The sequence below is a fragment of the Gossypium raimondii genome, chromosome 7, assembly GCF_025698545.1.
Source record: "Gossypium raimondii isolate GPD5lz chromosome 7, ASM2569854v1, whole genome shotgun sequence".
Classification (NCBI taxonomy): domain Eukaryota; kingdom Viridiplantae; phylum Streptophyta; class Magnoliopsida; order Malvales; family Malvaceae; genus Gossypium; species Gossypium raimondii.
This window is the reverse complement of record NC_068571.1, coordinates 30,044,631-30,116,719: the sequence shown is the minus strand read 5'-3', so window position 1 is coordinate 30,116,719 and position 72,089 is coordinate 30,044,631. Positions and strand designations below refer to the sequence as shown.

Genomic DNA, 72,089 nt, shown 5'->3' with positions numbered 1-72,089 from the left:
AGAAATGTGACCCTATATTTCGTCTTCTAAAGAAACATAATCCAAGGGTTTGGAATAAAGAATGCCAGGAAGCTTTTGAACAGATAAAGCAGTACCTATCCAATACTCTAGTTCTGTCACCACCTAGCCCAGATAGACCCTTGATTTTGTATTTAACGGTGTTCGACTATTCCATGGGATGTGTGTTGGGTCAACATGATGCGACTGGAAAGAAGGAAAAGGCGATATACTATCTCAGTAATAAATTCACTGACTGCGAGATGAGATATTCGTCTATTGAAAAATTATGTTGTGCCTTGATTTGGGTGACAAAGAGGTTGAGGCAATACTTACTCTATCATACGACTTGGTTAATTTCAAAATTAGACCCTTTAAAGTATATGATGGAGTCCACAATGCTGAATGGGAGAATGGTTAGATGGCAAATCTTACTCTCCGAATTTGATATGGTATATGTAAGTTAGAAGGCCATCAAAAGGAGTGCAATAGCAGATTTCTTGGCTAGCAGAGCTTTAGAAGACTATGAGCCCCTGGACTTTGACTTCCCGAATGATGACTTGATGTATATAGAAAATTCTGATGAGGATTTTCAAGAAAATCATTCTTGGAGGATGAACTTTGACGGAGCTTCAAATGCGTTGGGCAATGGGATTGGGGCAATCCTAGTATCTCCAAACGGGGATCATCATCCTTTCACCAGTAAGTTAGACTTTGATTTCACCAATAACATGGCTGAATATGAAGCTTGCATCATGGGTATCCGAGCAGCCATAGAACGAAAAATCAAGACACTAGAAGTATATGGGGACTCGGCATTGGTAATATACCAGCTAAAAGGAGAATGGGAAACGAGAGATCCAAAGTTAATCTGTTATCGGAGATTGGTTCTGGATTTCATTGAAGAGTTTCAAAATATCACTTTCTGGTATCTCCCATGTGAAGAAAATCAAATGGCTGATGCTCTGGCTACACTAGCCTCCATGATTAAAGTGAATAAATTAGAAGACATGAAGCCCATTCAAATCAATATTTATGAGATCCCAGCCCATTGCTATAGCATTGAAGAGGTGGAGAATGATAATTGCCCTTGGTACCAAGACATATTGCAATACGTGAAGGATCGCAAATATCCTAATCAGGCAATGGAGAATGATAAGAGGACATTGAGGAGACTAGCTATTGACTATGTCTTAGATGGAGAGATTCTATACAAGAGGGGAAAGGATCGAGTACTGTTGAGATGCGTGGATGTTGTAGAGGCTAAGGAAATCTTAGAAGAAGTCCATGAGGGTGTTTGTGGAACACACGCCAATGGATTCACCATGGCTAGACAGATCATGAGATTCAGATATTATTGGTCCACTATGGAAAGAGATTGCATCAATTATGCCAAGAAGTGTCATAAATGCCAAATTTATGGGGATAAAATGCATGCACCTCCTGCACCTCTTCACGTTATGACCTCTCCATGGCCTTTCTCCATGTGGGGTATGGATGTCATTAGACCAATATCACCGAAGGCTTCTAATGGGCATCGTTTCATTTTTGTAGTTATTGATTATTTCACTAAGTGGGTAGAAGCAGCCTCGTATGCGAATGTCACGAAGTTAGCAGTTAGTAAGTTTTTGAAGAAAGAGATTATATGTCGATATGGAATGCCTAAAAGGATCATATCTGACAATGCGCTGAATTTGAACAACAGCGCAATAGCAGAAGTCTGCAATCAGTTCAATATTAGACACCATAATTCAACACCATATCGCCCAAAAATGAACGGTGCAGTGGAGGCGGCCAACAAAAACATCAAGAAGATTGTGGGGAAAATGGCTGAAACTTATAAGGACTGGCATGAGAAGATTCTATTCGCTCTTCTTGCTTATCGAACATCTATCAGAACTTCTACTAGAGCAATGCCTTTTTCTATGGTTTATGGGATGGAGGTAGTTTTACCTATTGAGGTTGAAATTCATTCTCTCCGGGTATTAGCTGAACTAAAACTAGATGAGGCCGAATGGATCCAATCTCGGCATAATCAGTTGAATCTGATAGAAGAGAAAATACTAAAAGCTATTCGTCACGGTAAAATGTACCAGAAGCGAATGATGCGAGCTTATAATAAGAAGGTTCGTCCTAGAGAATTTCATGAGGGGGACTTGGTGTTGAAAAAGATTCTCCCTTTGCAGAAAGATTTTAGAGGAAAATGGATGCCAAATTGGGAAGGACCTTATGTTGTAAAAAAGGCTTTTTTCGGAGGAGCTTTAATTTTGAGTGAGATGGATGGTAAAAATTTGTCGAATCCTGTAAACTCAGATTCCGTCAAGAAATATTTCACCTGAAAAGTGGGGTGGGATCAAAGTGAAAACTCTCAAAGGGCGTTTTAAAAAAAATAGAGAGGCCAAGGTGAGAACCCGCAAAGGACGCCTTGAGACCAAAGGGGATTTGAGTTGAAAACCCGAAAAGGGCAGCCCAAACATTGATCAGATTGGGGCATGTGGTGATCTTGATATACCCAAATCAACAGGAAAATGATATGCTACATCTTGGGGCATCGACAAAGTACTGTGGATCTCCTAAACACATGTTAAATTTAAAACGATTCTTAATTTGCACAGAGAAGTTCAAGCTGTGATATCGAAGGCACCTAGCCTTCATATTACTTATACAGAATTTGTTTGTTCTTGTAATACTTTATTCTTCATTGTTCTTGAGTATCTTTTTCTTTTCAAGACACTTGCTATCAATAAATTCGTTTTCTACTTTTCAAGTTATGCCCTAGTCATTATTTTTGAAAACATGTCGCATTAGAATAATGATTGATGGACTAATAAACTTTCACAAAAGAAGTTTTTCATATTACTCCGGGAATTTCTAAATAATTTAGCAACCTGAAACAGGACTATTGTCTAGAACGCACCAAGTTTAAAAGTTTAAAAGCCTAAGAAGGGAAAAGTCTAAATTAAGACTGCTTTTTTGGATTTGGTTGTCTAAATATCGAATGAGATGGCAAGAAGTCTTGATTGGTGACAAAGCTTCAATCACCAAGGAGTAGGAAGAAGTCCCCTATGGAAAGAGAACTCTTCATTTGTGCATTTGGTATGACCCCCTGGGAATGGTGTAAAAGAGTTTCATGATCTGCATCCTTGAATTGTGATAGGATAAGATTGAGGAAAAGCCATATATTTCTACCCTTGGATTACAGTGGGAGAAAATGATAACGAATTTTATATCCCAGTGGTTGAATCTAGAGGATTACAGTGGGGGAAATCTGTGGGTATTTCTTTGGAAATACCAGTCGAATAAAATGGCGTTTTGACGTGTCGACGTTAAAGCCTTAATGAACAGCGAGCAATGAAAACCTAAGCATTAAAAAGAATCATTCTTAAAAAAAAACTCGGCATTCACGCAAACATCAGTCATACATGTCTAGTTAGGAGTATTTGATTCATCCTGATCATGACATCCTAATCTCTAGGCATAATTAGGTTCATAAAATGCATTATACAGGTCATGTTCCCTAGAGAACAGATCAGTGAAAATAGCAGATCTTGCCTTCCTGTACTGGCAGTGAAGCAGATCAAAGACACCAGCCTTGTCTCCTTGAGCAGCAGTGGAGTAGGTTGAAAATAGCAGATCCTGTCTTCCTATATTGGTAGGAAATGGATCGAAGATCTTGTCTTCATGTATTGGCGTGAAGTAGATCGAAGATAGTAGATCTTGTCTTCCCATACTGGTGGCGAAGTAGATCGAAGAAAGCAGATCTTGTCTTCATGATTCGGCATGAAGTAGATCAAAGGTAGTAGATCTTGTCTTCCCGTACTGGTGGCGAAGTAGATCGAAGAAAGCAGTCTTGTCTTCATGTATCGGCATGAAGTAGATCAAAGGTAGCAGATCTTGTCTTCACGTATTGGCGTGAAGTAGATCGAAGATAACAGATCTTGTCTTCATGTATTGGCACGAAGTAGATCAAAGATAGCAGATCTTATTTTCCCACACTGGTGGTGAAGTAGATCGAAGATCGCATCAAGTCTTATCTCCCTGAAGTTGCAGTGGAGCAGACTAAAGATAGCAAATTTTGAGAAGCTACAAGGTGTAAATCCTATCTCCCTGAAGTTGCAGAGGAGTGAATCGAAGCATCAATTCCTATACTTCTGAAGACGCAGAAGAAAAGTACCAAGGTCCAGCACGACCAGACCAAATCGGACATTTTTAAGTCTTTTCTCCTTCCCTGTTACACGATAACGAGAAAAGAGGGGTAGCTGTAATACCCGATTTTAACCCGGGTAAAAGGCCCAAAAGATAAACGGGTCTGTAAGACCCAAAATGAACAGAGGCCCGAATACAGTGGCCCAAAATAGATGAAGAAACCCTAGGGTTTCTAAGGATTAACAGCGCCACAACCATGTCCTCCACGCGAACTGGATCTCCGCGGATTTTCACCTGCACAGCAAATAAACACAAAAAAAAGGAAACAAGATCAAAGATTGCAAATCAAGAAGAAAATCAAACAAAATTTTTTTCCCTTTATATTTTTATTATTATGGCTATAAAAGGGCCATCGATATACTGTAACAGGGGGATTCGAGAAATCAATAAAAACAAGGCATTATTTCACACAAATCGATCGAAAACGCAAAGGTTGATATATATTTTTTGTTTCTGTTATTTATTTTCTTATTTCTTTTATACTGATAAAATAAAAGGAAAAGGTAAACAAGTTTACCTTCATGTAGGTCTGTCACGCCGTGAGACGGCCGAGGGAGCCACCCCCGAGGATCGGTGGCCGGAAACCGAAAGGTTTCTCGATTTCTTTGAGGCTTGTTGTTGATATTTTGAAGGATTTGAACCCAGATTTGAACCTAGATCGTCGGCCGGCGCGGTGGCCGATGACTGGGCCCTGACTGGATGACTAAGTGGGGAGAGTTTTTTTGAAAAGGATTTTGTTTTTTTTAAATGGGATTTAAAATGAGTTTTTTGGAAAGATAGGGGGATTTTATAGGGTACCAAAACAGTACCGTTTTGGAAAGCCCCCAGACGCCCAAAACGGCGTCGTTTTGGGGATGCCGACCCGAATCCGATCCGACCCGGCCAACGATCCGCGTGTTTTTGAGCGGAGGGGTAAATTGCGCTTTTAGCCCCTCCTCCTTTTAATGGTTTTACAATTAAGTTTATTTTAATTTTTTAAAATTCGCCTCTAATTTATTTTAAATTTCAATTTGGTTCCTGCTTGAACGACGCCGTTTAGAGGAGAGAGGAAAATTTCCTTTCCAGGCCCTCTGCATTGTTGGCGTGTTCAATTGGATCCTTTAAACTTCACTTATTTGCGGATTTCTCCCCTGATTTCCATTTTCAGTTCAATGTAGTCTTCTTTTCAATTTTATTTTTTTATTTTATTTTATTTTACTTTTTTAAATTAATTTCAATAATGTAATTATTATTTCTATTTTATAATTTATATGTAATTGTTTTTATATGTTCATATTTTTTTACTAATATTTTTCTCATATTTATATATATATTTATGTAGATATTATTTAATGATTTTAATCTATATATATATATATATATGTTATGTGTATACATATTTATTTTTTTAATAAGTATTCTTTTACATTTATATATATAATATATATATATATATATATATACGTATACATCTTTTTAATTTTATTTTTTGAAAATGTTTAACTACCCACTTATATTTTTAACACACATGTACATGGATTTATATTATTTTTCTTGTTTTCATAAATGCATTATGTATTTTATATATAAGTTTTTTAAACCCAAAATATTATGTGTAGGTTATGTTTACATTTTTTTCTTCAACGTACATATTTCATACCTTTTTTACGTCTTTATATATTTTTGTTTAGTTTCTTTATTTGTTTATTGATTTATGTTTACATTTATATTTTGTTCATTGGATACTTTACATGTCATTGTTGTTTTTATGCATATTAATTTCATTTATTTTTATGCCATTGTTGTATTTATTATTGCATTTTACACTTAATGTAGCATCACCTCATTTTTTTTACTCGATTTTAAAATTTTCAAAATTGAGATAACACTCGTATTTAGGATTTTAAAGGAAATTGAGCCCTAATGTATTGGGTTCCGATTTTCTTCGTTAAATCTAACGATCAAGAGTTGCACATTAATCAAAAAAATAAAATGAAAAGCTTGTTGTCGGGAATTTAATATGTTGTATCCTAACGTATTGGATGTGACGTATTGATTTCTCGAGGCAAAGATTTTTTTAAAAATGATAATAAAGGAAATATTCCAAGTTTAGGATTTTGAGGAATTGTGCCCTAACGTATTGGGCCGCGATTTCTTAAATCTTAAACAAATGAATATTCTTTTAAATTTTTTATTACACGAGTATTTTGGACTAATTCATTTTTGAGGAATTAGAATGTCGTGCCATAACGCATTGGGTGTGACATTTTCTTTCTCCGAAATGATAAGAGTCTTAATAAGTAACGTTTTTAAGTTTTTATCATATTTTTAAATTTTCGACATTAAGACACTAATTAATTAACTAGGTACCAATTTTGGGCGTTAAGAGGGTGCTAATCCTTCCTCGTACGTAACCGACTCCCGGATCCATTTTTCTAAAACTCGTAGACCAAAGCTATTTTTTAGGTGATCCAATTACACCTCAATAAAAGATTGGTGGCGACTCCCAATTTTTGTTTTTTTAAAATCGACAACTAATTTTTTTAAAAAATAAAAAGAATGGTTTCGACAGTATTTTTTTTTTAAAGTTTAAGAAATTTACCATATTACTTGTTCATGCAGTCTTTCTTTAGTTTTGTAGGATATGGAATTCGTGGTTTGTATTCTCTGACCATTGGCTTATTCTCTTTCTTGCTTTCTTCAATCTCATCATTTTTCTCAACAACTTCTAGATCCAGCTTCTTTTCAAGCTCGACTAACCCTTCTACTCTTCGAACAATTATTGCATGGACTTGCTCCTTTGGGTTGGTTTCAATGTTACTAGGTAAGCTACCTTGATGTCTCTCTAAAAACTAGTTTAGCAAGTTGTCCAATTTGATTTTCAAGCCCTTAAATTGATACTTGCTAATTTTTTAGAGTTGTCTCGATGTTCTGAAATCTAGTTTCGGACACCAAAATAAATTTAGCTAACATCTCCTCAAGGTTTGGTTTCTTTTCTTGCTGATAAGGTTGCTAAAAACCTAAAGGGGGTTGTGACCTTTGATTACCTTGAACACCCCAAGAGAAATTTTGGCGATTCCTCCATCTTGGATTATAATTATTACCATGGGGGTTATTATGAGGTCTAGAATTATTACCCATATAATTGAATTGATCATGCTCCATGCTAAACTTGAAGGGAAGACCTTCTGGATTGATCATCCCTGCTCCAGTTGCATGGCATGACATTACCGTATTCACCTATTTAGAAAAATTCAAACCATCAATTTTCTTACCAAGAGCTTCAACCTGACTTGCCAACATAGAAATTGCATCAATATGAAAAACCCCACCTGCCTTGGTAGGTTTTTTGTTATTTAATGTTCAGTGTCATCTCCTCAATAAACTCTTGAGCTGTTTCAGGTGTTTTGTTATTCAATGTTCCACCAGTTGCTACATCAATCATCTATCTAGTTGAGAGGTTTAATCCATTGTAAAAAGTTTGAACTTGGAGCCACAAAGGTAGTCCATGATGAGGACACCTTCTCAATAAATCTTTAAATATCTCCTATGTATCGTAAAGTGTCTCAATATCAATTTGAACAAAAGAAGAGATGTCATTTCTCAACTTAGTTGTTTTGGCCAGTGGTAAAATTTTCAACAAAAACTTGTCAGTCATCTGAGCCCAAGTCATGATAGATTCCCATAAAAGTGAGTTCAACCACAGTTTTTTCCTTGCTCCTCAAAGAAAATGGGAACAACCGTAAGCGTATGGCATCATCAGTAACACCATTAATCTTGAAAGTGTCACAAATCTCTAGAAAATTAGCTACATGAGCATTCAAATCTTCATCTTGTAACCCATCAAACTGAACATATTGTTGCACCATCTAAATTGTGTTAGGCTTAATCTCAAAATTGTTTACAGCAATAGTCAGTCTGGAAATACTCGATTCAATTCCAATAAGAGTGGGTTTAGCATAGTCATACACAGTCCGAGGAGCAGGATGTGCAAGAGGTTGCTGATTATTTTGATTATTTTCTATCTCCACAGTAATATCCTTTTGCTATTGATCGTCTATTAAAATCTTTTGACCTTGCCTTGCTTCTCTAACTTCTCTCTAATTTCTGTGAGCAGTTTTCTCAATCTCACTATCAAAAACTAATGGTTCCAATGGGTTTCCTCTAGTCATAAACCAAAAGAACCTGTCAAAATCAAACAAATGAAAAATTAGAATGTAAAAATTAAATTAAAAACAAAAATATTAAAATAAAAATAAAAAATAGCTAAATCAATAAAAATAAAGTTTTCCTAATATTCTAGTCTCCAATAACAACACCAAAAACTTGATGTCCACAAAACTAACTAAAAATTTGATTAAGGTAAATGCACCTATCAAATAATAGTATAGCTACGATGAGCAAAGATACTGTTCCTATGAGGACTATAAGTACTAGTAATTATTGTCTTTCTATTATTTAACCGATAAATTCAAGTGATTGATTAAAACTAAAATTAACTAAATTAATTAACTACGAACGTAAAAAAAAAATAAGAAAATAATTGATTAAACAACCAAGAAGCAAAACAAAACCCAAGAAATAATTCGCCTAGATTTCATCTATCATTATCAATCTAAATTATGCAATTTCTTTACTTAGTATCTTGATTCGTAGAAATCCCTAAATTATGCTAATATCTCTTTTGAGAGTAAAAGCCATTGACTCTAAGTTGATTAATTGAAATTTCTTTCTAATTAAAACCCCTATTATCGCATTAACTCAATCTGCAGATTCCCCTATTAGATTTTACTCTAATTCAGTAGATTTATGTCGTACTATTTCTAAGACTACATGCAACTCCACTCAATTACGCAATATCTACTCTTAAACAGGGTCTATTCCTCCTCTGATTTAAGCACATCAAATATGGGTCAGTAATCTAGAAATATCAAACCAAGAATTAAGCACACGTAATTGAGAACAAGACCTATAACACCCCAAACCCAGCCTGGACGTTATGGTCGAATCTAGTGATGTCACATTGTAGTATGTTTAAAAACCGTAACTTGGTTAAAACAATTCCCGTTTAGAATCTTTTTATTATTACTTATTAAATCTAACATCGTGTTAATTAATCATTCAAAAGCTTTCAAAACGTTTATTCTATGCGGATGCTTTTAAAATAGTTTGCGTATTCGTGAGTATTTTGTTAAAACGTTTGGTTCTTTTGAAAACTCAAGTTTTCCTAAAACTAAAGGTTATAATCTACAGCTAATAAAAAATCCCAAATTTAAGAAAAATCCATAGAGGCCATATTTACAATAAAATTCTCAAATAAAATTTAAAACTCATAATTAAGTACAAAATAGAGTCATATAGGTTGTGTGGCCACCGCTGAGTCCTCCGCCGCACCGATCTGCCCAAGCCTAGGGATTACCTGTACAAATAAATCAGAAAGGTGAGTTTACGAAAACTGAGTGCGTAATCCCCATATAGAACAAGCGGACAATATGCAGTCATAGTCTGGGCTTAAGCCCTTTCTGTACCAGATTTAGTTTCAATTAGGGCCTTAGCCCTATTCAGTACGGAAGCATCCATGCATTAAGGCCTTGGCCCATTACAGTATCAGTTATCAGTACAGTAACAGATATACAGTCACAAAATCCTACCCAACCAGCCTCTACACACCATCTCCGTCCAACCCTACACTCCTTGTGGGGATATAAACAACCCACCCATCCCTACACATCAAAAAGTACCGAATGCAGCACTAAACAGTGGTTTGTAGCTAAGCTGCTACTAAATTAGGTCCGAGACCTTTCAGTACACTTCCTCCGAACAATACCAACCCCCAACAATGCAATGCAATATACAGTAATGACATGCTATATCATAGCAACAGTGCATACAATATTCATTCATTAAATATCATCATGCTCGATAACATGTAAATATATATATCAGTCATACAGTTATTTCAGTCAATTAGGAGTCTAGTTAAGTTTATCGACCCTACAGTAGATCCACAGTCGACTTGGGCGACCCGTGCAACCTTAACAATAAAATACTGACAATGGGCCTACAAGCCCATAATGTTCACCCGTGTGGGCTCACACACCTGTGTGGCCCACACGGCCAAAATTAGCCTTGGCCGTGTAGCTCACACGGCCTAGCCCAAAAATCCCACACGCCCATGTGGTTCACCCGTATAGGCCCACACGACCCAATTTGGTCCGGCCCGTGTATCACACATGGCCCTCCTTGTCGATCACAAGCCCGTGTGGCATCAACAGCCTCACTTTTTAGCTTTTCGTCGATTTTTGTTTACAGTGTTACGATTACACACCTGCTTCAATTTTGACGTCCAAAAACTCCCGAGCACACCTATACCTAAAATCAGAAATAAACACTATATTAATCATTTAAACCATCGAATTTATCTAAATCCCAAAGCAAAGCGATCGTCTATTGAGCGATAAGTCATTACCTTATATGGAGTGGCAGGAATTCCCCGTCTTCAGAACGTTGGCGAGCGATAAACAGCCCTTCGATAAACCCCTAAACGAAAAGAATCCATATAAACACTTACCCCAAATCCTAGTTTAAAGTTAATCAAAACTAGACTTACCGGAAACACGAAGAAAACGATGCGCAAGAAGAGAAGAAAACGATGCGCAGGTAGCAAGGCGAAGGTTCGGCTACGGAAAGAATACGGAAACGTTAAGAGACTTTCTGCAAGAAGGGAAGAAACTGAAAGTTGAGAAGGAAACTAATACCACCTTATTTCACTTACCGAACAGATAGAAATGAAGGTTGCCACAAACGAACGATTGAAGCCAGGAAAAACAAAAAGAAATGCCAAGGGTGGGGGAGAGAAGAGGAATTTGGCGGTAAGGGGAGGAATGAAAATGGTAGAGATGGGGAAAGAAATCGTCAGGAAGATAGAGAGAAAACTGGCTCTCTCTTTTTTTCAAAAAGAAAAGAAAATGATCAAATTTTGGATATTTTCCCCATAATCCACTAATTTCCTCCCACTTACCCCTAAATTTGCTCTCACACTTCCCCACACCCCTCAAACACTCTTTAACCATCCACTACTTCCCCACACACCTCAAACACTCAGCATTTTACCACACCTCAAACTCCTACACGGCACAAGCAGTAAAAATAAATCCTATTTGTACAAGTAGGGGTTCGAACTTTAGACCTCTTGCTCCTTTGCTCTCCACTTAACCACCAGACCAGCAGGCCCATTCTGACATATTAACATTTAATTATAAGCCTACTGACTAGTGATAGGGCTTTGTTCAGAAAAATAAAAAAAATTTCCCAAGAAAAGGCTTAAACTTAAGACCTCTCACACACACCCAGAGCACTTAACCGCTAAAGCAGACAAATATTGGTGTCATAAATACACGGAAACAAATATACAAACTTTGGGGCGTTACAAGATCTAAGTATTTATTGTGTAAAATAAAAATCAAATGACAAAATCCATCGTAGGTTTCATCTCCCTAGGTATTTAGAAAATTAGTTCATGCTTGAAAATAAAAACATCCAAAACACAGTATAACCGAAAGAAATAAAGAAATTCATGATAATCTCCTAAGAAATCAACTGGGAATCTTCAATCTTGATGGAAATCTACTTCAGAATCAGCTTCAATGGTGTTTGTCTAGTTGTTTTCTTGAATATTCTATCTCGGCTCACTCCTATCTTCATATTTTTGCCATATATATGTCTTAGAAGGCCCCAAAAAGCCTAAAAACCACATTTTTCCGCTGTTCAAATTGCAAATTAGCGTAATCGACATGGCTTTCCACATGACTACATGGTAGCCTGTGTGGGTCACACGATCGTGTGGAATGGGTCGACCCGTGTGGTTCATATAACTTGCTCTAATTTTCTAATTTTCGCTTGTTTTTTTTTCTCCTTTTGCTCCCAAATGCTCCATTAAGTATAAAAACATGAATTTAAAGGATTAGGAGCATAAAGTTCACAATTAACATCAAATAATAACCCAAAAATGAATTAAAATAAGATTAAAACATGTTACTTTTAACACTTATCAACAAGAAACAAAGCAAAGTCCATGTGGCAATGTCATTTCTCAAGGTCACAACGAGCAGCAAATAGAGAGTTTCGTCGCAGCAAGGAACCTCAGCTTTGCGACGTCAACTCAAAATTTTGGAATCTTTATAATTTGGTCATATTTCAACCTCGGGTTAGCAAAAAAGCTTTCGTAAGCTCATATAATACTCGAAAATGATTATGTATTGTTTAAAACACATGTTTTACTTGTATTTGCATATATAATGGTGTCGATTTGAATTTTATTGATCATAGTTACTCCAACAACGAATGTGGCACCTTCGGACCTGACGATCAGGTTGGTTAACGGGGTGCTACAATGAGATTATCGATAGCGTGTGAAAGATCATGCAAACCTGTTCGAAATGAGCCCTAGCGGTCGATATGAATGAGTCAATAGACTCACGAGAGAACGAGATAGTAAAATGAGGTTGAGTATCAAATTGGCGTATACTTATATACATGAATGATGAATTGAATTGACATGGATTGGAAATGAAAGTGATTGTATTTTGTGATTAGAAAGTATGGCATAGAATGTATACATTGAGTTACCAATTGAGATACTATATGAAATTGGCATATGAGTTATTAATATATGAATTGAAATGGTAACGTATGCATCATTGATGGTAGTATGTTAATATGATATGTCCATTTAGATTTGTTAATTGTGGCAATGTATGAATTTAAGCATAAGACATAAATAGGTGGAAATGAAATGGTTATGACTAAATCATGAATTGAATTGTTTAGTTCATATTAATGCTAATGTTATTGACTTGAATCATGGTAGTACCACTGAGTATTATCACTCAGCGTACGATTTGTTTATTTTGAGCACAGGTATTAGGGAATCTCAAAGTCTCGAGGATTGATTCAGCTTCCAAATCACAGCTTTAGACTCAACAAAGTTTGTATAATCCCTTTTTAATTTTGATATATGGCATGTACCTAGGATTTGAAGTCAGTTTTGTATTGAAGTGGTCATTATGAATTTTGAATTGGCAATATGGTTTGAGTCAAGTTTAAATATGTTAAATATATATATAGATATAGATATATGAACATGGCATAAGTAGGTTGAAAAAGTTAAATAGTTGAAATTGTAGAAATGGTTATATCTTTTGGATTTGAAGTGATGGTTTGTCTAATGTATATTTAAATATGGTGTTAATGATCAAAATTAAGCATATGAGAATTGTTAAAACTGTTGAAATGGTTGAATTGATATGTTTGATTGATTAGGTGACATGAATTGGTACAAATTGGACCTTTTGAAACTAGTCTGCCACGTCACAACTTCGATCTTTTAACGTCACGATAAGGGGAATTCAGTGAGTTTTGTCACGACTTGGAACCCTTGAAGTCGCAATGTTAACTCAATAGTTTGAAAACATTACAATTTGGAACCTCTTGAGTCACCTTAAGAGCCTTTGTAAGCTTGTATAAGACCTAGAAATATTTGTATAACACGTTGTAGTCCTGTTTTGAACTTAATAATATGTCTTAACTATTAAAATTAATTGTATTTTATCATAGTTTCTCTGACAACCAATGTGGCATCTTATAGCTCGAAATCAACAATCAGGTCAGGTATTGGGTGTTACACCTTTCCTCTTCCGAAAATAAATATGACTTACTGTGAAGTCTAAACCTTATCATGTAATCTGAAGACATCGCCAAATCCAGTCGGGCAATTGATTCTCGCATAGGAAATCATACCTATGTTCCCAAATGTATATATACTTAGCATGGAATTTAGGCTAATCTTCATCTATTCTCTCCCACAATCCAATCTTGTGAAGTTCATCAAGCTGTTAGGTTGAGGGTGGAATATGTTACATAAACCCAAATTGGTGCATCACTCGATCACACTTGTGCAATATCAACTATTGCAAAAACTATCAATGGCACTTTGGCGTGCCAAATATTGGGATCCGTCAAAAATTCAATCGAGATGCATTCTTGAATTCTTGGATCAAAGTATAACATCTATTTAAACTACAATACGAAATTATAAATTTTATTACGTACCTAATATTAAAATTCAAATCCTTACATAATGATTATATAATTGAAAATTTTAAAAACTAACATTGGCTTCTTAATCTACTACAATTTGTTGTGGCAAATTAGAGTCTTTTCAGCACTTAACGAGTTTATTTTCTAGTCATTTTATGTTTATTTGTTACATTTCTAGTTTTATTAGCTTAGATTCATTTTGTTGCAAAATAAGCATTTTTATGCACTTTTTAGTGTTTTGATGACCCATTAGACCAACTCAAGCCTCAAGAATGACTAATAGGCTATTTGAGTGTTTAGGGTTCCATTTAAAGTCAAAGAACACAAAAGATGACGCCACTGTCACAACATCAACATATAGTGTCACGACACTGAACTTCAAAGCATCCAAGGTTGAAATAGGGCCGACATCATAACATGGGGATCCTTGACATCACGACAAAAACCTAGATAGGTGCAGCCACATTTTGGCAACCATCGAGATCGTATTTTTCTTGTTAAAACCCAAATTAATTCAAAGATGTTTTAGGCACTTAAAACCTTCAATTGTAGCCTATATAAACTTGATTATAATCTCATTAGAAGAAAGTCAACCTAGGGATTAGCCCTAGAGAGCCGTCGAATGATATTTTCATACTTTTAATTTTCAGTTTTCTTTAATTTTTATTTTATCATTTCTTATGTTCGCTTAGTCGGAATCTTTCTATTCCAATGTGAAGACGATTGCGAGCGAATATTGTTTCAGAACCACACTTTGATTATTTATCAATGAGCATTCTCTTTTCCTTTATTCTTTTATTCCATTATTTATATTTTGTTAACTTAATCAACTAAATTTTGCATGAATATTGGGATAAAATATTGTGCATAGTTTATATCTTGCATGATTCAGTTATGGAACTGGTTTATTAATTAAGTAATTATTTACCTAAAATAGGGTGTTTATTCAAGAGTATTTAGTATATTAGGAAGTGACACTCCTAGTAGAATATCTAGATAAGTGAGATCGAGAGGGTATCCTGTCGAGTATAACTTGTGCCAAGCAGTATGTAACAGCCCGATTTTGACCCTAATCAAAATAGTGATTTCGGGACAACACACCCGAGTCTGAAAAATATTTTAATATTATTTTGTTTTTATTATGTGTGAAATTTTCGTGTTTTAATTTTGCCGTTTGAGTGATCGATTAAAAAAATGGCTTAATCGTGTAAAATGAAAATTTAGGGGTTAGATCTAAATGTACCAAATTGTTGTCGTCTTTATAAAATGGAAGATTTATGATGTAATAAGGCCAAAATATAGTTAGTGGGCGGCAAAGTACAAGTATAGGCTTATATATATATGTATATATATTTATATAAAGGTTAATAAAATAAACTAATTATTAATGTTAATATATGTTTAATATATCAAAATTAAAGCATTATTTCTCCATATTTTGGCTGACACTAAGAAGAAAGAAGAATGTTTAAAAGCTTTAACATATTCGGCACCTGCAAGCTTGATTAAGGTATGAATTTTGTTCAGTTTTTGATAATTTTTACGTTTTTTAGATCGTTGCTTTGAATACTTCAAAACCCATGTCTTAATTTTGTGAATTGTTGATGATTTTGAAATATGCCATTGATGAATGTTTGAGCTTTATGGTGTTAGTAGGTGAAATATGAAATGTATGTGTTAGATTAACATGTTTCATTTTTGAATTTTTGGTGAATTTGAGTAATTAGGGCTAAATTGTGAAAATAAATTTTTGAGGGACTAAAATGAAAAATAACTGAAATGCATGGACTTGTATGAATACAAGGAAGATTCGGCCTAACTACGTTGTTGTGAGATTTTGTGTATTTTCTGTTTTATGCTATAGGGACTAAATTGAAAAAACTATAAAATATTAGGGGAAAAATGGTAATTTGCCCATTTATGTGTTTTTGGATTAAATTGAATGATTTGGTGAGTAACAGGGTTAAATTTGAATATGTTTAGATCAAGAACCGAAGAAAATATAATTAGATCGAGGGAAGTCGAAAATAGTCGATTAGTCGATTTCATCCGTCGATATCCGAGGTAAGTCAATAAGCATTTAAATTTGTTACAATTCATGAATATATAAGAGATATGTAGTAAATTGAATTATTGAATTGGTTAATTGTCTTGGCCGAATGTATATGCTAGGACAGGGATTTTATTTCGAGTTCGATTCGATTGATAATCAATGTTTGAAGCCCATACAAACCTTAGGGATAGATGGGATACTTATGTCATGAAATAGGATTTCTGAAAAGTGTTTTTGTGTAAGACCACATCTGGGACGTTGGCATCGACTTGTGTTTTCGTGTAAGACCCTGTCTAGGACAGTGGCATCGATCTATGATTACATGTAAGACCACGTCTAGGACGTTGGCATTGTACGAGCCCTACGATTATCCGCGTATCCTTTTAAATTCTGAACGGTTAAACGGGCAGTGTTAAATGAAGACGGATATGTAATTGAATTATATGTGCAGGTATGTATTAGTTAAATGAATATATGGAAATAAGGTAAGTTATCTATTTGGAATTATATATAGTATGTGAATATAAATTTTGAATTATCATGTTTGTACATATATGTGTAATTCAGTTTTTAGTTGATAACTATGTTGCTAAAGGTGAAAGTTTTATATGCATTTATACAAGGTTATATTCGGTTTTATAATTGTATATGTGATCAAAGTATGACTATGTAATGTATGATATCTTTATATAGTAAATTATGTGCCTTTAATCTTTACTAGTTAAATATTGCTTATGCTTATGACTTACTAAGCTTTAAATAGCTTACTGTGTGTGTTTGTATTTGTTTACCTTTGTTTTATAGATTTTGAAGTCGTTATGAGCTTGGGGATCGTCAGTAAAGCTTCACACTATCGACTAACGACGGTTTATTATAAGCTGAAATTTCTTTTAAAACTATGTCATGTATAGACTAGCTTTGGAGTTTGCTTAATTCGAAAATGTATGTATTAAAGCCATGCAAAAATGGCTTAATTTTCTTGTTTGTGTTTGGTTTTTGTTGAATTAAGACTTAAGCTTACTTTGATCATGGTTTAAATTTTATGTGGATGATATTTATATGGTGATATTTCATTAATGTGTTTCGCAAATTAAGTTGTTGAGGTAAGTAGGTTTGTTATATTTCTTTAGATAAGTAATATTAAAATAATGTTCAAAGTTATGTAATATATATGTAAATGATAAGTATAGTATGTTTGAATTTAGTAATTAAGTTAGTATAGTTTAAGAATTATAATTTAAAGTATGCTTGTAAATATTGGTGACTACTTACTTTGGCCTATTAATAGAGTAAATGAATGTTTATATGTTCTAGTGTATTTTGGATTAAGACTTATGGCTTGGATATGAAACTAGAAATGGCATGTTTCAATTGTATAGGTTGGTATAAAATAATGATTTAAGTGTATATGTATAGTAGGTTAACGGGATGGCCTATAATAATAAGTATGATATGTGTTTTATAGCATAATACAAATATAATATGGATTGGTTGATACATATAAAAACTCGATTATGTAATGTGTAGCTTAGTATGGTAAAGAAATATGGACTTTGAAAATGGAATATTTGAGACCATATATGCATAAGTTATAAAGGGAAAATATGCGGTTTTGATTCTTGGAAGTTTTAAAGTAAATAGTGTAATGTTTCTTATGATTTTGATTAATAAACCTTATAGTAGGTTTCATTAAATATACCAAAAGTAGATATATTATTAAGCCTAAAGTGTGTGCATAGTAATTATATTTTTTATTTGAATAACTTAGAAGAACATGTGTATTATTGAACTATCAAATGTGGTATGAAATAGTGTAATATTCGGTGATATAATTAATGCTATATAATATGTTAAGTTGTTCGGTCTTTGTACATCATTAATTTATGCAAGATATATGTATAAGAACAAAATAAAATTGGGACTTGTAATATGGTTGTTATGTTTTTTTAATATGTGCATGTTTGTCAATTTTAAGAAAATGAAAATTATATTACCTCTGATTGTCTATGAGTTAATTTCATTGATATTTATTCGATGTATGACAAATAAGGATATATGTTTGAACATGTATTTATGAAGCAAATGCCAATATTGTTAAAGTCATATTATAATGTTTGAATTATATATGCATTGAGTGCTTGTAACATGATTTTCGTTACTCATTATTTATTTCAATATGTGAGTAAATAGTAGACATTGACATGCTTAAAATTCTAGAATATGATTTACGGATGAATTTTAAGTTGTGAAGTTAATTTGAGCTTTAGTTGATTAAATGAATTATATGTATTATAATTATTTGCATGTGTTATGATTTATAAATTGCGATATATTGTTTCAAATTTAAAATTGTATGTGTATTGATAAGATTGAATTACGAAAAAAAATAGTGAATACTTGTTTTAATCTGTGTTATGTCCAGTAATACCTTATAACCCTAATTTGGCGACGAATATGGGTTGGGTTGTTACACAGTAAGACCGAAAGGGTGACGTAGGTGGTAATCCTTAGTGAAGATGAGACCAAAAGGGTATTCTTAGGTAAGGGTGGTAAATAACTCAATTGAGGGTAATTAACGACATAATTGATAATTAAGGATTTAACCGATCATAGGTTGGGAATTCGCATCATTGACACTATGAATACGAAATTTCATTAGGATATCTTAGGTTAATTAAATTTCGTTAGGTTATTTTAGATTAATTAATTAAATTAGTTTAATTAATATTTTACTTTCGAATCAACACTATTAATTCGTGATTCAATTAGATTAGTAATTATTTTCTATAATTAATTTAATAATAAATTTCTCCAATCCGCAATCCCATGGTACAATCCACAGAATACTTACCGAAGTGTTTCGTTGTAACACTTTACTATATTACAATTTGACCCATATACTTGCGAACACCACTGCTTTACTCCATATCTTTTTGCTATCGTATTTTTAGTCCATACGCTCGCATGTTTGGCAGCGGTCACTTCTGACTATTAATCTAACAATAACTAGATATCTTCAAGCTCATTCAGGATACCCACATGACTGTAACACCCGAAACTCGGCCTAGAAGTTAGGCCCGAATCTGGCATGTCACATTGAAGTGTTTTTTGAAAAACATGTTTTCATTAAAACCCCTTCTTGAAATTTCAAACTTCTTTCCATTTAAAACTTGTATAAAACCTCAGTTTGCATTTGTTTATTTTCAATCGAGGTTTATTAAAAAGTTATCACCTTTAAAAACTTATTGTTGCGGAAGCTTAAGTTAAAGCAAATGACTTACGAAAACCTGATATTTAAAAAAATTGAGGTGTAGAAACGAAGTGTTAGAAAACAGTTATTGTTTTGGAAAACTGTGTTCTACTCCTAGCATATATAAATCACATCAAATCCCAAATTGAAAATCTAGAAATTATAGAGGCCTTATTACAACCTGAATCAAAATCAAATTGCTTAAGTAAATGAGCAAAACAGAATAAAACAAGTGCAGTTGTGTGGCCCTCTCCGAGTCCCTCGCAGCTCCGAACCGTCTAACGCTGGGTATTACCTAAAAGGTTAAAAGTGGGATGAGTTTACGAAAACTCAGTGTATAATCCCCTTATTAAAGAAACATAATCAGTCTAGGCTTGAGCCCTTAACAGTAACAGTATCAGTGTTGGCCCTAGCCCATTACAGTAACGGTGGCAATTGGGCCTTAGCCCCCATCAGTCTCGGTTGGGCCTGAGCCCTTATGAAATGGCACATATCAAATATATCTGGGCCTAAGCCCATCACAGTATCAGAACCAGTGTATGTAATGCATAAATACCTATACCAACCCTGCACTCCATCTCCTATCCAACCCTACACTCCTGTGGGGATTAAATCAACCCACCCATCCCTACACACCTTATGTAGCACCGGTTGCGGCACTAACCAATATTGCAGCAGAGTTGCCAATCACATAATCGGCTTAAAGCCATCGGTGGGTCCATAGTCGTCTCATGCGACCTGTGCGACTCTCACATATCAATCACTTCCTTTAATACCAGATCCCAACCCCATGCAGTATGTCGCGACAAATATCATACGTGTATGCAAAATGTCATGCTCAATCATAGTCATACATATCATAGAGAAAATCAGTCATACATAACATAAGACCATAACAGTCATTTTATCTCCTAGGGTTATAACAGTCATTTTACCCTATGGGGGTATTTTGATCATTTTATCTTTCGAGGGTATTTCGGTCATTTTACCCTTCAAGAGTGTTTTGGTCATTTTACCCTTCGAGGGATTTCAGTAATTTTACCCTTCGAGAGTATTTTGGTCAATTAACAACCTTTCTGAAGATCTACAGTCGCCTCGAGCGATACAGATAACCTAAATGGTCATAACGGTGTAAATGGGCCCAATGCCCATATTCGGCCTAAGTGGGCCCACACGCTCGAATGGCCCACTAAGCCCAAAATTACCCTTGGCCATGCGATCGTCATGGCCGGATCATTATTTCCTATCCATCCATGAAAATTTACTCGCATAGGGCCCACTAGCCCATTGGGCCCACTCGGCCCATTCCGATCCATTTGGCCCAAAATGGCCTAAGACCACGAGATCGCTCGTGGTGACCTTTGACGTTGTATCGACCTATCCACACGCGCATTCGTGCACTCATGTGATTGTCGTAGCCGTACTTTCAGTTTTCTGGCTTTTCGATATTTTGAGATTTCGGCATTTGTCGATCTACAATTGGAGTGGTGTGAGTACACACCTGTTTAAGCAACCATTCCAAGTTTCTCAAGTGCCCTAACCTTGATCAATCAACAAAAGGCCACACTCCTATTCCGTTGCCAGAGATTATTCACTAGGCCTTAGGGAAACCCTGCATAAGAATCGAATCTTATCAAACACCCACTCAAACAAAAAGTTTAAGCTAAACGAATCTTCACTTACTGATAGCGCAAAGTCAATACTTGAAGAGAGAAAAATAATCGGCCTACACCCCTTCTTTAAGGGTCGAAACCAAAAGTACTAAGAATGATGTGGATAAAATGGGGCAACGATACTCCTATTTGAGAATGGCAGAAAACATATGATGTTAGAAGAAGAAAGGGCCCTTAACGTTAAAGAGAAACCAGAAGAAAAGCCACGACCACTTACCCTCTTTGTCAGAAGACTTTTGTAAATCGATATGATAATACCACTAAGAGAGCAAGAGAATATTCGGCCAAGTATCCCAAAAGAGAAGGACGAAGAACAGAGTCCAATATCCGACAAAGGTTAGAGAATAAAAATGTAAGAAACTATTAAAATGAGAGGAGAATGAGAATGGAGGAGAGGGGAAGAGAAGAGTAAAGATTCGGCCAGAAAATGTGGAGAGATTAAGAACACTTAGAGAGTATACGGTCAAGAATAAAGGTATTGAAACAAAGTAAGGCCAAGAAAAAAATGCTTATTTGGCCAAAGAAGAAAAAATGTCGAATATGCACAAAGAGCAATCGGCACTTTTCCCACTCCCAAAAGATCCCAACTTTCCCTTGAACCGAAACTAATGCAAGATGATCAAATTCCAACCTGCAGAGTTCTAGTCAAAGTCCACTTCTCATGCAGCAAGGAAGTAAAATAAATACTCCCTTGCATAACATAAGACTTGAACTCAAGCTCCCTTGCCACCTTAATCACATCATTGCCACTGGAATACAAGCTCATCTTATGTCATGATTTCACAAAAAAATATTTATAAAGCCTTCAAGCTAAGGCCAAGATTCACTTAAGAGCAAAAATTAAAAATTTTGCTAAAGCTCAGGTTTGAACCCAAGACTTCTCCAACACTCCCAACTCTTCCTTAATCACTTAACCACTGAAGCAGACATTCATTTATGTCATTTCCTTGCACGCATAAATTTTTATGTGATCCCACGTTCAAGACCTATTTCCATCTAGTCCTAAATTTGGGGCGTTACAATGACTCACATCATTTTCCACCTATTCAAATAATATGTTATTCCAAAAATAATATTATTAAATGAATCTTACCTTATTATGAGTTGGAATTGATAAGGGAAGTTTACTAGGGGCGTAAAAATGGTAATCGGTACCATGCTCATGACTGAAGGAGTATACAACCACCGATTTTAATTTTTTGTGCTTCAGTTCCTCGACACATCTCTCGGTACAATGTAGTTAAGATAATTGATCCCCAACTGAGTCACCCAACTTCTTTTAAGTCGATTAATTGTAGGATCCACCTTAAATGTACCAGATTTTAAGATATACCTGATATTAGAAGACCCCCAAATCAACATCAGTATGAATGCTCGAGCGAATTGTTTTCTTTTAACCACACTAAAAGAGTTGTTGAGATGTGAGAAATTATCTTTTAGTCATTTCATTTATTTTCAACTACCACTAAACTTGTCTAGCACCTTGCCTAATAGTTGGTGGCAAATTGGGCTCCAATCACTAATGCGTACTTCACCCACAACGACTAGCTCATCAACCGATAAATTGAGTTGTAATGCCACATCCTTGAGTGTAATCATACACTCACCGCACAAAAGATGGAATGTGTGTATATCGGGTCTCCATCTTTCTAGGAAAACATTGATAAGTGTAGGCTCCAATTTAATCCCGCCGAGCATATGTGATACGTGCAAGAATCCCGCCTCTTCCAAGTGTTGTTCAATGACACGCGATGCTCTCACACTTAAATTGTGTACATATGTCTCGACAATATGATCTTCATCCTGATTATATAAACATAAAAAAATTAAAAAATAATATTAACAACTTAATAATTATATTAATTCAATAAATAATAATTTCTTACCATTTATAATTGGATTCCAGAAATGTGTTTGTGATCCAAACGAATTAAAGGCATTGACATTTTTAAAATTTTTAAAATTACAAAAATCAAATAAATTAAATTAATTACAAAATAGAAAATTGAGAAAAGAAGAATTTGAGAGAAATTGAATGGAAAAAAATTGAGAATAAAAGATTTAAGAGAATTAAGAGAATAGATGAAGAGATAATAGGATTGAATGGAAAAAAAAAAGGATAGGTATATATAGGAAAAATAAAATGACTGTTGGAGAAAAAAATAGTTGTTGGTGAACTAGTCGTTGGTCCCTAATGATTTATATAAGTATTTTTTTTTAAAATTCGGCTTTGGGATGAGGTAGCGTCACATGGTGAAAATGCTCCTTGTAGAACACGTTTTTACCGTCTCTCTTCCACGTCACCTGAAAACGTGTCCTATAAAGTACATTTTTACCTTCTCTCTCTAAAATAGGCCTATCATTAATTTTTGAAACAAATTATCTATATCTTTAATTTTTCTTTTACATCGACATATACATCTAATTTTATCAACCCTAAATAACACATGTCACCCATTCAATTTTGTATGTGGAGTTTAAATTTTCATTTATCATAGTTATTTTTGGATTTATAAATTTCTTCATGCTTATTAAGTGATAAACTTAAAATACATATTTGTATTTTTGAATTTTGTGTTTTATATATTTTCATACCATTACATTGAGCCTTAATTAATTTATATATAAAATATAAATTTATTACCATGACTTATATAATATATAAAATATGAATAATATTTCAAATTTATATTTCCAAACATAATATAATAGCACAATTTTTCTTGATGTAGATAAAATAATATTTTATCATTCAAAAGAGGGGTTTGATTAAGGTAGTAAGTATCATTTCGGTAGGCATACTATATTTTTTTTTGGTAATAATTGAATGTTTTCATATAACGTTTTGTATTTATCAATATTTTAAAATATTATATATATTTATATTTGTTATGAATATCTTATTAAGTGGATGTCCATCAATATTAAGATAAATTTTGATGTACTTTAAATTCTAATAGTTATTAGAATTAGATCTCTACTTCATTTATGCTTCTTATGCCTATAAATAGAGACTTTGAAGAAGCATTGTACTCATCCCGCTGGTCAATAAAATACATTCTCTATTGCTTCCCATATTTTCTTTGTTTTTTTTATTCTCTCTATCTCTCTTTATTTTATAACACGTTATCAGCACGATTCTCAAAATCTTTTCCATAATTCTAAACCCATCTCATCCTTATTTTTTATTTGATAAACCATACCTCAATTGCTTAATACCCCTTTCTAATCCCCCTTGAATTACTTTCATTATTTTTCTAACCTAGCATTCAAATTAGTTGCTTGGCTACCCCAAAATTGACGAAAAAATAGGGCTTCAAACTTGTGCAATGATTTGCTTAAAGGTTTTGGGAGGAATCAATTTTAATATCTCTATCGGCTTAAGGTAATCCTGAATTTTATATAACAAGTTGTTTTACATTACTTCCTATTTTCATTCTTAAATACATTATTATAATTACATTTGACAAATAATTTGATTACTATTATTTTACTAATATTTTTTTTAAAGTTGTTTGTAGTGATTATAATGTCAAATCTTTCCAAACTTGAATTTCCGCCCTAGACATCTTAGGCAAGAATTATTTATCATGGGTGTTAGATGTTGAAATTCACCTAGATGCTAAAGGTCTAAGGAATACCATAGTAGCAAATAAAGAAGCATCTAACCAAGACAATGCAAAAGCAATAATCTTCATCCATCGTCATCTACATGAAGGATTAAAAGAGGAATATCCCACTGTGAAAGACCATCTTAAGTTGTGGAAAAATTTGAAAGAACAATTTGGCCATCAGAAAATGGTGATCCTTCCTAAAGCTCGTTATAATTGGATGCACTTACAGTTGAAAGATTTTAAGACTATAAGTGAATACACTTCAGAACTTTTCAAAATTAGTTCTCAACTGAAACTGATAAGGACTTGTTAGAAAAAACATTTTCAACCTTTCATGCTACTAATGTGCTCCTACAACAGCAATACCATGAAAAAGGTTTTAAAAAATATTCTGAATTGATTTCATGTCTTTTAGTGGCTAAACAAAATAATGGGTTGTCGATGAAAAACCATGGAATTCATCCCACTAGTACTGCATCACTCCCTAAAATGAATGTTCTAGTACACAATAAATATGGAAACAAAAAATATAGAGGTCCCGATCATGGTCATGGTCGTGGACATATTGGGGGACATGGTCGAGGACATACTAGTAATCGTTATCATGGTGTTCATAATAGTGGAACTTCTAACCACCAGAAAAAGAATAACAACGAAGGATAAGGTCAAAATAATCCTTCAAAGGTTATTGAGAATTTATGTTACCGATGTGGTATGAGGGGGCATTAGGCACGTACATGTCATACACCTAAACATTTAGTGAAACTTTATCAAGCATCCATTAAAAGGATGAAAAATAATATTGAGAAAAATTTTATATCCCAAATGATGAAATTGAGGCAAAAGAATAGGGTGATGTAATTCATGGCCTTAATGATATAACTCACCTTGATGTGGCATATTTCTTTGAGAATCATTAGAAAAGTTGGTGTTATTTCAGCATTTTATGTTGTTTTTAAGTCTGTTTCGTTTTCTTGCATAAAGAATAAGTTGGTGTTATTTTGGCATTTTTATGTTATTTTAAGTATGTTTATTTTCTTGCAAGTTATACATGTTTAATAAATATTTACAACATTTCTAATGTTATATTTTATTTATTTTTATGAAGAATATGAATGATCAACAAAATTTTGTTATATCCAAAATCAATAAAGACGATCATCTTAAAGATAGTTCTACAACACATACAATACTCAAAGATAAAAATATTTTCTCATTTAACAATAAGTGATGTTCATATTAATACAATATCGGGTAGTTCAAAACTTATTGAAGGCTTGGAAGAGCTATTATATTATTACCTAAAGGTACAAAATTTGTCATTAATGATGTTTTATCTTCCACTAAGTCTTAAAGAAATTTATTGAGTTTTAAAGATATTTGTATTAGTGGATATCATATTGAGACTATGAATGAAAAAAATATTGAATATCTATATATTACAAATGTTGAATGTGGAAAGAAATATGTTTTGGAAAGACTACCTGCTTTTTCATCAGGTTTATATTATACACATATTAGTGCAATTGAGGCACATGCTACTACAAATCAGAAGTTTGTAGAACCATATACTTTTACTATTTGACATGACCATTTTGGCCATCCTAGATCTATTATGATGCGAAAAATAATTGAGAATTCAATTGGGCACCCATTAAAGAACTAGAAGATTCTTGACTTCAGATATTTCTTTTGCGATGCTTGTTCTCAAGGTAAACTGATTATTAGACCATCACCAGCTAAATTTGGGATTGAATCTCCTGCATTTTTGGAACGTATTCAAGGTGATATATGTGGGCCTATTCATCCACCATGTGGACCATTTAGATATTTTATGGTATTGATAGATGCATTTGGTAGATTGTCACATGTATGTTTATTATTGACTCACAACCTGGCTTTTGCAAGACTACTTGCTCAAATAATTTGATTAAGAGCACAATTTCTAAATATGCAATAAAAACTATTCGTCTTGATAATGCTAGTGAGTTTACAGCCCAAGTTTTCAATGATTATTGTATATCAATTGGGATAAAATTTGAACATCTTGTAGTTCATGTTCACACACAAAACGGTTTAGCTGAATCTTTTATCAAACACCTCCAACTAATAGCTAGATCATTGCTTATGAGAATAAAGCTCCCTGCTACAGCTTGGGGATATGCTATTTTGCATGCAGCAGCACTTATGCGCATCAGGCCAACAAGTTATAATAAATACTCCCTATTGCAATTGGCTTTTGTTCAGGAGCCAAATATTTCCCATCTTAGAATTTTTGGATGTGCAATATATGTTCCAATTGCTCCACCACAACAAAAAAAGATGGGTCCTCAAAGGAGGTTGGGAATATATGTTGGTTATGGATCTCCTACTGTAATTAAGTATGTTGAATCATTATCTAGAGATTTGTTTACTGCACGATTTATTAATTGTTACTTTAATGAAACAATATTCTCAACATTAGGGGGAGAGATAATACAGTTGGTAAAAGAAATTACATGGAATGGATCATTATTATCTCAATTAGATCCTCATATAAGTTAATGTGAACAAGAACTTCAAAGGATCATACATTTGCAAAACATCACCAATCAACTGCCAGAGTCATTTACTGACCTAAAGAGAATTACAAAATCTCACATACTAGCTAAAAATGCTCCAATATGAATTGATATCCCAATAGGGAAAATTGTTAGGACAAAAGAAAGTAATACAGGCTTGAAGCGTGGAAGACCAATTGGTTTTAAAGAAAAATCCTTGTAAAAGGAAAGGAGCAAATACTCAATGTGATTATATTATGGGGACAAGTTCCCAAGAAGAGGCCAAAGATATAACTAATCATCATCATAAAACCCCATAAGGGATTCAGGTACTTAAATATGATGATAACGAAGAGATCTCAATAAGTTATATTACTTCGAGAAAAAAAATGGAATTAGAAAAATATAGTTGTCGACAATAATTTTGTATATAATGTTGCTATTGAAGTAAAAAAAGAAAATGATGATCTTGAGCCTAAATCAATTGAGAAATATAGAAATAGAAAACATTGGTCAAAATGGAAAGATGCAATTGAATTCACTTTCTAAACGTGAGGTTTTTCGACCTGTAGTCCAAACACCTAAAGGTGTAAAGCTGGTAGGATATAAATGGGTATTTGTGCAAAAACAAAATGAAAACAATGAAGTTGTAAGATATAAAACACGATTTTCACAAAGGCCCAACATTGATTATGAAGTGACATATTCTCTTGTGGTGGATGCAATCACGTTTAGATATCTTATTAGTCTGGCAATACATGAAAAACTTGACGTGCATCTAATGGATGTTGTTACAGCCTATTTGTATGGTACACTTGATAGTGAAAATTATATGAAAATCCTAGAAGGATTTAAAATCCTAGAAGGATATAGAGTTTCTCAGGAAAATTGTTCGATCAGATTAAAGAAAAGTTTATATGGATTAAAACAATCTGGACGTATGTGGTATAATCGTCTTAATGAATACTTGTTAAAAGAAGGTTACAAAAATCATCCAATTTGTCCATGTCTCTTTATAAAAGGTTTAGATCAGATTTTCTAATAATTGCTATTTATGTTGATGATCTAAATATTATTGGAACTCTTGAAGAGCTCCAAAATAAAGGAAATTGTTTAAAGAAAGAATTTGAGATGAAAGATATTGGAAAAACAAAGTTTTTTCTTGGCTTACAAATCGAGCATCTAAAAGATGAAATTCATGTTCATCAATCAATTTATACGAAAAAGATATTAAAGAAATTTTATATGGATAAAGTACACCCATTGAGTACTCCGATGGTTGTACGATCGTTAGGTGTGAATAAAGATCAATTTCGTCCTTGCGAGAATAATGAAGAGTTTCTTAGTCCTGAAGTACCAAATCTAAGTGTCATAAGAGCATTGATGTATTTTGCAAACAACACAAGACCTGATATAGCTTTCACTGTAAACTTGTTAGCAAGATTTAGTTATTCTCCAACACATAGACATTGGAATGAAATTAAACATATATTTAGATATCTCAAAGGGACCATTGATATAGGATTATTTTATTCAAATGATTCAAAATCCCTATTAGTCGATTATGTTGATGTTGGATACTTATCAGATCCACATAAAGGTCGATCTCAAACAGGATATTTATTTACATGTGTGGGTACTGCCATTTCATGGCATTGAACAAAGCAAACATTAGCTGTCGCTTCTTCAAATCATGCAGAAATAATTGCAATGCATGAGACAAGTTGAGAGTGTGTTTGACTAAGGTTATTGACCCAACATATCCATAATATATATAATTTGCCTTTACAGGAAAATATGTCAACTATCTTATACCAAGATAATGCAGCATGTATAGCTCTATTAAAGGGTGATTACATCAAAGGTGACATAACGAAACATATTTCACAAAAATTATTCTTCACCCATGATCTTGAGAAAAAAGGTGATATAAATGTTCAACAAATTTGTTCTAGTAATAATTTAACAAATCTTTTTGCTAAGGCATTACCAATTTCAATATTTGAAAGACTACTACACAAGACTAGAATGTGACAACTCAAAGATGTAATGTAATGTTGCCATTAGGGGGAGTCTAAAACAAGTTGTACTCTTTTCCTTTAACCAAGGTTTTCTCCTATTGGGTTTTTCTGGTAAAGATTTTTAACGAGGCAGCTTGTAATAGAAGATTGTGTACTCTTTTTCCTTCATTAGGTTCTTATCCCACAAGGTTTTTCTTAATAGGGTTTTAACGAGGCACATTATCTAACAATGGATATCTAAGGGGGAGTGTTATGAATATCTTATTAAGTAGATGTCCATCAAGATCAAAATAAGTTTTGAAGTATTTTAAATTCTAATAGTTATTAGAATTAGATCTCTACTTCATTTAATACTTCTTATGCTTATAAATGAAGACTTTGAAGATACATTGTAATAATCCCATTGATCAATAAAATACATTCTCTATTGCTTCCCATATTTTCTTTGTTCATTATTCTCTCTATCTCTTTATTTTATAACAATATTTTTAGTCTCTTGATAAATTATATATACATTTAAGTATTATATATATTTATAGTCCAATTTTTAGTTTCTTATTAAATTATATATTATTTTGATAAAATAAATTATATATTATATATGTATGCAAATATATCTCAATTACATTCATATAAATATATTTTTTATATGATTAATAAATTATTAACTTCTAATTTTAAATAATTATTTATTAACATATAAAAGTTTCATCAATAATTTAATTTATTAACTTTTAATTTTAAATATAATTGTCAATTGAGTTTTACTTGATTGATATGACATTATTGCTAATGCAGGAAGACGTGTGTTCGGGTGCATTGAAGCATATTATCCTTCTATTTATGAGTTGGGAAGAGATTATGGGTAGTTTTAGACATTATGTCAAAAAGAGCGAGATATAATTAAATCTTATATGATATTGTTCAAAAATTTAAATATAATTATAGAAAAATTAAAAATGGTTAAGATAAAAAAAATAAAAATTCGTTTAAAATATCAAAATTTTTATCAACTGTTACACAATTACCATCAATATTGATCGAAATGAATTGAAACATATCAAAATAACTAAAACACATTGAAATTTTAACCGAAACAAAACATAAATTACTTGATACAAATTTAAGATTAAAACGATACGCACGACTATTATGATCTATCCACTACCATCTGTTTGAATCTCCTTTTATTTTTGTTTTTGATATCATTATAAACTCACAAATTGAGAAAGGGAAACTAATAGCCAAACTTCAATCATAAATATTGTTCATAAATTAGCTAGTACATGGATTTTATATATTTGAATATCTTTCTTTGAAAAGGAAATATATTTAAATTGTTAAATATTGATGGATGAAAAGTAATTAAATCAAGAAGGAATCTAAAATAAAAAATTTATACAAAAGATTTAAATCTCTAAAAAGCCCTTTATCTAACCATATCAAATGATCCAATCTAAAACCCTGGTTAATTATTAACCTTGGTTAACCAATCATGGTACCCATATAAATTAGATGTTTGGGAAATTTTTTGAAGCTCCTTAACACAAACTTCTCTAGTCCCTTTTTTATTCTTTTTTCTTTATTTTTTTTCAAGTTTTTTTAACTCTTTAAGGCAAAGGAGGGCTTAGCAAAGAACTCAAAAGACAAGGGTAGAAAAGAGGTATTAAGGCAAAAGAGAAGGGGCAAAGGGAAAAAAAGGCCAAGACAAAGAGAAGAGAGTCTCACCGGAACCGTTCCATACCAGACCCCAAAGAAGAAAAAAAGAGAGGAAAATAATGGTATGTTTTCTCTTTTCCATGTGTTTGTTTTTAGAATTGTTGATTAATGTTTTAGGAAAAACGTTTAATGGCAACCTAAAACCCAAAACAAATCTTAATCAAAACCCTAGATTAGTCATTTTCCCGCCAAAAAAACCAGACTATTTTGGCCATAAGAGACCCAGATGCTTAATGGGTATTTTTTTTCTTTTTTTTTTCTTTCTTATATAACGCTCAAGTATGATTTTTAATTGTTTATTATTTGTTTGTAGGGTTTGAATTCGAAATCAATGCCAGGATTGTCGATTAGAGCTGACGAGTCTTCACTAGATTGCAAAAAACCCCCTGAAAATCTCGAGCCAGCTGGTTCTTCGATTGATTTGTATCCCTTTTCTGAAGGGTCTTTCTTGAAATCTGAACCTGATAAGCTTAGATTTGGGTTTAACAAGTTCCTTGGGTTGTTTTTAAAAGAGATCTGTGCCCAAGGTTGTGTTTGCTCACTCCCTCCAATGGCTGAAGGTGGGCAGCCTGTGGACTGGCTTAAGCTTTTTTTGGTTGTTAGAGAGAAAGGTGGATACAATGCTGTTTCAGAAAGTGGGTTATGGGATTCAGTTGCCACAGAATCTGGGTTGGGTTTAAATGTAGCGTCATTGGTTAAGTTGGTATATATTAAGTACTTAGTTTCATTAGAGAGATGGTTGGAGAGAATTGTTCAAAGGGAGGACTTGAAGAGTGAATCACATTATACTGGTAATTTGGTGGAGATGGGAATTGAGCTTAAAAGGTTTTTATCGGAGTTTTCTCAAGTGGAAGAGAGTGTAGTGGCAGGGTCGGGTGGAGGAGAAAAAATTGTAAATGGCGAACAATCTATGGATATTGATATAACCAAGGATTTTTTAGATTACAACGAAGTGGAAAAATTACGAAATGATGATGACTTGAAGAGTGTGGTGGTTGATTCAGATGGTGAAAAAAAGTTCATTAATGTTGATGAATATGTACATACGCCTTCAGATTTGGTGAAAAGTGCAGGTAACTCTACCGATGTTGAGAAATTTTGTAATGAGGATGAGGTGAAAAGTGCAATTATGGAGGATTCTGTTGAATGTAAGAAATGCACACATAGTGATGATGATGTTGTGAAGTTGGATTCGAGTGACATTAAGGAAAAATTGTCTTCAAATAAGAGGAAGAGGGATTCAAGTGCAATTATGGAGGATTCTCTTGAATGTAAGAAATGCACACATAATGATGATGATGTTGTGAAGTTGGATTCAAGTGACATTAAGGAAAAATTGTCTTCAAATAAGAGGAAGAGGGATTCAAGTGCAATTATGGAGGATTTTGTTGAATGTAAGAAATATACACATAGTGATGATGATGATGTTGTGAAGTTGGGTTCAAGTGACATTAAGGAAAAATTTTCTTCAAATAAGAGGAAGCGGGATTCTATGTGGGGAATGCTTAATTGGGCTAAAGAGGTTGCGATGGATCCATGTGATCTGGTGGTTGGTTCATTACCGGAGAGCTCAAAGTGGAAGTCTTATGGTAGTGAGGAACTTTGGAAGCAGATTTTATTGTTTCGAGTAGCTGCCTTTCACAGAAAGGATGATCATTCAAGTTCTGACCAGTCAAAAATGCAGGTATATCTAAGTCATTAATTCAAGTGGGAGGTCAATGTATATATGAGTTATTACATGTGTCTATGCAAGTTTATTTTTAATATTGTTATATATCTCTTGGGCATTTTATTTTATTCTTGAATTTGTTATTGCTATGATGGTAGTCTGCTTGAAAATGCTCCATTGTGCATTTTTCTCTTTCCTTATGAAAAATAACATAGGCTGCATTACAACCATCTTGGTGTTGGAAAATAAAAGAACCAAAAGTAGCTATTGCTGGAACCATTAAAATATTATCAAATTCTTCGTCCTGCTTGCCCTTAGATATGGTTTTTATGCGAGTCATATTTCATTTTATTCATTTAGGACTGTATCAAATATTTGGTCTAAATTTTATTCATTAAAATATTTCATTTTATTCTTTATGCCCCTGCTTATGCCCTTTATTTGGTCTAAATTTCCAATGCTTCAACTCATTACATGCATCATATATTCTCAAAGAATATCAGCATGAAAATAATATATGGGAAATCTCAAGATATCTTAAATGGAATGTAATGGCTTAGTAGATTCGGTAGTGGAAAAAAGCATTGTTGTTGCTGTAGTTTAGAGGGTTATATATTTATTACTTTTCCTGGCACCTAACTAAATATTTTTGCTGGGTGTATATTATTGCTTTAACTAGAATGGGAATTTCTAGGGTTACCGATACATTTATTTCACTATATGCCTCTTTTTCTGTTCTGTTTTTTCTTTTTTAGTTTATATTATAATAATTGCTTGTTCACACTTGTAGAAAACTCAGAAGATGCATCCATGCATGTATGATGATAACACTAAAATTGGGTACAATCTCAGAGAAAGGTTCAGTTGCACCAAGAAGCTCCTTTTTGGGAAAACTGATGCAAAGGGACAGAATTGGTCACAGTCCTCAGGGAATCACAGTGACTTCAATGGAACCTGTGACTCTGTGACTCCAGGTTCTGTTTTTGACTATGAAGCTGACATTCAAGTTCCTATTGGGCCACAGTTTCAATTTGAGGTACCAGTCTGGACGGGAGTAGCTTCAGGAAGTGATGCAAAATGGTTGGGAACTCGTTTTTGGCCATTGGAGAAAAAGGAAAACAGGTTCTTGATCGAAAGAGATCGGATTGGAAAGGGAAGACAAGATTTATGTGGTTGCCAAGTTCAAGGTTCTCTACAATGCGTAAAATTTCATGTTGCTGAGAAAAGATCAAAGCTTAAGCTTGAGCTAGGTCCAGCTTTCAAGAAGTTGAAATTTGATAAGATGGGTGAAGACGTTGCATCTGCTTGGAAGGAAGGAGAACAGATGATGTTTTCGAATATAGTGAAGTCAAATCCTTCATCAGAACAGAAATGTTTCTGGGATGAGATCTGCAAACATTTTCGTAACAAAAGTAGGGAAGAACTTGTTTGCTATTACTACAATGTCTTTCTTTTGCAGCGTAGAGCATACCAGAATCGGGTCGCTCCAAGCAACATTGACAGTGATGATGAACCTGAATCTGAATTAGCTGCTAAAGGCATTGGGCAGGAAGCAATTAAGCCATATACCTCCATCTTAATATCTCCAAAGAAGTCGCAGAAAAAATCAAGATACTCTTCCAAGTAAATAAGGAACCCATTGAAAAAGGATGCAAAGTTTTGTTAGCTCTTTCGAGGTTTCAATTAAAATAGAGACATTCCGCTGGGTGTACCTTTGAAAAGTGAGTTTTGGTGGCCCAAGATTTTGTTTTGAGGGGTTGTTTGGAGCGAAGACACCTCTGGTCTCAAGCACCTTCCTTTGTTAATGCTCTTTTCAGTTTTTGAGGTATAATCATGTTCATTTTTCATAACTAACATCAATTAAATACAGGTATTTTGGCATATCCTTTTTTTCTTCTTAATTGGGTTTTTGACAGTTAAGCAATAGCGGGTAGGATGGATAAAAGGACCCCCCCCCTCCCCCCCAAAACCAAAAATTAGAGTAATGACAATTAAAAGAAAGGCTGTCTCAGGTGCTAGAGCATATATGGTTTTGAGTAATAAATAATGTTCTTTTTATTCATAGGCTAAATGCAAATAAAGGGGCTGAATAGTTTCCATGGTAACAAATTTGGATATTCGGTGAGCAATAATTGAAGAAATAATTTTGTTCATGCTTTACTAGAATGTGATAAAAAGGATAATTGATAATGACATCAATTATTGTGAACTATTTCTATATTTTATGGATAAATTATTGTTAATTATTAAGTTAGAAAAAATTTAATTTTTATATTTTGCAAGAGAGTAAATAAAGATAATTTAATAGCATTCAATGATATGATAGAATAAAAAGGAGTGAACGTTTTAGTTTTGTAACTGAACTTTTAATTTTTTCTTTATCGAAATCTAATTTGTTGGTTATAAGTATTGATGTTGGTGTGAGTTTTTTTATTAGTCTAATAATAAACTTATCCTCTAATGTTTACATATTTTATCAATTAAATTTTAAATATAAAAAAATCAACAATCAATAAAATTAGCTTTCAATGTTTATAAAATTTGTTATTTTAATTCAAATTTTAAAAAATTTAATAAATTTAACCTTAAACATTTACAAAATAATAATTTTTTATTTTTGAAAATTTTGTAAATGTAACATTTTCTAATTTAATAAAACTATTTTAAAAATTTACAAAATTAAAGAAAATCAAAATTTAACATTTTGTTAATGTTGAAGGTTAAATTTAATAAATTTTAACCTTAATTTACACGCCGAAATAAAACATTAAGCTTTATATGTCACAATTTCATCCATAACAAAGCTAAAGGAAAGTTCTCAAGAGTTGGTTAATTTGATTGGTTTCTTCCTTCAAGTCACATCTAAATATTTCTTTCTTGAGTCAAATAATTTGAATTCGATCATTCTTTCGTTTCCTCCGCTTCAATCCATATTATTTGGTATTAGATTTGGACATTTTAAGTGTTTTTTTTCTTCTTATAAATTGATTTTTTAGCAAACAATCTCAATAGGTTTTTTTTTTCTTTAACTCAGAAAGTTCTTTGAATTTTCTTTAGTGGGTAAACGTTTTCCAAACAATTTAAAATTTTACATTTTGATTCTTGGGGCTCTCTTAGAATATAAGAAATATTTTCCACAAAAAAACTGATCGAAAAGTGCAAAAACAAAAAAAAAGTAAAAAAAAGAACAATAAAAAAATATTGTGGGTTGAATTTTGTGCCGAAATTTTTTAGATTAGATCTACATTATTTGAGGAGACTCCAACTTAAATTTTGTGATTTTTGAAAATTGTGAACATCTCGAAAAAAAAATTCAAGTTGTTTTCCATTTCTCTAGTTTTTGGTTGGGTAGTTTTTTTTTTTATTCTAGCATTAGGGTTTCTTTTGTTTTAGATTTTCTTATTCTATTATACATTCTAACACATTTTCGTTTCTTGTGTTAATAGGTACAAAAAGAGTTACCTCTCCTTTCTCTGCGCAAATTCCTTCCTTTAGACTCAAGTTTTTCTTTGGCTTCTTAGAGCCTTAGGTCAACTTTGTTAGAGAGTGATCCCATATCTTTTTGAATATTATTGAGTTTGATTGCTCTTTAAATGTTACAAGCAAACAACTCTTGCCGAAATTAGGAGTAAAAATACAACCCTTGTCGTCCCAAAGATTCGAACCCATAACCTCCCTCACACCAACACTTCACTTAACCACCAGATCAGCAGACCCATTCTATTAATTATTTGCCAACTTTTACTTAAAAGCCTACTGACCAAAGATAGGGCTTATTTATAAAATACCAAAATTTTCCCAAGTCTTGGCTTGTACTTGGGACCTCCCAAACAGACTCAGAACACATAACCACTAAAGCAGACATATATTTGTGTCACACATTCACAATACCCAAAATTAAAATTTTGGGGCGTTACATTTCTAGGTTGATATGTCTTCATGGCATTCGAAGATCTATCCCTTATCTTTGAAACACACTCTGAATCACCCAATATTGAGTTCAGGAGCTCAAGTTCTGACCGTTTTAGTGAAGACTGGGCGAGTACAATTTCTAGATCAGATTATGATGGGAATTACAAGTTTTGAACTTTTAATTCGAGTTTAAATCATGTTGGGTTCAGTTTTTAAGCTTAATTTTTTTATTATCTATGAGCACAATATTGTATTTATTAAGTTTTATTATTTATTTATTCTGAATTTTGGATATTGTTTAAGTATTTTAAGTTGTTTAGGAGTTTTTATTTCTTAGTGAAACAAGAAGGTTTAGTTTAAAACTACTTTTTTAGATTAATTAGAGTTTTAGTATACTTTATATTTCTATTTGGATGTACTTAGCTAGCCTATATAAAGGTTTCTTCATTGTTCATTGCGGAGAATTGTTTTCATTAATAAAGTTTTCAACTCTGGGAGTTTGTTTCCTTGTGCAAGATTTCTTTCTTGTGATTTTTAGAATTAGTTTTCTTCTCGATTTTCTTCAAGTAGTTGTGAGAATTTATTATTCACCCTTCAATTTGCCAATGATTATTTTTTGGAGGGTTGATTAGAGTCATTTATTGAGTTTGTTAGGATTTATATCTCAAATAGTTCAATTGGACATTTATCCTCCTATTCATTTTATCCATCGGTTTATCGTTTCATCTTCCACTTTGCTTTAATATATCTTTTCGCTAATTAGTTATTATTTTGAATATTTGTCGTTTATTTTTTTAATATTTCTTATTTTCTTTGTTATTTTCTAAATTTTTTTGGTTTCTTGCTTTCAGGTCACATCCAAATCTTTTCTTCTTGAGTCAAACAACTTGAATTCGATCCTTTTTCCGCTTCCTCCGCTTCAATCCTTATCATTTGGTATCTACTTTGGACATTTTAGGTGTTTTTTGTGTTCTTATAAACTGATTTCTAGTAAACAATCTCAAAATAGGTTTTTTTCTTTTACCCAAAATGTTTTTCAAAAAAAAAATTTAGTGGGTAAATGTTTGTCAAATGATCAGAAATTTTACATTTTTTTTCTTCACTCTCTTAGAATATAAAAAATATTTTCCACAAAAAGTGATCGAAAAGTGTAAAAACAAAAAAAATGAAAAATAAAAAATTATTCTATGGGTTGAATTTTGTGTCAAAATTTTCCAGATCAGATCTACATTATTTGAGAAGACTCCACTTTAAATTTCGTGAACACCTCGAACAAAAAAATTCAAGTTGTTTTCCATTATTTTGGGTTTTTGGTTGTGTAGTTTTTTTATTCTAGTATTAGGGTTTCTTTTGTTTTAGATTTTCTTATTCTATTATACATTCTAACGCATTTTCATTTCTTGTGTTAATAGGTACAAAAAGAGTTACCTCCCCTTTCTCTGCGCAAATTACTTCCTTTAGACTCAAAGTTTTTCTTTGGCTTCTTAGAGCCTTAGGTCAACTTTGTTAAGAGTGATCCCATATCTTTTTGAATATTATTGAGTTTGATTGCTCTTTAAATGTTACAAGCAAGACAATCTTAACTTCTTTCATTGTTTCTTAAAGTTTATCTTTTTTATTGCAAGTGTATAACGATGAGGTTTAATTTTCTTTGATCAATTGTGTTTTGAGTGTTTTTTTATTTCAGCCTCTAATAATGGTATGTACACGTAGTAAGGAGGAAGAGCATGATCCATCCATGGTTACCATGGACCAAGTTACAGCACTATTCGACGAACTTCGGAAAGATTCCAAAGAGGCGCAATAGCATTTGGAAAATAAGTTTGACACAATGCAAACTCAAGCCCTTCATCACGAGGCAGTTCAACAAAATTTTAGTCAAACTCTTTCTCGAATAGAAACTAACAATGATAAACATTGGGCAAGACATAAATGTCATATTTGTAAAAAAAAACCCTGTACAGACGTGTTGTTTCGAAAGTCGTTCAACCTACTATTGATCATGGACTTGTCAAGAAACATGTTGGTACAAAAAACATAATATTTTCTATGAGCTTAAATGACTTATCGCAGAACAAAGAGAACGAGCTAGGAAGTGCATGTGGTGTAATGCGAAGGATCACAAAGCCTTTGAATGTCCAACATATTCATTTAAGAAAACATACTTGCAAGCTGAGGAACGTAAATATGACACAGAACCTATTGAGGAGTCTTCGTCTACTGCTGTCAGTGACGACGATGATATAGATGAGCGAGAAACTTCAAGTGACACCGTTTGTAAAGATAGTAAGTGTGATTTTGTGCCTATTATTGATTCTATATCTAACATTACACCTTATTTCAAAGTTGATGTCGAAGAAGTTGATAGTAATAATGCGAACTATGATGATAGTGATAGTGATAGTGAACTTTGTGAACCGGAAAAAGTTGATAGTAAGAATTTTTTCCTAAAGTCTACGAATTTGGACGATTTAGACCTTAATTCTCCTCATAAAGAGTTGTATTATGATGAATTCAGTTTACAAAATTTTTGTGAGGGGTTAAGGGGAAGTCAGGATGATTCATGTAAAAAGGCAGAGAGACAAGAGACCTTGAGCGATGAAAGTCAATTTAATGGTCCAATTTTGGTGAGTGAAAACTCTTACGAGGTAAAATTAAAGAGCTCAATTCACATTGAAAAAGGGGAACGGAAAGAAAGAGAGAACCTATCTAAAAGAGAGGAATGATTATGTTTTCACTAACCCTAACTTGAATTTTTCTAGTGGACTTGTTCCATTCTTTCAGGAATTTGTTGATAAAGATTCTTTCTTATTCAACCAAAGACAATATTCGAGGACAAATCTTTTCGTGGAAAGGGAGAATGAAACATACATGGACGGGGTGAAATTTATTAAATCCCCTTCATCGAAGTTGCCAATTTTCAAGTTTGGGAAATCACTAGACTTGCAACAAATTTTTGGACGGGATCTAGACATTTCTTGTAACACCCCAAACCCGGCCTAGACGTTATGGCCGAATCTGACGATGTCACATGGTAGTGCTTTTTGAAAATATGTTGTCGCTAAATTCCCTTTTTCTATTTAACCTTTTTTTTTCATTATCTTATGTTAATTTCAAATCATGTCGTTTGTTTTCAAAACATTATTCATTTACAAATCGTTATTTAATTTCAAAATGTTTTTTTATTGCGAAAGCTTTTAAACAGTTTGCATATTCGTGGTATTTTTGATAAAACATTAATTTCATTTGAAAACCCGAATTTTACTTAACACTAGTAGATTTAAATCATAAAACCGTATAAAATCCAAATTTAAACCAAAATCCGTAAAGGCCATAATTATAGCAAAATACTCCCAAATAAAAGTAAAATCATAAATAGGTAATAAATAGTGTAAAAGAAGTCGTGTGGCCAACACTGAGTCCTCTGTCGCACCGAGCTGCCTATATCTGGGGATTACCTGTACAGATTAAACAGAAGAGGTGAGTTTACGTAAACTTAGTGTGTAATCCCCATACAAATGAACAGACAGTAAACAAATAATCACAGTCTGGGCTTAAGCCCTTTTCAGTATCAATATCAGTCCAGTTTGGGTCTTAGCCCATCTCAGTACAAAAATAGTCATGCAGTAGGGCTTTAGCCCATCACAGTGTCAGTAGCAGTAACAGATATGCAGTCACAAAAATCCTACCCATCCAGCCTCTACACACCATCTCCGTCCAACCCTACACTCCATGTATGGATATAATTAACCCACCCATCCCTACACTCCAAGTAGTATTGAATGCGACACTAGACAGTAGTTTGCAGCTGAGCTTCCAGTAAATTAGGCTCGAGGCCTTTCAGTACAATTCCTCCGAACATTATAATCCCCAACCCAATGCAATACAATATACAAATATGAAATGCTATAACATAATGTCATGCATATAAATAGGGCAAACAATATCAAATCAGTGGGACATCATCATGCTTAATCATATCCAGTCATACAGTCATTTCAGTCAATTAGGGGTCTAGGTAAGCTTACTGACCCTATAGTAGGTCCACAGTCGACTCGGACGACCCGTTCAACCTTAGCAATAAAATAGTGAAAATGGGCCTACAAGCCCATGATGTTCTCCCATGTGGCCCACATGGCCCAAATTGGCCTTGGCCTCGTGATCCATTTTAATGTAACCCATGCTAGATAATTATTCATATGTGTTTCCACTATTTACTTATATGATCCTTGAAAGCTGTCTACTTGAGTCACTGTTACTAAATTATTTATATCTTGAGCTAAAAAATTCCGAATTAAGATATTCTTAATGTATTTGAAACTAGACTCAAGTACCTTTTTACCATAAAATTTCTAGAATTTTTGGTTCAGCCAATAAGTACAGTAAAATCTTTAAACTTACCCTTGTTCTGTTGTCTAACAGCTTTGACCCTTCTTTGCTAAAAATTAGTTATCTCCTAGTAAAAAATTCGGATGATGTTTCCATTTGTTTCTAATGAGAATAGACTCATTAACAATTTAAACATGTAAATTTTAACCTCTAATTATTTTCCTCCAATTTTTGATAATTTTCCCAAATCAGAACAGGGGAACCCGAATTCATTCTGACCTTGTCCCACAAAGTTTATTATAACTCACGTTTTACAATTCCATTACTAACATAATTTTTTTCTATGAGAAACTAGACTCAATAAGCTTTAATTCCATATTTTTTTCATCCTCTAATTCACTTTACACAATTTATGGCGATTTTTTCAAATTTAGCCTACTACTGCTGTCCTAACAGCAAGCAATTTTGGCTTTTCGCCGAATCCCTTATTTTTGCGTTTCGGGTACACACCTGGTTTTGTTTGATGCTAAAACTGTCCCTGAGCACACCAAAGCCTATAATTGGACAAATAACACCATAATCAGTCTTACCTCGCGATTAATCAAAATCCCGAAACCAAAATACTTACCCAAAAATGATGAACACTTACCGCAAAACTTCAAATCGGTATGTTTACGAAAATCACGAGGAGAGCCTTAATCCTCGTGAAATGCTGCAGCCAACACCTCGGAATTAGACCATTGAACACAAAATAATATTTTAAAATGATACCCAACAACTTATTGAATTTGCACAAGTGCTATTTAACGCTACAAAATCAAGAGGAAAGAATGGTTTATGGGAAACAAGAGACTTTCGGCAGTAGTAGAGGAAAGAAAAGATAAGATAAGCGAGTAAGAAGCAAAGAAAAAAAATTTGGCAGAGATGGGGGAGAGAAAACGTCAGAAAGATAGAGAGAAAAACAACTCTTTTTTTTTTGAAAAAAGAAAAAGTGACCAGATTTTTGATATTCTCCCCCATAATCCCTTAATTCACTCCTAAAATCGCTCCCCCACTTCGCACTATACATCCACCACTTGTCAGGAATTTGTTGATCCTTTGCGGGGAGCTCTCTATTAAATCATTCCACCTATGATAAAGATTCTCTCTTATTCAACCAAAGACAATATTTGAGGATGAATGTTTTTGTGGAAAGCGAGGAATGATACATGTATGGATGGGGTTTGAAGATCCACCTCTGAGATTTGAAACGCACTGTGAATCACCCGATTTTGAGTTCGGGAGATGAAGTTATGATTGTCTTAGTGAAGGCTGTGCAAGCAAAATTTTTGAACTGGATTATGACGGGAATTACGAGTTTTGGGCTTTTAATTCGAGTTTAAATCATATTTGGTTCGATTTTTAAGCTTAATTTTTGTTATATATGAGCCCAATATTGTATTTATTAGGTTTTATTATTTTTTATTCCAAATTTTTGATATTGTTGAAGTATTTTAAGTTGTTTAGGAGTTTTTGTTTCTTAGTCAAACAAGAAAGTTTAGTTTAATTCTACTTCTTATTTAGATTAATTAGAGTTTCAGTATACTTTATAATTTTAGTTGGATGTACTTTGCTAACCTATATAAAGGTTTCTTTATTGTTCATTGGGGAGAAACTTGTTTTCATTAATAAATTTTTTAACTCTAGGAGTTTAGTTCTTTGTGCAAGATTTCTTTCTTATGATTTTTAGATGTAGTTTTCTTCTCGATTTTCTTCAAGTAGTCGTGGGAATTCATTCTTCACCGTTCAATTTGCCAAGAATTATTTCTTGGAGGGTTGATTAGAGCCATTAATTGAGTTTGTTGGGATTTATATCTCGAATGGTTCAATTGGACATTTATCCTTCTATCCATCATATCCATCAGTTTATTCAGTCCATATTCCATTTTTAAATTTTGTCTATTTATTTATTTATTTTATTTTTTATTTTTAGTTCTTCAATTTCTTCTTTTAATGTTTTTGTTTTAGTTAATTTCTAAATTTGTTTATTTATTCTTTTAGGTCACCTCCGAATCTTTCCTTCTTGAGTCAAACAACTTTAATTCAATATTTCTTTCACTTCCTCTGCTTCAATCTGTATCAGAGGAGTTCGCCAATGTCTCAACATTGCAATATATGCCAAATGATGTGGTAAGGGGATTCGCTAGATTCATTGAAAGTCATGTTCGTCAGTTTATTTGGTGAGCTAGGGGTTCGCCAGTCTATTTGGCGAGTTAGGGTTCACCAGTTTGTTTGGCGAACTGGTGGTTCACCATGTAAGTTGTGAACTGGGGGTTCACCAGTCAAAGTTAAAGTCAGACTCAAATTAGGAAATAAAGATATGGTGTATCTAGGAATACTTTTCATGCAAGTAACACCTTTCCTAAGTCAAGTAGGGTATCCTAATATTTTTAGGACACTTAGTACCTATGAATACGACCCTTATTTCGTGAAAAATTCTCTCATTGAATATTCTATCGTCAAATCTCTATTCTAAACCAAGTTAGTAGCAACCAAGGTAAGTCTCTGTCCTGTTAGATGATTGTCCAGAAAGCTAGGTTCACTTGCATGTGTGAATTCTGAAAGTTCTGTCTGCTTAGTAATCTGTGTGTTTATATTGCGAACCAGTCGGACCATCTAATAGTAAGGAATAAGGACAAAGCCAAGCTTGTTTAAATTATTAGCTTTATCAATGAGTGGTTAAGAATTGCCATAAGTATGCTAACTAATATGTTTTTCAGTATGAATGTTTAAAGGTTAGTATCTTGTGTATGAACTGTTATGGTTTTCGAGAACTTTTTTTTAAAACTAAGTTTCAAGAGTAAGTTTTATATGAAACTCTATTTTCAAGTTCTGAGACTCTATTTTCAAGAACACGTTTTTAAGTTATGCTTTAAAGATATGTTTTATGCGAGCTCCTAAGCAAACCTATGTTTTAAGATATTTTTTATAGTACAGTTTTACAAACTGTGTTTTTCACAAGCTTCTTATGCGAGCTCTATTTGATAAGTTTCTGTGCGTGCTCCTTAGTGAGCCCTTACATTGGATATAATGGCTTGCCATAGGATTGTGAGTACACACCACAAGTTTTCTGTGTTTTGGGCATTAAGGCCCTGAGACATGTGGAGAGATAAGGGAATGTTGAGCTATGCTCCATTCACTGGGACATGTTGGTGTATAGGAGAGTGCATAGCTTCATATTGCACTTAAAGACATGTTATAAGGACTCTTTGAGTCATTCTAAGGCATTATAAGGAGAGCCGCATATCCAACAGATTATGATATGATAAGTGTTAGCGAGAACATGTTTTATGTACCTCTACCATTCTGATAAGACAAGTATGTGAGTATGTTTCATGCTATACAAGATATGTTTTCAAACAAGCTAAGTTTTCAAGTATAATTTTCTACAAGCACAACTGAAACTATTTTTACAGACTTATTTGTTTTTTTATAAGCAGGATCTGTGGAATGGATCTCCCACATTCACCGTGAACCCAGCATGCGACATGATTTTCAGACTAAGTCTTCTTTATGTTTTAAACTCTATATTTTAAGCATACTTTTTTATTCTTGATTATTCACTTAGTTCTTAAGGAACTCACCTACTCCTCTCTTACTTCGCAGGTAAGTAGGTCGCAGATGGTAATGGCGAGGTAGATGACTTGTCAAGGCTCATCCCTGAATAGATATTGGCGAACTTGGAAAGTAGGCGATAGGGTTTTATTTATTTGGGTTTTAGATTGATTATATTTTGAATCTGTTATTGAAATAATTTCTTTATATTTTAAGTTTATTTTTGTTTTGCGAACCATGTCTTAAAATATTAAATTATTTTTTTATTATGAAGAAAGTTTGATGTTTCTTCATGCATGAGTGTTACATTATATTTACTTTGCTCTCATTGAAAAACTTCTCGATATTATACGTAAATTAGAATTACTGCGAACCACCTTTTTCTGCAACCTTGAAAATTACATGCGTACCCTTATTTGCGATAGTCCTACTACTTAGCGAACCTAGGTAAATTGTGCAAACCCATAAATTTATGTGAATCCTATTTAGGTATGAAAACCCTATACACATATGCGAACTCGTGTGTGAATAACTTATATATTTGCGAAGCCTGTTTTGCATGCGAACTTAGTTTTGTTTATTCAGGTACGAACTTAGAAAGTATGCAAACTGCAGTTAATTTACGAACCAGTATTATTGTGCGAACTCATGGCTTATGTTTTTATGAGAACAGTGTGTTACTCTGATAAGCGAACTTATATTTTTATGCGAACTCATGATTTATACTATACTGTGAACGAATATGTTATTCTGATAGGAAAACCTATGTTGTTGGACGTATGCAAGCCTAAGTTGCGGTGCGAACCTTACCTATGTATGCTTGTTAGCTCATATGTTTTATATCTTATGCCTAAATTATTTCTACTGTTGTGCTGAAACTTAGCATAATATATGTTGTAAATAAATGGTGTGTTGAAGATTAGATTGGGTGTTAATAAAGATCTACTTCGGTGGTTAACGTAACTTGCCAAATCTGGGTCGAACCTACTTGACCGGGTTAGGGGTGTTACAATAGAGACATAAATGTGATTGACTGGACTAAAAGTACATCGAACAGGACGCAAAGAGAATAGATCCTAAATCTATTTATGGATTTATTCACTTGTGACATTCATAGTGTGACATATCTATATCCTGAGTGGATGGCAAACTATGTATGCTTGACTCATACACTATGATGTAAGTAAAAGCCTGAGTTCAAATAGATAAGGAACTGAAAGCTGGTGCGTTAGGTGTACAACTTCTGTAGTATGTAACATCATTCACAATAGTGGAATTCATAACCCATAACATGGGGAAATGATATCTTTTCATTGGCATTACATGGTTGATGAAAAGTAAATGTGGACAGGAATCGTCCGTCTTTGTGATGGATCACTTGATCACTATTTGGTCATGGTTGACTTTCATAAAGGAAGATGTAATGGTTAACAATAGATAATATAGAATCATATTGGGAGAATGCATATTATCCCAAAGAGATCAAGGATATCCTGTGAGGGTAACACATTTATGACAAAGTAATTGAACGAGTATTGAGTAGTTGCTTTCATAATGGAATGTTGTTGGGTAGAGCTCAATCAGGATACTATAGTGGAATGACTTCATGAATAAATGAGTTTATAATTAATATGAAAAAAACCAGGACTTAGTTATAAATCATTTTAGCCTAAACTATATATGTCCAACCGATCTCTTTGCTAACTCGTTGAAACCAAAAATGAATTGCTTGTTTGAATATAAATGAATGAATTGAATAGGAAAAGAGAAATGTGAAACATTCAGGAATGATTATGGTTTTCTTCGAAATGGATAAATGGAATCATTTGGAAATTAATGTAGGTTTCCAAAAATGAGAATAGAAATGAAAATGAAAATGGAAATGATCCATTTGCAATTCTATATGAATTACTTAAAAAATGATCAGAAGAATGAGTTTGTTTTTTGGATTATTTTGAAGCTCAAAAATGAAAATAAACCATTTGATCATAGTGAACTTGTTGAGTTTTGAAATATTGAACATATTTTCTCGAAACTTTACTAGGGGCAAAATCGTCAAAATTTTACTGGGGGTAAAATAGGGATGAGAAAATTTTTTATATATAAATATTAAATTTTATTTTAGGAAATAGAAAAATCGAATCGGGTTGGAGCACATTATAGAGTACTGGGTCAAAAAGACCCAATAAGTACTCGTAATTGGACTCGATGTGTGAGAGGCCCAAAAACCCCTCATGGACATAATGGGGGCAACAACCCTCTTAGAAATACTAGCGTGTGCCGTCCATCCTAGTCCTATTCTAAGTAAAGTGTTATTTTTCTATTTGAAATAAACCACTACAACTTAACAAGGGTTCTACCTTTTTTTCCTATAAATAGATGACACCAGTAGAGCTATTAACACAACTTAACAATTGTTTTATAGGGTTCTCTGAACGGATCAGCTGTTCAGGAAAAAAAAGATCTTAAACCATAGGCTTGACAATCTTAGAAATTCATTAAGGTGGGAATTAACCCAAAATTGGTATGTCCTACCATGAATACTTTAACCCTGAATCGGTTTGGACTGTGAGGTTAAGAGATAAGTAGTTCTTGTCGACTTGTTATTCTAGTGGAAAAGTGGAAGATCCTGTTGGGGTATTGACTAATTGATTGAATAAGAAAACCTGAAGCGAAATTTGGTTATGATTACTGAAGCAAGCTAATCACCCATGCTCAGATTTGACAGATTCTCTTATTTATTTCTTGAATTATCATTATTAAAATTCCAAAAATTTCTCTTTATATTTTATTGTAATATAATTTATCTAAATTATTAATTAGATCTATTTGTGCTTAGGTTAGAATTAACTTAGTGCTCGCCTCCCTTGGGTACGATCCTCGAAGTACTCATCTACTCTATTGTAACTATATTACAACATGACCCGTATACTTGCGGATACCAACTTTTCATATTTTTTCTGCAGGATTTCTACTCTGGAGTTGATACATCTGGAGGCAGTCAAAAACATATACATGGTGCATCTTGATGACTTACATAGTTCAAATGTTTGTCTCCTAATTGATCCATCATGATTCTGTGTAGCAGGTTAAACTATTTTTCACATTTAAGGAGCTTGAATAAAAGCATTTTCGTTATGTTTTAATTAAGTTTCTTTAGCTTTATTTGCATTCAATAAAATGTGCACATTGAGTCTTTCATTAACCTTAAGGGCTAAATGAGGCCTAAGGGACAGCTAACATACTTCGTGAGTGTGCACGAGACCAATAGAAGGAATTTTGGGTCAATACTGAATGCTATGTTGCAACATGGGAGATCTGATGTCGCAACATATAGAGCAAAATAGAGAAAGTGAGAAACTGCCTTCAATGTCGTGACACAGGCTGAGGGTGTCGCAGCATACCCCTGAAGACAGATGCAAAGGAGTAGGCTGGTTGCTGTGTCAGACACAGGTCCTGGTCTGACGCGACATCGACTCTGTAATGAGAATAAAACACAAAGCAGGGGAATTTCGGTCTGCACAATTGAACTTAAAGGTCGAGAACATTAGCTAACCTTGGGTTAAAAATGACGCTTACCTGAAGGCTATAAATAGGCTCCTTTGGCACACATTATGGACACATTCCGTTAGCTTAGATTCTCTTTTTAGGTTTAAGTTTTGTTTTCTTGCTTTCTTTAGGTTTTCATAGTTTTAGTTTATTTGTTCTTTGTCTCTTTCAAGAGTTCTAATCTATAAAGGATATTAATTATTGTGGATTCGTGCTTATTATGAATATTAATCAGACTTTTCTTAAACTCTCTATTTCAATTCATTCCCTATGATTAATTCTTCCATGTATTCCATGTTGTTTATGAAAGCCATGAGGAACTAATCCTTCTATAGGGGATTAACGAGTGCAACCATGATCTCTTAACTGTTTTGTAGGGTTACTCAACGGATCAATTGTTTAGGAAAGGAAGAACATAAAACAAACCCTAGACTTGACAGCCCTGGGAAGTCATCAAGGTGGGCATTAACCAAAAATTAGTATGGCCCATTCTTGAACACCTTTACCCCAAGCCAGTCTGGACTGTGAGGTCGAAAGATAAGTAGTCCTTGCTGACTCGTTATGTTAGTGGAAGATCTGAAGATCCTGCCAAGGTAGCGACTATTTGGTTGACGAGAAACCCGAGACGACAATTGATTGAGATTACTGAAGCAAGCTAATCACCCATCTTCAGATTCGATTCACTTTATTCTTTATATCTCTTACAATTCAATTCTTTTATGTTATTTTATTTTATTTAAGAAGCCCTAAAATTATTTCTTATTTTACTTTCGTACTATAACTGACTTAAAGTATTAATTAGATCTTTAATTTTTTAGGTTAAGATTGATTTAGTACCCACCTCCCTTGGGTATGATCCTCGGAGTACTCACCTACTTCATTGTAAAATCTATATTAAAACTTGACCCATATACTTGCGGATACCACCTCATAACTCTATTTTATTGTAGTATTCACACTATTGATGTTAGTACGTTCGGAGGTGGTCAAGTTGTTGGCATCGTTGCTGGGGAGGCAACGTCACTGGATTGATTTTAATTTCCACATTCCAAAACAATAATTAGGAACTTTTTCAACTATAGATATTATTTTATTTTAGTATTACTAATCTACTCTTTTTGGGTTTGGTGAATGACTCATAGTAGAGGCACACCTATTGTAGTAGCAACAGATCTAGAGAGAATAATTTGAAGAAATCACTAACAGCAGCAGCAGCAACAACAACAAATGCAATATCCACCACCACCAACTGCAGTTAACGTACCCCGTGAAAATCCATTGTTTGGTGACGCCGATGATAATGCCCTAAGAGATCCACTAGTACCACAGTTACCCACAAACGTGCATATGGCTCGGAATGAGAGAACATTATAGGACTATGCCCTACCAAATTTAGATATGGTTCAGGAAAGTATAACAAAGCCAGCGATTATAAATAATAATTTTGAGATCAAACCGACAGTGATACAAATAATCCAAAATAATCTGTACTTTAGGGGCACTATGAAAGATGACCCTAATCAAAATTAGAAACGATTTCTTCAACTCTGTGATACTTTTAAGTATAAGGGGGTCACTGGCGACGTTATTCATCTTTGATTTTTCCCTTTTTCTCTGATTAATAATGCCTTTTCTTGGTTAGACCCGCAGGCTCCAAGATCTATCACGACTTGGGATGAATTTGCTGGAAATTCTTATAGTAGTTTTTCCCAATTAGTAAAGCAGTCTAATTAAGAAGATAGATTGATGTCTTTAGACAGATGGAAGGGGTAGGCTTTTATGAGGTGTGGGAACACTTCACAGTGTTGATTCAAAATTGCCCGCACCACAAATTTCCTGATTGGATGAGATTGTAGATATTTTATAATGCGTTGAATGCAAATGTAAGATTAGGATTAGACGGAGCAGCAAGAGGAGCCCTTTTGAATAGGACGTATAAGGATGCATACAAAATTATTGAAAATATGGCATTGAACTCCCATCAGTGGCCAACTAACCGATTCACATATGACCAGAAACTCGCTATAGTCAAAGTTACTCAAGAGGATGATAAGTATCAACAACTAGTGGATAGACTCAACCTTATTGAATCTACTTCAATACCGTCTATGCATGGAGGAGACAAGCCACTCTCCCATTATCTCAATAATCCTGCTGATGATATAAATTACCATGGGAATAGGAGTGGAAACCCTTATTCAAAAACATACAATCTCGACTGGAGAGATCACCCGAACTTGAAATGGGGAGGAAACCAAGGAAGAGGTAACAATTCAAATCAAGTTAAAAATACTAATTACCATCCTCCTTATTTAAAGGAACCCCAAGATAGAACCAACCTAAGTGACCATACTACATGTGGTCAACGCCTGGATAGAATTGAGGAGGAGATGTAGTAAATGAGAATAGATGTCAAGCAAGTGCAGTCTGAGTGTACCAATTCAACAAGAACTTTGACTAAGCTCAAAGATCAAATGAGCCAATTGATGAGCTTGATGGGAGATATCAAAAGATAAATTGGCACAAGCATTCCCAATAACACAAAAGATAATCCACGGAGGGAATGTAAAGAGCATGTGAAAGCTATAGCACTCCGATCGGGCATGGTACTAAGTAGCCTAGAAATACCTACCACGGAGGTAACTATGGATAATACTGATGAAACTCATGATAATTCCCTAGAAGTGGTATACGGACCTGAACCAGAGGAGAATATGCCAACATTTGAGATGGGAAAAGAGACACCTAAAGATGCCGAAATCACGAAAGTCCCATTTCTATCAAGTTTAGAAAAAAGACAAAAGCGAGATGAGGATGAATTTGTAAGGTTTTTGAATTTGTTTAAAACCATCTAGGCAGTTTTCCCATAGAAATAGAGAGTATTCACTTTAATATAGCATTATACGATCTAGGAACTAGTATTAATTTAATGCCCTTATCAATTTTTGAAAAACTCAGGTTAGGGAATCTTAAAGCAACTCAAATTACATTGCAATTGGATGACAAGTCTTTAGTACACCGAAGGGGGTACTAGAAGATGTGTTAGTCAAGGTGCTAAGCTTTATTATTCCTACGAATTTTGTAGTGCTTGATTTTGAGGAAGATCGTGAGATACCAATCTTACTAGGAAAACCTTTCCTGGCCACTTCTAGATCCACCATTGATTTAGAGAAAAATGAGTTGACAAAAAAAAAGTAATGGTGAGACTGAAACATTCAAATGTGTCTATCAACTGAACGAGGAAAATAAGAAGAAATTAGGGGAGCATTGCAAAATTTTATCTATTTCTGACGTTCCCAAATCAAGGGAAATGTTTCCTTTTATGAATACAGAAAGAATAAATAGGTTTAAGGAACGAGACAAACGGGCAAGAGTGGAATGGCACGACGATGGTGGACGAATGGTAATAGAATAAAAAGATCGTCCGCAGGTGAATTGGCAATATTGCTGGGTAAATCTAGTAACATAACTTAAAATTTGTGAATTTTTGCATGATATGTGTAAATTAATCTATATCTAACTAACCACATAGTTTAGATTTTAACCTTTATTTGATGTAGGTTTATCCTTAGATCGAAACAGACAGTCACAACAGTAAGTCACGATGTAGTAGACAGTCCCTGAGAATCTCCAAACTGACAGATGTTTCGTGACATAAAACCCTTGTGTCATGACATCGGTAAACTGTCAGGGATGTCTTGACACGGAACCCCTATGTCGCAACATCACTGCAAGTTTCTGTAGGGTTGACCCAACCCATTACACAATCCGATGGCTTAAAGATTAATTTTACTTGATTTTTAAACCTTTAAAACCCTATTTTATAACATAAACTCATATTTACCCCTAATTAAAACACTCATTAAACCTTAATCCCTCAAATTCTCTCAATCTCTCAACACTTCTTAAACCCTAAACCCCTAATTTTTTTTCCAATTTTCCTTTCACAAACTTCTTAATCATACTCAGTGCAATGAGGAATGGGAACATCGCGGGGAAGTAAGGAATTCAAAAGAACTTTGATTATATACTTAAGGTTAAGGGTTCCTAAACTCAAATTTTTTATTATTCTATTGAATTCTTTGCTTAAGGCTGAAATACAATGCCTCCTAGGAAAGTTAGGCGAACTATGGAAATAGAGCCATCTATGGTTCAAACTCCCTCTAATTTTCCAAACCCAAATGTTGAAAAGTATTTCAATGAACTTCAAGGGAAAACATTCATTTAGGAGAGGGGATTTGATCCATCGATGATCTTGTGTAAAGAAATATGGCCTTTGGTTAGGTATCATCAATGGGAACATTTTTGGACGATACCAAAGGATAATAATCTGGTCTCTGTTTTACAATAATTTTATGCATCTTTATGACCACGAATCTAGAAATAATGAAGGTCATATATGGGATACAGTACTAGTGCGAGGGAAAGAGGTATGAGTAACCCCTCGAATAATTTGAAACTTTTATAATGCTCATACTATGAGAACGATTTCATTGATGAAACTGACTTAGAATATTTTAGAAACATAGATATGGATAGTATTATAAACTTTTTAACTAAAGTAATGAGTGAATGGAAGAACCGTGCAAGTAAAAATATCTTAGTACCTTTTTATCAAGCAATTATGTTTCCTAAAGCTAAGATGTGGATTCAATTAATTTAAACACAAATTGTACATGCTTTAAATATTTCTAACATTAATGCTTTTAGAGCAGTTTTACTCTATGCTTTTAGAGCAGTTTTAGAGCAGCCAAAATGTGGGAGTGTTCTTTCCTCATCTGGTGACGACTTTATGCAAAAAGGCAGGTGTACCCATGACCTCCACTAAGCAGTCGTTAAAACCATCCCGAAGCATTATCGAGGACATCTTGTTCTAGTAATCCATCGATCTACGGGGCAAACAGATAAAATACGAGAGTAAACGACAGTAAGAAACTGTAGCTACACCCACCTCGTCACAAAGTTTGGCACGGGATCAACAAGACGTTGGTAAGAGTAGCCATCCAAAGTTAGATTGGATGATTTAGTGGATGCAGGAATCAAGACCAATTTTTTAAGAGTTCCCGAGGCAAAACAACAATCGGGTTCCCAGTTATACCTCTGACATGTTTGGGCCGACAAATATGGACCAAGAAGTAGAAGCGCATGAAAGTGAAGAGGAAAGAGAAGAAGAGGGGGATAACGAGCATGAGCAGATGGATGATGATAAGGATGATTAATTTTTTTTTTAATTTTATAAAGACTTGTTTTATTTTTTGGAAAAAATTAATTTAGACTTTGTAGGAGTAAGATTGATAAGTAGATTTGAGTATGTTGCATTCTGTTGAAACTTTCTATGTAGGAACCCAACACAAAGGAGACACAAACGTATTTGAACTTTACATGATCAAAGGAGGAAGCACCCACTAGTAGCTATTAAAACGATCACGATCAATCAGCTAACTTTTTTTCTTATCTTTTAATGCGGTACACATTGAAGACAACATGTCGACTAAAGTGTGGGGGGTAACATAGGTTTTTTTTTTAATTTTTAATTTTTGTTGCTTTTTCTTGTCCCTTGGTGTGTTTGAACTTGTAGAAACACAAGTGATTGGTTAGAAGCATGTACATAGGTTGTGTGAGGCCTTGAAAATAGGTCTAGTAGTTTCGAGTAAGTTTACCGAGTTCTGAGTAAAAATTAAGAGTTAATCGAGTTTATTAGTGTTTTGTTTTTTCAAATTTAGTCAACTTAATTTCATTTAAAAATCGGTAAATAATATTCCAGAAAATAAAAATATTTTTAGAAAAATAATTTTATGGTTTTAAATAATTTTTGGGTAAAATAAATATTTTGGGTTTAATTAGAAATTAAAAATAAATTAAAATGGGGGTTTAATTGAGGGAATTTAAAATATTAACTAAATAGGACCATTTTGCAAAATAAGGAAAATGTAAGAGTGGTTTTATAGCAAATTATCATTATTTTTAGAATTTTGGAGGGAAAGGAGTATTTTGTAAAACAAGGGGAATGTGGAAGTGGCCTAATGACAATTTCCCTAATTTTTGAAAATCAAGTGGAGGTTTTCATTTTTAAAAACACTACAACTACCTCACCTTGCACATCATTTTCACCCGAATTAAGGGCTTTTTCTCTCATTTTTTGCTCATTTCCATAGACCACATATCAGAGAATAGATCTAAAATTTTACTCTCTCAAAATTCTCTGCAAAATCTCCATAAAAGTTTTCCAAAGTTGAGCAAAAGTCATTCGAAATTTCTTCAACGATCTTGATTCAATCTTTTAAATTGATGATTTGAGATCAATTGACAGTAATTCTCAACTCTAAATTCATTTTTAAGTTGTTTTCAATCATTATCTGCTATTTAAATTGATTAAAATATATTTTCAAGTTTTGATTTCTTCTTTCTTGAATATGGAACTCAACAATGGCGAATCCATGATTTTGAGTTGGAATCCAAGTTTTAATGGATGTCTAAGCTCAAAATATGTTTATTAAGAGGTTTTTAATCATAAAACAAGAGATCAAACTCGTTTGGTTGATCAATTTTGATAAATTCGTTTTTAATCAATAAGATGAGTTGATTTTTCGAAAAATTTTAAAACAATTTAATAGATAAAATTAACACTTTGGTTTAATGTTAATGGACTAGGAATGAAGTTTAGAAGTGGTTTGTGGTCCTGAGAAGGTCGTTTAGTTGATGAATTTTATGTTTTAGCTTAATTGTGCAATTTCGGTAAAGTAGACTAGAGAAATGATTTAGATCCGTATAGTTTATGAAAATTTGACTTTTTTTATGTTAATGTTAGTTTGTAATGCATATTTTGTCTCCACTAAAGCTTCACACAAAGATCAGGATGATGCTAATTGGATTTAAGGCTTAAACTTACCTACTTGAACACACTTTTGTTTGAAAAACAAAGAGTGGAGGTGAGTGATTTTACAGGCTACTGGTAAATTTGTCTGGTTATGTGTTAAATTGAATTTTTAAATAGTGTTTTTAATGACTTAATCACATCTTATTTTGTTGGATATGCAAAAATTAATTTTATTTTACAAGAGCATTATTGCAACTGGCTTTTGAAAAATTGTGTTAAGCTTTGGGCATGATTAATTTGGATTGAATGGATTTTTAATTGGAGCATGAGTTACTGAATTTTTGAGCACTTGAAATTGGTGTTATGCTTTGTTTAAGATTCATGGACAAAGGCATTTGTTGTGCTTAATTATATTGATGTTGAAATTGTTAAGCTGCATGCTTTTAATGGCATTTTTACATCTTAGATTAAGTTCTTAAACATCAGATTCTATGCCTTGTATGTATGATTATATTGACCACATTCATGGTGGATCCATTGGATGTAGTTGGCATGCCATAGGATTTGTGAGTACTCACCATTATATGTGTTATTTGTGAGCTTATGGCTCAAGAAGTTCTAATTTTTGGAGTAAATAAGGGAGTGTTGAGCTTGTGGCTTCGGCCTGTTCAACCCGGGACTTTTTCTGATATGTAAGAGTTTGGAGATCCGTTTATCCAATGTATGATCACATGTTTAAATATTGCCATGGATGTATTATGCTGATATAAGTGTATATTTATAAGTTAAATTATGATTTCATATGCCATATTAAATTGGAATTTTATTCATGGAATAGCATATGTTATTATGATTATAATATGTGATATTGTGACTAAAATTTTAATGCTTAATTTGCCTGGATTTATGCATGAATTGGGTGCGATTTAATTATTGTTTTTACAATCATTCACCGAGCTTTTTAAGCTCACACCCTCACACCTTTGTGCAGAGACTTTTCCTGCTTGAGGAGTTGAGGAGTAAACGCAAGGCCGATCCAAGATTAAGGCTCGGCAGTAGCTTAAGGATTCTTTTTTAGAAGCAATAGGGGGCATTGCGGCACTTATTAGGACTAGTTTTAATTCAATTGTAATGGGCATTGGACATTTATTTTGGTGATGTTATAATTACTTTAACGCTTGCTTTTTATGCTTAATTGTTGTGTGGTTTATGGTATATTGATGAGAGTTCATATGGTGATTGAAAACATGGTGTTTGAAGCATGTATTTTATACTAACATAGTTTAATTGTAGCTTGCCAAGGAGTGGAATGCTTGTGGGTAAGGTATGTACCTTGTGTGATATAATTGATGGTTGCTAAGTATGTTTATAATTTAGTCCTAAAACTTGATCAGATTAATTGAAGCCTTTAACAATAGGGAAACTCGATAATATTTTAGAGTTAGACTTGTGAGTGTTAAAATTTGGTAGAAATATTCTTATATAATATTTTGGGTAATGTATTAAAAGTTTCTAAAATTTACATTTTAGTTCCTATTAATAAAATAATAATTAGGCTTAGTAAATGAACTCGATTGAAATTGAAATTTTTAGGGCTTGCATAAATTGACTAAAAGAAGGTTGGTAATCATTTAGAACTAAAAAATGGGACTGTTTAACTTTAGATAATAAAATTACCAAAATACCCTTATGGTTAAATAGTTAGAAATAGTTTAGCAATGGTTCACAAAATCGCTTTCGCATTAAAATTAGATAGTTAGTTATTTAGAATTGAGGTGTTATAAGGTTGGGGTGTGTTTTGGGTGGTCTTGAGTTGGAGAGTCACTTCGGTGGCTATTGTGTCGCTTTAGATTCGGGCCGGTCCATCTTAGTCGAGTTTCGGGTGCCACAGGTTTCATGTATTTAAGAATAAATTTGGCATGATGATAGGAGATTTTAAAATTTTGAGTATTGAACTACTAAAGTTCTATATGTTACACTATAAATAGGTGTTAAGCCATCATTTGTACCAAGTGATGTAGAAAATACAAGGAAACGAGCATGCTAGTATGAATGGTAAATTGTTGAATTTGTGTTTGATTGGTTGATTAAATCTGTGCATGTTGAGATATTTAGCGATGACCTAAGGCATTTTTTGGAACATATCCAGAGCCAAAAAGTTGTCCTAATTACATTTCACCCTTAGTACCAATTTTTAAGCCTATTGACACTTCTTAACGAACCACATTACAAGCCCCAAGCCTGAAAGCATCAATTTGTATTTGCCCTTTTTCTTTGGTCCTACACTACACGACTATAGACGTTTGGCCATAGTATTGAGGGTTAAGTAGATATATCATAGCAGAGGTTGTAAAAATAGAGTGAAATAAGAAAGATTAGTGTGATGTGGGAACTATAGGTTAGCCCAAGAGTGCAAAACAAAAGAGAAATCCACAAAATAGAAGTAATGCGAGTAGAAAAAGTACCTGAAAAGCCAAAAAGCATTCTTGAGTGAGAAAAATAATTGAAAAAAAATAGCAGTGACAAAGTTACAAGAATAGAAAAAACTTGTTTATTAGTGTATTGAAACACGTAGGCTAGCTGTAGTTACTATATCATGCTATGATTTTCTATATATGGAGAGATAAGGAAGGTGAAAGAAGGAGAAATAAGGCAGTGAGCGGGTAAGGGTCATTAAGGGGGAAGAATAGGGATCAATACGATGTGCCAAACTATTTCGTGTTTGTAACCTTTTGACACTTGATGTTTTTAAATTCCACACCTGTCCTAAGTTGCAGAATGTTACAAGCCGAAAAGCCCTATTTGACCTAAGTATCTGCATACATGAATGGACATCATACTGAACATATGCATAAATGAATATTTGTATTCTGCTCGAATAATCAAAGTACTTTTATGATTTGTTAATGGATTCCTATAGGTGAGAACCTTAATATTTGTACATTTTGTAACATACTAAACTTAGATGTTTGTGATCAAAGTGGTAAGTCGACTACTCATCATGTTGAAATTGTTAGTAAACATGTAATGCTTAAGTCCAAAATTTATACTTGTACTATACATGTTCAAGGGTCGTCATTTTTATTTTGTCATTTTTGTTTATGTTTCTTGAGGACAAGCAATGACTTAATTGTGGGGGAGTTTGATCTACCATGAATCGGTGTATCAGATTAAACTAGTTTTCACATTTAAGGAGCTTGAATACAAACATTTTTGTTATGTTTTAATTAAGTTTCTTTAATTTTATTTGCATTCAATAAAATGTGCACATTGAGTCTTTTATTAACCTTAAGGGCCGAATGAAGCCTAAGGGAGAGCTAACGTACTTTGTGAGTGTGCAGGAGACCATTAGAAGTCATTTCGGGCAATACTGGATGCTATGTAGCAACATGGGAGATCCGAAGTCGCAACATAGAGAGAAAAATAAAGAAAGTGAGAAACTATTTCAATGTCGCACATAGGCTGAGGGTTTCACGACATACCCCTGAAGACAGATGCAGAGGAGTAGACTGGCTGCTATGTCACGACACAAATCCTGGTGTGCAATGACACCGACTCTGTGACGAGAATAAAACACAAAGTAGGAGCATTTTGGACTGCACAATTGAACTTCAAGCTCGGGAACGTCAGCTAACCTACAGTTATGGATGACGACTACCTGAAAGCTATAAATAGGCTCATTTGTCACACATTATGGACACATTTCATTAGCTTATATTCTCTCATTAGGTTTAAGTTTTGTTTTCTTTCTTTCTTTAAGTTTTCATAGTTTTAGTTTATCTATTCTTTATCTCTTTCAAGAGTTCTGATTTATAAAGGATATCAATTGTTGTGGATTCGTACTTACTATCAATATTAATCAGGCTTTTCTTAAACTCTCTATTTCAATCCATTCCCTATAATTAATTCTTCCATGTATTTAATGTTTTTTTTATGAAAGCCATGAGAAACTAATCCTTCTATGGGGGATTGGCGAGAGGAAGCATGCCTCTTAACTATTTTGTAGGGTTAGTCAATGGATCAATTGTCTGGGAAAGGAAGAACGTGAAACCAACCCTAAGCCTGACAACCTCAGGAAGTCATCAATGTGAGAATTAACCCAAAATTGGTATTGCCTGTTCATGAACAACTTTACCCCAAACCAATCTATACTGTGAGGTCGGAAGATAAGTTGTCCTTATTGACTCATTATGTTAGTAGAAGATCGGAAGATCCTACTTGGGTAGTGACTAGTTGGTGGTCGAGGAACCCGAGACGGTAGTTGGTTGGGATTGCTGAAGTGAGCTAATCATGCATCTTCAAATTCGATTCACTTTATTCTTTATATCTTTTGAAATTCAATTCTTTTATGTTATTTTATTTTATTTAAGAAACCCTAAAATTATCTCTCATTTTACTTTCATACTATAAATTACTTAAAGTATTAATTTGATCTTTAATTGTTTAGGTTAAGATTGATTTAGTATTCGTCTCCCTTGAGTAATACTCACCTAACTTCATTGTAAAATCTATATTACAACTCAAACCGTATACTTATGAATACCGTCTCATAACTCTCTATTTTATTGCAGTATTCACACTCTGGACATTAGTACATCCGAAGGCGGCCAATACCCAAGAATGAAAACACTTCCTGGTTATGGCATAGGAAATTTGGACATGCTAGCATTAACATAGTTCGTAAATTAGCTAAAATTGACATAGTAAGAGTGTTACCAAAAATTGATTTTGGTTTAGATAAAGTTTGTGATGCATGTACTAAAGGCAAACATAAAAGAGTCTCTTTTAAACTTATTAATGATGTATCTACTAGTAGAGTCTTACAACTTATTCACATAGATCTCTTTGGACCTACTAGAACAACTAGCTTGGGTGGAAAACAATATCTTTTCTTAAGTACTAAAGATGAAACTTTAGAGAAATTCGCCACTTTTTCAAAAAGTAATCAAAATGAAAAAGGTTATTCTATCACTAGTGTTAGAAGTGACCATGGACTCGAATTTCAAAATCTTGATTTTGAAAATTTTTGCAACTCAAATGGTATTAGCCATAATTTTTATGCACTTAGAACCCATCAACAAAATAAAGTTGTTGAGAGGAAAAATAGAACTTTAGAAGAAATGGCTAGAACCATGCTTTGTGAAAATAATTTGCCAAAGTAATTTTTGGAGGAAGCCACAAACAGTGCATGTTACATTATAAATCAAGTAATGATTAGGCCTATTTTAAAGAAAATTTCACATGAATTCTTTTAGAAATAAAAAACCTAACGTTATTTATTTTTCATCTTTTTTGGATGTAAGTGTTTTATTTTAAATAATGGAAAAGATAATCTTGGCAAATTTGATGCAAAAAGTGATGAAGGATTTTTTTCTTGGTTATTTTTTAAATTCTAAAGCTTATCGAGTCTTTAACAAAAGAAATTTAGTAGTAGAAGAGTCTATACATGTTTTCTATGACTCTAACCCTCCTCCTAAAAAGGAATCTTGTGTTGATGATGATGATGCTGGAATTCTTGATAATAACGAGAAAGTGGATCAATCGTCGAATGAGAAGACACGAGAACAAACTCAGTTGCTCTAAAATAGCTTACTCTAGAGGAAAGGGAAGTCAATAATCCAAAGGAATACAACTATGTGAAGGATTGTAAGATTTTGGGAGATCCATCAAAAGGGGTAACTACTAGATCTTCTCTTAGAAATACTTGTAATTATGTTGCATTTATCTCAGGCATTAAGCCTAAAAATATCAAGGAAGCATTAAATGATGAATATTGGATATTGGCTACACAAGAAGAGCTAACTCAATTTGAAAGAAGTAAATTATGGACCCTAGTTGAATGACCTTGTGATAACTCTACTATAGGTACTAAATGAGTTTTTAAGAACAAGCTAGATGAGAGCGGTAACATAGTGATAAATAAGGCTAGGCTTGTTGTTCAAGGTTACACTCAAGAGGAAGGAATATATTATGATGAGACTTATGCTCCCGTAGCTAGAATGGAAACCATTAGAATGCTTCCAGCTTTTGCATGCTTTAATAATTTTAAATTATATCAAATGGATGTTAAAAGTGTTTTTCTAAATGGTTTTATAAATGAAGAAGTATATGTTGAACAACCACCCGGTTTTAAATATTAAAAATTTCCAAATCATGTTTTCAAACTTTCAAAAGCCTTATATGGTTTAAAACAAGCTCCTAGAGCTTGGTATGAAAGATTATCAAATTTTCTTTTTGAAAATGGTTTTTGTAAAGGGAAGGTTGACACTGTAACACCCCTCACCTGGTCCGGTCACGGGACTCGAGCTACGGAGTGCTACAACCAATACCAAAACAAAACGCATTCAATTCACATTGTTTATTTCAAATAAACATGAAATTACTTCATAAATACACAATTAACATTCAAATAAAACATGAGTCACACAATGATAGTCAAATCAATGCATTATCATTAAGGATAACTTTTCTCAGGCCTTGTACAAGTTTACGTATGCCCTAATATCAACCTAGAATTTAACTATGATTAATTTGCAACATTTCAAAAATTACATATCAATTAAATCATAAATAAGTTATTCAAACATTATGGTATACAATTAAATTTGAGTCTAAATCAAGCTTACAAAAGCTTTTAAGTTGACCCGAGTAAAAATAAGGACTAAATTGAAAACTTTTAAACATCAAGGAAAATTTGAAAAATAGGGTCACACGGCCGTGTTACAACCTGTGACCGTGTGAAACTAAAGTCACATGACCGTGTATCCAAGCCATGTAACTCACTGAAGCAATGTGAAAAATCTAATGACCATATCTACAGTACCACATGGACATGTGGCCATCCCGTGTAACAATTTGAAACTGTGCTACCCAAGATCTCCCAATTAAAAATAAAGCACACAGTCGTGTCACTTACCGTGTGTGACACACGACCGTGTGTTAGCCCGTGTATGACAAAAAGTACCTCATTATACAAGTCACAAAACCAAATTTTTAACTAGGTCAATACACTTAACCAACTTTAAACCTGTCCACAATGCACATCAACATGCCAAAACATAACATTTCTTATACCTAACCAATATGCCTCAAGGCACCATCACACAACATGAATTAATACCAATGTACATCTTATTCCTTGCCAAGATAGATAATGACTAAACATATGCTTTATACAACACCAAAGTACCAAATGCTACCACTTATAATAGACCATATTACCATAACTAACAACTTACATAAATGACACCAAATCCATTCCACATATCATGCCTACAATATCCAAATTAGACATCAAACTATTGTATCATGTCCTCCAACAAAACTTTATCTATTTGAACATTTCACATCATTTTCAAGCATACCAATAATTCACACATTGATCAACATTCACTATCACTATTATACTTAAGCATTCCATCATCATCATGAACATATGCACATATTCATTTCAAAGTTTATATACATATTATATAAGCACTCAAGACCAAACATTATAAACAAGGAAAATTTCCTCAACATCCAAAATAAACATTTAATTACATTTAAACCTAGACACATGCCACATAATCGATTCAAGAACAATTCAAAAATCTACCGAGTTTGAAGCTGGATAGTATGAGATCTAGAGTGATCTAATAGACACATTCTGCAAAATACCAACTATAGAAAACAGAAAATGAAACAGAGTAAGCATTAAATATGCTCAGTAAGTTTATAGGTTCAAAACAATGTAACTTACCTTTATTCTCATATTACAAACAAAGTAATTAACTAAGCATTTTTCCTATTAACACAATTCACAACAATAGGTGAGATCAATAGAAACAAGTCCCAAAGCCATTCAATTTATACAATGCCATTCAACTTAATTCAATGTCATTTAATCAGTATCATCAAAAATCTATATACTTCAATTACTTTATTCAATCATCATATAACATACCAATTTGGAACACATATTATCATTTCAGTCATTTAACATTTTCAATTTATACGATTCAATCCAAAACAATACACTTGACCGCCTCTAGACGTATTAACATCTAGAGTGTGAATATTGCAACTAAAGAGATGGAATTGGGGCGGTGTCCGCAAGTATACGGGTCAGGTTACAATATAGTTTTACAATGTAGTAGGTAAGTACTCCGAGGATCATACCCAAGGGAGGCAAGTACTAAATTAAAGTTAACCTAAACACAATAGAATTAATTAGTAAAATAAATAAATTATATTACGACAAAACATAAAGAAGAAAATTTGGGTTTTTATAAATAAGAATTAAAATTGCATAAATAAAATAAATTTCAGAAAACTAATTTCTAAAATTAATCAAATGTGAACATGGGTGATTAGCTTGCTTTGGTGATCATAACTAATTCCTATTTCAGGTTTCTATTCAATTACCTAGTCATTACACAAGCAAGATCTCTCAATCTTCAACTAAACTAACGAATCAGTAATAACAACTTCTCTCTCAACCTCACAGTCCAGACTGGTTTGGGGTTAAGGTGTTCACAGATAAGCCATACCAATTTTGGGTTAATTCCCACCTAAATGACTTCCTAGGGTCGTCAAGTCTATGGTTTAAGTTCTTCCTCGCCCAAACAAGTAATCCACTAAGAAAACCCTACATAAAAATTAATCAATCACACCTCCACTCACTAATCCCCCATAAGAGGATTAGTTCATCAAGAAATCCATAAACATAATAAACTTTATAATAAAGATAAGCATAAAGAATAAATCAAGAATAGAGTTTAGAGAATCTTGTTTGTATTCGATAATGAAGTGCAATAATCCTTAAATGTTTGATCATGTTTACAAAGTAAGTTCTCCAAAGAACACGAATAGAAAGAACTGAAAATTAACCTAAAGCCTAAAAGAAAGGAAAACTGAAACTAAAATTCCAGAGAAAAGCATAGAATCTAAAAAGTTGTTCCTAAAGAAGTGTTTAAAGAGTCTATTTATAGAGTTAGGGTTGGTCGTCATCCTTAACCCTAGGTAAGCTAATATTTTCGTGTTACTTTCCATTTTGTGGACCAAAATGCCTCTCACTCATAATTGTTCTCATACAAGACCGGTGTCGCAACACCCTAGTGCCTATGTCGTGTCACTAAAGGCTGTATGATTGGTTCGGGTTTGGCTTCAGGGGTATGTCGCGACATCCTATGGTTGTGTCACGACATCAAAGGCAGTCTTGAAATTCTTGTATTCTGCTCCCTATGTTGCAGCATTGAGCTTCCCGTGTTGCAAGACAGCGACTAACCTTGAGTTCATGTGCCTTTGACTGGTATCCTACACACTCACTAAGCACATTAGCTCACCCTTAGGGCTCATTCGGCCCCAAAGGTCATAAAAAGACTCAAATTACACTTTTCATTGAATTCAAAACAAATATGGAAAACTTAACTAAAACAAAATAAAAATGATCGTATTCAAACTCCTTAAGTTTGTAAAACTAGTTTAATCTGTTACACTGTAATACGACAGATCAAACTCCCCCACACTTAAGTCATTACTTGTCCTCAAGCAAGGAAAAATATAAACATAAAAGATAAAAGATTTCCCTTGAGCAAGTATAGTACAAAGATTGGTTTCGAGGTAGATAACTACGCATTTTCATACTTACACATAATCCTGACATGATATATAAATGATTCACCACTTTCAATATGAAACACATAAGTTCAGTATATTACAAAGTATACAGCTATTAAGGTTTTCAAATATATAACTCCATCCATAAAACATACACGTAATTTGATTATCCTAGCAGAATACAAACAATTGTTATTGTAATTGCTCAAAATAATATCAATTCATGAATAAGTTTACCTAAGTCACATAGGGTTTTTCGGCTTGTAACGTTCTGAGGCTTTAGACAGGTGTGGAATTCAAGAATATGAAGCATCAAAATAGTTTCAAGCACAAAAATAGTTTGGCACATTGTATTTTTCCCTATTATCCCCCTTAACAACCCTTACCCGCTCACCGTCTTATTTCTCTTTCTCCCACCTTCCTTATTTCTCAACATAGGAAGTTACAACATAATATAGTAACTACAGATAGCTCACGAGTTTTTGTGCACTAATGATTGAGTTTTTATACTTTTGTGACTTTGTCACATTTTTCTTTTTCACACATCTCACTCACAATGCTTTTGAGTTTCACATTTTTTTCTACTCGTTTTGACTTTCTTTCTGAATTTTTCTTTTGTCTTGCACATGTTAACTAACCTATAATTACTATATCACACTTGCTTCTTCCTATTTCGCTCTTATTTGTACAAAATCCACCGTGACATATCTACTTAGCCCTCAATACATATGGCCAGATGTCTATATTCGTGCAATTTGGGACCAAAGGAAAAGGGTAAGTACAAATTAACGTTTTGGCTCGGGTTTTGCATGAAGGTTCATCAAGAAGAGTTTTTTTTCTCCAAAAAAGGTACTAGGGATTGATAAATAAGGTTAGCTTTTTGGCTTTGGGTGTATACCAAACAATGTCATAGGTCATCTCTAGATATCTCAATATTCACAAATTTATTCACTCAAGCAATCACAAATTTAACTATTTATCATACATACTAGCACGCTCGTTTCCCTATATTCACTATACCATTTACTATATTCGATTATTCAATGCCTATTTAAAGTGTAATATATTGAACTTATTAGTCTAGTAATAAAAAATTTACAATCATCCACTATCATACCAAATTTATAGTAAACACAATCAACCTATCTGCATGCCCCCTAACCAAAAGCTTGCAACTATTATGTTTGCCTTAAAATTTTGGTGACACTATCTATACGAAGAAAAATGCTACATTTTCACCGACCACAAAAGCTTGAAATATTTGAGTTAATGTATGAAGCAGAAGAAAAAGTCTCTATTATCCGTAGTCATTTGAAAGTTGTACAGGATTGTCAAAAAGCTTATGCTGATCTACAAAGGATAGAGATTTCTTTTGAAGTTGGTGATAAAGTATTCTTAAAGGTCTCTCCTTGGAAGAAGATAATTAGGTTTGGTCAGAAAAGAAAATTGAGTCCACGATTTGTAAGGCTATATGAAGTTATAGAGTAAGTTGGACCAATGGTTTATAGAATGGCTTTGCCTCCAAAGTTATCAAAGATTCACAATGTATTTCATGTGTCTATGCTAAGAAGATATAGATCCAATCCAGATCATATTGTGCAGATTGAAAAATTAGAGGTAGAACCAAATATGTCTTATGGATAAGAGCCCATTCATATTTTGGCAAGTAAAGTAAAAGGGCTAAGGAATAAGAGGATCCCATTAGGGGAAGTATCTGGAGAAATCATAATACAGAAGAAGCCACTTGGGAAAGAAAAAGTGTAATGAAATAGCAGTATCCGTAGTTATTCATAGAAATGAATTTCGAGAAAAAAATTTAAGTGGGGGAGAATTGTAATAGCCCGCTCGGTGAAGTCTATGCATCTAGTTACTATTAGGTGTGTTATTGGTAAAATAAGGATAGATATGAGTAAGTAAAGTGTTTGCCTTGACTAAGTATAGGATTCTATGCAATGCGCCATTTGGCGAACTCTTTGTTTTGGCTTGTTCTGTGGTTTAGCTGACTCTTTTGTAAATATATGCCCCACTCATATGTTTTGGGTGAACTCAATAAGTTCATAGTTGTTTAGATTTTTTTATTATTTAAGTGTGGTAATTTGGCTAGTTAAGTTGAGACTTGGTTAGGAACTAGACTACTATAAATGATAAGAATTAAATTAAGTTAAGAGCACTTAATCACGGAAATCGTGATAGTTAGTGGAATGACCTAATTTTTCCACTATTCCTTGTCTTTGAGTTTAAGTATATAAGGATAGCAGTGGTCTTTCTGAACACCTGTACACTTTCTTCTTCTTTCTAGAATTTCTCGGAAACTCTTTGAAAAATTAAGTCTAGAAAACCTCTCTAAGGTAACGTTCGCAGTATTTAGCTAACTTACACGTTAGTACCAGCTTACTGGTAATTACTAATGAAGCTTAGGTTATTCATTAAGTCATTTGTGTGTTCTTCATTCTACATGCATAAGTGTTAGTATGGTGTGTGGGGAAGGAAACTTCATGATTCTAATTTAAGTGTTGTTAATTCTTGCATGCATAACCAAATTTGATATATTGATAATCTAATATGTTTAATTATATTTATTTTAGCTCAAGAAGATAATGAAGTTCCAAGTGATAAGAGCAAAAGACTTGCTTTATAGACTTGTGTTAGAGTTTCTGGTGAGTTCCTTCTTATTTTCATGTGTTGTAGTTTCTTTATTTTATATTTCAAGTAAGATAAGTATTATTACTTTATAAAGTATGAAAAGTGTGTGAATGGTTAATGAATGAAAGATGTTTGTGTGGATAATGGTTATCCACAGTTATCAGTCTGAGTACAGTGTGTCTGTAAAGTGAAGTAAATGTCATTCTTTATGTTTAAGCCACTACCATCTACTTTTGAAATGAACGATATGATATGATCTGATATGTGGTGATGAGGATATAGAGATATGTTTGTGTAGCCTCATGTAGGGCAAATATGTTGCAAACCGGATTGGCAAATCACGATAAAACATGTTGTTCTGAATGAAAATGATATGAGGAGTTAAGGGGGAGTATAATTGTGAGTAAGTTTGAATGATATGCTTTTGATTTTGTATTTTGGATATGTGGCTGGCATAAAGATGGATTTTTCTAAGTTATGTTAAGTTGTCGTACAATATACGCTTAAATGATAAGTAAGTTCGTGTTCTGGGTTTGTTTGTGTGTAAGCCAGTGGGCGTACTCTATGTAAATTGTGTATAATCTTCAAAAAGGTTTGGATAATGTATTATGTGATGTAAAGTATGATGACTTTTTGGAACTCACTAAGTTCATTCGAACTTACTTGGTTATTACTTTTTCCTTCTCAAGATTGTTGATAGAAGGGAGATTTTGTTCAAGGACTACGCTAGAGTGTTGTTACGATTGTAAGCTGAGTACTTTGTGTTTGTATCATGCATGTCATATAGGGGTGGCGCATAACTGCGTGTTGAAATGGAATTGTATAAAGAACTTTTTTTATTTTAAGACTCTATTTTGATGAGATTTTTATGAAGTACTAATATTTGGTATAAGATAATACAATTTGTTTACGAAGTTACCATATTTGAACTTATACGCCATATGACTTGTCTATTATTTTTTAACTGATGATATTTATTTTACCTTATTAAAATAACAGTTAAAATATGTTTTATATCTACAACTCTATAAGATTTATTCAAAGTTTCCACTAAAATGTTTTAAAGATAGTTTGTTTTTATGTAGTGACACACTATACTAGAATCCTATTATAGGGTCAAGTTTGGCATGTTACATCTTATATATACATACCACAACTATAGACTCAAAATGATCAAATAGCTACCAATTCGATGATAGTGTGAGCTTCAAGACAATTCAGCTTGATGTGTTCCGCAATGTGTCAATTTATAAAGAAAGGGGAAACAATCAAGGTAAGCATATAGAATGGTTAATAAGTTCATATGCTTTAATACTAAACTTGCCATATTCTTACCTAACAATTTTTAGTTACAGTAGCTTGGCAACATTTTTGGCTAGACATGTCAAACAAGACACCAATGTTGTGAGCATATAACTTTAAATCATTAATCTCAAACTCATTCAATCAAGGAATTATACAATCACAATCATATTAAAGGCATTACTTTAATTATTTTTTTATGTTCAATACATTCATTGACTTGCCATTTGTATGTCGAGTTCAATTCACTCCCTTTCAATTTCTTAATTTTATATAAACCATTTCGCCCGGTGAACCCTAGTAAACGGGCTTAGTATCTACACCACACCAGTTGCTCGTCCAAGCTAAATATATACATGTCAGGTTTCTCGTCCAAGCTAAACATTTAAAAATGACACACTAGGTTACTTGTCTGAGTTAAACCACTATCACATGTATTTGAGAATCCATAACAAATGCTGAATCTCGATAACATTTGTAATCAATATCGTACAAGCACGCACAAGACCCTATTGGCTTGCCAATTGTATCCAAACATTTACTAAGTTCACACGAACATCTTTTAACAATATAAACATTTCTTTTCAATTTAGTCCAATTCTAGCCTTTAGAACCAATTCACAACCAATTAATCCACAATCAAAACACATATACACAATTCAAAACATAACAATGTAAGTAAATAATTACCATATGAACTAACCTGATCAAAACACCAAAAAAGTTGATTCTTCATGGACTAATTGACAATTTTAGTTTTTCCCTGATTAACTCCACTTTGTCCTAGTTCTTGATCTAAACAATTATTTTATACAATCCATCAATAACAAACATTTTCATACTATGTCATGACATGAATGAAACTATATAATTCCATTTTTATACCCTTGAAGTTTTACATTTTATTAAATTTGTCTTTGAAATTGAAAGTCATAACTTTCAATTTTTAGCCTCGATATAAAATTTGACTCCAAATACATTCATTAGGGACCTTATACTTTCTATTTCTACCAAAATTTCACAACAATTTTGCATTATATTCACTTTAGCCCTTATGTAAAAACTAATAATTAAAAGTTATAATCTAGTCCTTTTCATAATCTAAGCTTAAAATCTATCAATTTCACACAAATTTCTTCAGGAATCGATAATGGCAACTTTTAAAAATTTTAACAGTTTTACAAATTGGTATATGGGCTAGCTAAATCAAGCTCTCATGACCTTAAAAACATAAAAATTACAAGAAAATGACCTAAATTTACTTACCAAATCATGGTCGAATGTTCAAGGGTTTTTCAAAGTTTTCTTCAAGCAAACTTCTATGGTGGAAGGTCCTTTGTTGGAGACAATGAGACGTATTTCTCTTTCATTCCACCAACTTAATATTATATCAACATTAAGGTTTTAATGTAACTAATTAATTATAAGGTTAATATTAATCATGCTTAAAGAATCTTAACCTTACCGTCCACTAAAACTTTTCTAAGATGATTTATTTACCATTTTAGACCTTGGGTTAATTTCTATTTAGGCCCCTAAGTCCTTAGCTAATTAAACACCTATAGCGACTAGACTTTTACAATTCAGTCTCTGTAACCTAATTAATCATTTAATTGACAAAATTTATAGACCAAACATTAATATATTTTTATACTAATCCCGTAAATATTCATATTTAATACTTACAAAATTGGTTTACGAAAATGGGGTTTCAAATTCGCATTCTCCAACACCATTGAAAATCGAGTTGTTAAGTTTTTCTCCAAATTAAGTTTATATAAGTTTTTTTTTATAATTAAAGCTACAAAATATTTGCATTATGAACTCAAATATTATGTGGTAGATACTATTTATTCAAATGCAAAATGTTTTCTGGCACCATTATTATGGTGGTAAAATACCATTTGGGAGAATGGAGCCAGACACAAGCATTAGCGACGGCTCACGAACTTTTTAATTTGAGACATTCAAATCTTTGAAATGTAATTAAGAGGATATTTGTTGTTCTAAAAAACCTCAGTATAACATAAAAAAAAAGGTTGGATCATATGTACTAGCATGTTGCATACTAGCGTGTTCCATACTTTGAAGAGTACATGATAACCTTAATTATACATATTCAAATTCGGATAATGAATAACTCTATCAAGGACCAACAGATGATAATAAGGAGTATATGTTAAATGTTAAAGAGAGAATAGCTCAAAAATATGAAATGCTAGAGCAATTAGATAAAATTATATATAATGTTTATTTTTCTTGTTATTTTAGGGTAAACTATAAAAATAGTAACTAAAATATCAATAATTTTCATTTTAAAAACTTGTCTCAAAAATATTCGATTGATATGCAAATATATACAATCGTTGAAAAGTAATAAAGTAGTGAGTAAGAGTTATAGTCTCTATAGGGACTATTTATGCAAATCAATAAATGCAAAATTAATACTTAGAAAATTGGTTGGTGATAAGATAAATTAAAGTGTGATGAATTTTCTAATTACACCAAAAACTAACCTTAGTATGCTCACAATTAAAATAAACACAAAAGAATTAAGTACACAAGTTTTAAGAGTTAATCACAATATCATGCATCCATTAGAATAATTTTCCTTCCTAACGTAGAATTATTTAAACAATGTCAAGAGATGTTACGGAGACTCGTGGCAAGTTGATAATTTACTAACCTTATTTAATTAAGTTAAAATGTTAAACTTATTTAATCACTAAGTTTATCTAGTATATTTCTATGTTTAATAAACTTACAATTTCATAAGCAAACATCATATAAAGGTTATATAAGGTAATAACATTTTAGTATTATTACTAATTTGATCACTAAATGATCGAACATACACCATACAAGTATTGTGTCAATTAATTAAAATCTTGATTGGATTAATTAATTAATTCATCGTTTCACTTCATTCATAATGCATGAGAAATATGTTCATAATTTTACTTGCATGAGTAAATAGATCAAATGCACGGAACATCTTTAACAAATTTAAATAATCTAAGCTATGGAATTAAAATCATCACAACACCAAAAAAAATTAAGCAACCATGATTATATTAAAAACTTAAAACTTAGTTGCAATCATATTTCTTGAATTGAACAAAAATAAAAGATAGAAGGGAAAGAGAAATGCTAAGTCGTTTCTAGTGGATCTCCGTGGCACTACTCACTTTGCTTCTCATTCGTTCTTCCCTTCTTGTTGTGACTACCAAGCTCAAAAGTTCTCAATAAGGCCAAATGTGGCTACTCTTAAAACCTTGCAAACACTCTCAAGTGGGACGTGAAATAAGAGAGAAATGGGACAAGAGATGGTTAGTAAGGGATGAGTGAATGGCTAGGTGGTATTTATACTTGAAGAGGCTAGGTAATTTTAGCAAATGAGAGCCATGAAACTCTCTCCCTATGGTCAGCCCTTGCTTCAAGGAAAGAGGGTGGATGACTTTGCTAGTTTTAGATAGTTGCATGCTTGATTCATGGGAGAGAACCTTGAAATGGTGAGAGGAGTT

The 72,089-nt window shown here is 33.1% G+C and overlaps 1 protein-coding gene and 2 non-coding genes across 4 annotated transcripts; 2 read left to right on the top strand and 1 right to left on the bottom strand.

Moving 5' to 3' along the window:
- Positions 1 to 7,685: 7,685 nt before the first annotated feature.
- Positions 7,686 to 7,792, top strand: LOC128042638 (small nucleolar RNA R71). The gene has a single exon (XR_008198153.1). It is a non-coding gene; the product is annotated as a small nucleolar RNA R71 (small nucleolar RNA).
- A 23,190-nt stretch (positions 7,793 to 30,982) lies between these two features.
- Positions 30,983 to 34,700, top strand: LOC105796926 (AT-rich interactive domain-containing protein 1). Of its 2 annotated transcripts, none has more exons than XM_012626787.2 (3): positions 30,983 to 31,212; positions 31,464 to 32,834; positions 33,610 to 34,700. In XM_012626787.2, the coding sequence occupies exons 1-3, from the start codon at positions 31,210 to 31,212 to the stop codon at positions 34,444 to 34,446; spliced, it is 2,211 nt and encodes a 736-aa protein (XP_012482241.1). In that variant the 5' UTR covers positions 30,983 to 31,209; the 3' UTR covers positions 34,447 to 34,700. The 2 variants fall into 2 exon arrangements, with proteins under 2 accessions (XP_012482241.1, XP_052489009.1); XM_052633049.1 differs by lacking the exon at positions 30,983 to 31,212 and adding an exon at positions 31,264 to 31,387.
- Positions 34,701 to 49,931: 15,231 nt separating this feature from the next.
- LOC128042668 (small nucleolar RNA R71) lies at positions 49,932 to 50,037 on the bottom strand. The gene has a single exon (XR_008198183.1). It is a non-coding gene; the product is annotated as a small nucleolar RNA R71 (small nucleolar RNA).
- Between the last annotated feature and the right edge of the window lie 22,052 nt (positions 50,038 to 72,089).

Bases quoted from the DNA above. Each gene is read 5' to 3' on its own strand.
- LOC105796926 (XM_012626787.2), top strand. The intron at 32,835-33,609 runs GTATATCTAAGT...TCACACTTGTAG, and splicing joins CTGACCAGTCAAAAATGCAG to AAAACTCAGAAGATGCATCC.